At 41.5% G+C, this 72,089-nt stretch overlaps 1 protein-coding gene across 2 annotated transcripts; it reads left to right on the plus strand.

The window, feature by feature from the left end:
* Window positions 1–8,868: 8,868 nt before the first annotated feature.
* LOC129324540 (cytosolic 5'-nucleotidase 1A-like) lies at window positions 8,869–38,765 on the plus strand. Of its 2 annotated transcripts, none has more exons than XM_054971850.1 (7): window positions 8,869–8,954; window positions 11,234–11,281; window positions 16,225–16,392; window positions 18,625–18,754; window positions 34,585–34,707; window positions 36,176–36,354; window positions 37,410–38,765. In XM_054971850.1, exons 2-7 carry the CDS (start codon window positions 11,237–11,239, stop codon window positions 37,710–37,712), a joined length of 948 nt encoding a protein of 315 aa, XP_054827825.1. In that variant the 5' UTR covers window positions 8,869–8,954; window positions 11,234–11,236; the 3' UTR covers window positions 37,713–38,765. The 2 variants fall into 2 exon arrangements, with proteins under 2 accessions (XP_054827825.1, XP_054827824.1); XM_054971849.1 differs by having other exon boundaries at window positions 8,873–8,954; window positions 11,200–11,281.
* Window positions 38,766–72,089: the final 33,324 nt, after the last annotated feature.

A 72,089-nucleotide genomic window follows, 5' to 3' on the forward strand; every position in this document is an offset into this window, starting at 1 on the left:
GGATGTTCTTGCCTCTTCGTCATGAGTTTGCTGCCATACTCGCTCTAGCCATCTCAGCTCCTGCTTGTTCCATTGTAGCTCCTCTGTATACCAGGGAGCTAGTTTGGTATGGGGGTGGAGAGGGCAACGGGGGCAATTTTATCGATGGCTTCGGAAAGACAGACTTGCCAGTCTTCCACTAGCTCATCCAACGAACCGCCAGGGAGCATCGGATCCCGCAGAGCATTCTGGAAACCAATTGAATCCATAAGTCTCCGCGGGCAAGCGTAAATAAGCTCACCGCCCTTGCAGGAGGGAGGTGGGATATCCAGCCGAGCCTTCAGGACCACATGGTCTGACCATGGCACCACATGGTCTGACCATGGCACCAATTTCCTAGCTCCACACCCAACATACCTCAGGATGGGACGCAGGTTAGAAGGACATAAAGCCTCACCATATCTCCGTGTCCTTCTCGTCCTTCCCAGGGTCCCATCACCTTACCTCCCTCATCCCCAGAGGACCAAGATCCCTGGCCCCATGCCGACCACTCTCTATGTCCAGCACCCTGCTGCTCACACCGCTCATCCAAGCTACCAGCTCTCTTTCAATTGCAATACCAGTCACAGTATACAGTCATTAATCAGAGCACCCTATCAGGAGTTCAGACCAGAGCTTTTTACCTCTCAATTAATTCTCTTATGTCTGGGTTCTGAACCACAGCCACCTTTAATTCCATGGGTGGAACAACAGTATCATGCCCTCCCCCCCCCCAGCCAATATCCTTTCCCACCTAAATAGTTTTACATCAGCTCAAAACCCTACTCAATCATACCCATGACTATATCAATTTTTTAAAAAAAATAAATTTTCAATGTTAAGTTAAGGCCGCTATACAAGGAGTATGACCTAGTGCATAAGTCAATCTGCATTAATTGCTGTATGCCAGTGGCTTCCCAGTACTCAATAGTTCTCAACAGTTCTTCTTATAAATGGGTCTTAGACCTTAAACAAATTTGATAACTCTCTTAGCCCTTTTATCTAGCCTTCCCCCCTGCCCCAGTTCTTCAATAGGTGTGTTGGTAAAGTGATTTTCACAATCCCATTCACAATTTCTCCCACAATTTCTCAACTCTCCCACAATAACTCCTGCAACTCTAACCAGTTCTTATTTTCTCTCAGGGCAACGCCACCAGTATCTTCACGGCTTTCAGGGGTCTCCGTATACTCCCAGAAATTCCCGGGAGTCACCAATAGTTCTTTTTGAGCTTCTGTGTCTCCAGCAACCTTCGGAGACCTTGGCAATCTCTGGGTATTTTCCGGACGCCTCCGGCAGTCCTTGGGCACCTTCGGTAACTCCAGGCCCCGCCTCCATAGGCAGACGCCGTTGGCTACTCTGCAGGCCTTTGCAGGCCTCCCGATAGTAGGTAGCAGCACTCTCTCCAGCCTCGACATCTTCTTTGAGGGGTGTTTGAGGGGGTCCCCAGCCACACAGCATCGTCAACTCACCTCGCCTCACTAGATCATATCAACGGCGACTAGTGAGTCAAGCTCTACCATCTCTCACCAGGTATTCCAAGCTGTGCCGGGACTCTCCCTCTCTTATTCTCTTACTGCTCGCCTCCTGATTTAGATGTTGTTTTCAATTGCAAATTAAGTAGCTTTGTTACCCATGCAGTGTGAGCTCAGGCTCTCAGCAATTCCAGCAGCTTAGGTTAAGTGTTATTTAGATGTTAATTGCTGCTTCCGTGGCAGGAGCCATATCATCATGCACCCCCTCACCCAGCTGGTGCGGAGTTTCGGACTTCGGCGCCATCAATATGCAGATGACACCCAACTGTATCTGATGATGGACGGCCAGCCCGACTCTGCCCCAGATGTTCTGGAACATGCTTTTGGAGCTGAGACTGGATGGTTGAAGCAGAGTCAGCTGAGACAGAATCCCTTGAAGACGGAGGTCCCGCATGTGGGTCTAGGGTCCATGGGTGTGGGACTCCGGCTCCCTGCTCTCGATGGAGCGCCACTTACGCCGGTGTCGAGAGTGAAGAGCCTGGTGGTGGTCCTGGGATACTTCCCTGTCTATGGAAACTCAAAAAGAGAGAAACGTGGTAAATAGCACAAGAAAAGCAAAATTACCCACGTCTGGCTTACTAACACTAATAAATCTATAATACAACCAATGTCAAGCTTCACAGTGGTATAAAACAATTCATACAGAAGTACAAGGCTTAATATACAATTTCTTCAGTTTTAATAATTGCAAACCCTACTCATTTTCCGCCTATGAGTAGGGTTTGCAATTATTAAAACTGTAGAAATTGTATATTAAGCCTTGTACTTCTGTGTGAATTGCTTTATACCACTGTGAGGCTTGACATTGGTTGTATTATAGATTTATTAGTGTTAGTAAGCCAGACGTGGGTAATTTTGCTTTTCTTCCCTGTCTATGGAGGCACAGGTCGCAGCGTTTGTTCGATCCTCATTTTTATACCTAAGACAGGCTCGATAACTTGTCCCTTACTTATCAACCCATGCCACAACCTTATGACAGTGATCCAGGCAACGGTCACCTCCAGATTAGACTACTGTAACTTGCTCTACACAGGGCTTCCCTTGAGCTTGATCTGGAAACTGCAGCTGGTTCAGAATGCAGCTGCATGAGTGGTTGCCAGAGCTCCAGTCATGGCACATATAACACCCATCCTCCGTCAGCTGCACTGGTTACCAGTTGAATACCGGGTCCAGTTCAAGGTTCTGGTGTTGACCTACAAAGCCCTATGCGGACTGGGCCCAGCATACCTTTGGGACCACCTCTCCCCATATATTCCCTGGAGGTCACTTCAATCAGCTAATTTTATTTATTTATTTATTTATTTTATCGTATTTATATTCCGCCCTCCCCGCAAACAGGCTCAGGGCAGATAATAACATTAAAACATTTAAAACATTTCATTAAACATTAAACATAAAACATTAAAAACATTGTATAAAGATATTAAAAATAGCAGCACTCTTTTCTAATAAGCAGTTGCTGATGGTCCCTGGCCCCAGGGAGGTCTGTCTGGCCTCTACCAAAGCCAGGGCCTTTTTGGTCCTGGCTCCAACCTGGTGGAACTCTGTCTGAGGAAACCAGGGCCCAGCGAGATTTGTTATCTTTCCGCCGAGCCTGCAAGACGGAGATGTTCCGCCAGGCATTTGGTGGGGGCTAGGCTGTCCTCTCGCCGGCCATACCACTGAAGACCATCCACCACCCATGCAGGAGCTCATAAGTGTGGCGCAGGGCATGATGTAAGAGCCAAGCCCTGTGTCTAAAATTCTGAGTTTTAATATTTATATCTGCCAATTGATAAATTTTATTGTATATGGAATAGTGTTTTAATGTTTATTTATAATGTTTTTATTGTTTTTAAACTGCATGTTACAGATTGTGTGCTGTTACACTACCCTGAGCCCATCTGACGGGGAGGGTGGTCTAGAAATGCAATAAATAAAATAAAAAGTAAATTAAAAAGTGGGCATCAATTAAAAATATCTATTGTGACTATTAACAAACAGCCCTGTCACTGTTGGATTTTTTATGACATTTCTTTATCAAGATCTGTTTGGATCATTTTTTTTTACAGTACAGACAAAGATGCAGTGGCTGGAAAATGATATATACACATGAATTATATTCTACATGCTGCAATTGCCAAAGGCTAAAATAAATACCAGTAATACTGAAATGCTGAGCCTGAAAGTATCCATCTCATTCATGTTCTGTGTCAGTGAGACTTGGGGCAAATTATTGAGTAGCTGTTCTCTCTCATGGAATTAAAGGGCAGAAAAAAATGAAATATGTCCTGAGAAGACATGATTTGATATGCCATGGTTTAGGCATACATGTCCCCAGGGGTCATTTTGTAGAAAAAGAGCTGCAGGAACTCATTAGCATAACTCATTAGCATAACTGATTTGCATATGCCACACCCCTTGACCTCACCAGAAGTATGTCATTAGCATAACTGATTTGCATATGCCCCGCCCCCTGACATCACCTATCCTGGCTGTTTTGGACCCAATCCTGGCCATTCAGGGCCGAAATTGGGCCCAAAATGGTTAGTATTGGGCCGCTGCTGAGCAGGAGAGTGATTCACCACCCATCAGAGGCCCGATCCTGGCCATTTCAGGACCAATCCTGGCTGTTTTGGGTATGATCCTCACATTTTGGGCCGAATTGGGCCCTTTCAGCCCCGATCCGGGCCAAAATGGCCAAAAATCAGGTGGGCGGGGCCACTTGTCATGTGACCTTTTTGGAGAACTACCGGAACTGTGTTTTTGCGTGTTCCCCCTCAAAATGAGCCCTGCATGTCCCCCTTTACAAGGAGATAAAGGTATGCTAATATAGCACTTGATTTCTGAAACAAAAAGAACTGTTATTTTTGTTACTACTCTGTCATCATAATCCTGAACGTATTTGTTCAGAACTAAGTCCCACTGAGTTCAGTGGGCTTTACCTTTGAGCAAAAGTGGTTAGGGTTATAACTAGCTTGTATCTCCCAGGTCTGATTCCTAGTATTGAATATCTGGTTCAATGGCTAAATCCAGATGAGACTTGGTTGAAAATAAGCCTGAAATTAAGTCTAAGTGGTAGCAAAGTAATAGTATTCTAACCTGATTAGCCCTGCATAGCCAGATCTCAGAAGTTAAGCTGGTTTTCAGATGGGAGCATTCAGATGGGAAACCACCAAGAAAGTCAAGGATTCCAACACTGTCAAATGTGACTTGATGGCAAAAAATGAAAAAAGGTAGCGAAAGAAGTACCCAGTACAAACATATTTTGAAATGTATTTCTATGAACATAACTTTTGAATGCAATCATCCAGAGGTGAAAAATCTTACCAATTCATTGGATCTTGCTTGTTTGCTAGACTAAGCCATTTCCCAGAAGATAGAGTACCTGGATTCCTGAAGACAAAGTTTTTATTGTACTGCTTCAACAGCTGCCTGAAAAGTAGAGATTTCCTGATCAAATCTGAAACATTTATCTCCATAAAAAGCCAGCTTTATTGCCTTGCACAATTTCACAGGAATCCATAATAAATGTGTGTGGAGTGGAGGGATAAAGCATGTGTAAATAACAAAGATGGACCAATCTTCAACTATATTAAAGCAGCTGATATTCATTGCCTTCAGAGGAGATACATCAGGTGACAATCTGGTTTTCTGTATAAGAAAATACAATCTAACAAATTGACCAGAAGAGAGGAATTTGGAGATAAATCTTGACAACTGAGAGTGGAATCCTAATTCTTGCATAGCGGTTATAAAACTGTTCTGTATGGGAACAGATCCTTCTGAACTCAATGAAGCAGTCTGGAGGAATGAGAGATTATAGTAACTAAATACATCTCTCCCACATGTGTCTTTGTATGTATACTGTCACTTGAGATGTTTTTCTTTTTCAGTTCCCTGTAAGGAAGAATAAATGGGACAAACTTTTTGTAATCAATTGCCAAGTTTACCAAGGCCACCTGTGTGTCCGGAACATGCAGATGTTCCACCTGTTCAGAAGCAGGTCTGGTCGGCTCCTCTTGTGCAATGTAAATGATTGGGGGGGGGGGAGGTGGAGTGTTCTAGGATTGGCTTGTTTTTTCAAAAAAAGGGCAGAACCTCATAGCAGTAGAGGAACTCCTGAGCGTGTTTTGTACACAATACACTCTTCTTCTTCTTCTTTTTTTAAAAAAAGCCTTAACATTCAAGGTCTTTCCAGACAAACAGTTTATGGCACAATAAATCTCTGTTGTTATGCATTTGTTATTCATTTGTTATGAGAGATCCAACATCTCCCTAAGATGATGCTTATTTATTTATTATGCAGGAATCTGGCAATTCCCTGGCACTCATCTAATACCGTTATTGGAAATATGTATTTTTTGTAGCAACTGCAGAGTCCTTTGCTATTTCAAGTGTCAGTGTGGAATGTCATTGTGCCAACAAATGTCACAGACTGCTACTAGGGACTGCCAGTGACATCACTAGTGGGGAGGAACTTTGTGATCCTTTTCTTCTTTTTTAAAAAAAACGAGCTGGTGGCTGTGCATTCTTTTACTTAGCTACAGCAATACTGGAATCCTCATCCAGTGCTCACTTGTAAAGGCAGCAAGCGTTCACACTTCCTCTTACCTCCCCCTCCTTGGAATGTCCCAATTTTAGGAACCACCCTACTTATTCATCTAGATATTGATACCCTGCTTTTGTAAGTAGTGGTTTAATTTTGTTAGTAGTGGTTTTGGGTCTAGGGCAGGGTTGCAAACTCCAGCTGGTGAAATTCTTGGAGATTTGGGGGCAGCACTGTTAGTAGTCGACTCTGACCCTTATGTTAATAAGGGACGCTTATGAATATGGTGATATAATAAGCCCCTCTCCTTATATGTTTTAAAAGCACAGAAACGCTGCCTGGAAAGGTAGGAAATGGCAAAGATGGGCAAAGATCCTAAGACAATAGGGTCTTCCAGGAGTTCCTGAATTAATTACCTCCACACCCTGCCAATCTTCCCTTATCCACTCTCCCAATATGGGCTATTTAGAGATCTGATAAGCCCCACCTGTCCCAGCCATTGCAGGTCATCAAGCACCTTTTTTACCTTTAGTAACACCTGAGGTTTAATCAAACTTTTCCCAATTTCATTGTCTCACCTCCCGAGACAACCATTAAGTTAAGTTATTGCCATGAAGTGCTGGTCGCTGAAGCTGCTCTTCTCTATGGATGTCCTCCCCTTATAGAATGGTAAATATCACCGAACCGTGAATCTCTGTCCCTCCTCCTCACTGATTTCAAGTTAGCCCTGTATGTATGTTGTGTGCTATTATCTGTGTGTTTGCTATTGCTATACCTTTGATAAAAAACATTTCTCTTTTTTTTTGAATTAATTTTTATTTTATTAAAGCAAAAAAGGGTACAGAAAAAGGGGGGAAGAATGGGGAAAATCAAGGCAAATATAAAACTATGTGCTACAAGGATTACTAAAATACAGAGTTCAAAAAACAAAACATTTATCAATATTAAAATAGAAATTAATACAATTATTGAGCCGTTTTTATTGAACATCCTCTTGTCTTTATTAAAGGTTCTCTAGAGGAATGATCCCCATATATATAGGTGGAGAATCTCACTCGTTACCCCTCTTGCTGCCTCTCCTTGCACGCTAATTTCCCCAGCTGTGTGGGTGGAGCTCAACAAAGAAATGCTCTAAAGTTGCCACTTTTTCCAGGGGAGTTAATCTCTGTAGTCTGGAGATAAATTGTAATTCCAGGAGAATTCCAGGCTTCCACGTGGAAATTGGCAACTCTGTTTTAATAGAGGCTTCTTCGGGAGAGGCCTCAAAGGCCTATCAAGGCAATTGAAAGGGTACCCTCCACCCCCACCCCACACTTACTACTCCAGCAACTGCCTTTGACTATCTTCTTTGTGCCATGATGGACAAGGATCAAACATTGATCAACACTGGCTATGCTGTAAACAGTTTATCCACATCCTTGAGTAGCAGTAATTAATATTCATTAAACAATTGCAATTTGACTGCACTTTGATAACATCTCTGGTCGATTTGCTACCCAGGTCACAAACATGTTATTTCAACCTTGTTTGGAATAACATGTTTGGAATAACATGCATTCAGCCTTGCCTTGTATTTACTTGAACCTTTTGTTTTTCATTTTTAAGGTTCTCAATAATTTGGTTCTCATGGTCACTCCTTCATCAACAGAGCAGACAGCTCGTGTACCTTGGCCAAATAGGTGGATAGCGTTAACTTAAAATTAACCATGCATTTCGGCACTCTGAAATGTACAGGAAATATAAACATCTTTTACTAAACAGCCTAAACAGGATTGCCATCCAACCAGAAGTTTACTGGCCTGGCCAGAATTTCATCTTTCTAATCACTTGTCAGAAAAGGAGAATACAAACACAGGGCTGGATGCAAACAGTGGCATGGATCCAAAGGTGCCTTTTATCTCACAGAAGCGCCCTCCTTTTAATCTTGGATACCTCACAGAAGGAATCTTCTAGGAGCTGGAATACCTTTGGATCCAGTCCCCTGTGGCTAGTGTTTTTGTTATTTCCTTTTTAATATTTCTAAAATGTACTTCCCATCAAAAGAGAAAGCTACTTTACCCATGCTCAGAGACTTTTTTTGCCCTTAAACGCCTTTATTTCATTTTAAAATCCTTTATTCCATTCATGGGAAAAGGCCCTTTTTACATGCTCGAAAGCACTCTCCCTGAGAGGCCTGGCCTTCTGTAATCAAGAGCTAGTATAGAAATGAGATTAAAATAAAGGAAGCTGTAAACTTAACAGAAAAGGGAAGAGGAGCACTTAACAAACCAATCTATTTTCACGAATTTTTGCTGTGCCCTTTTTGTCTGTGTAAGGATCTGCCTTCCCATGGGTTTTGGACTTGCAGCATGGTCAGATTTAACAGTTGCATTTTGTGGTCTTGAAATTAAAGGGTATATGAAAGTTATAAAAAGCCGGCACCGTGGCTGAAAATAGAGATGCCTTTGACAGCCTTACGACGGATGAATCTATCGCCTCTCTAAAAACGAAAAGCCTACAGTTAGCCTAAAATTTAACTCGTGGATTAAGGTTATTTGCACATTAATTCCCTTGCAGAGAGATCCTGAACCTCTCATTACAGTATACAGTAAATAGGCTCCACCTATCACCAGACTAAAACCTCCCCGCATAGCATGGCAATTTGTCAGGGCAAGGCAGGCTGGGAAACAGAGTCCCGCCTGTGCCTTTTTGTCGTAAGCACAAAGAAGCTCCCTGGCAAATTAACTGCAGATCCCATAATGCCAGGCGCCTCCTCTAACCACTACTGGCGTCTGCTTTCTACCAGGACTGAAAAATATAACAGGCATCATTTTCAAACTTCGGGTGTTTGGATGCTGCTACTGTCCAGGGAAGCTGCACTGAGAGGTGACAGTTGGTGAGTTTGGGGCGTCCGCCTCTCTCGATTTTTTTAAATGCATGTTTCTCTAGTAAAGAAACCTGCCCCCTGCCTGCTAAATGTGCAACTCGCTCAAGAGAATTAATGAGGAAACTGTCAGACTGCAAGCTTCTCTTTCACACTTAATGTTCGCCCCTTAAAAGGAGAAGCGAAACCCTTGCAGTTTTAAGGTGGTGATTCCCCCCCCCCCTTCTGTATAGGCTGGCACAGTGGGGTTGTATGGCGATCCCTCATGCAAGCATCCTCCGAGAGACATACAGAAGAGAATGAGACCATTGGCATTTTATGGAAATTGGTGGCCTTTACTGCAGGGTATGATTGCAGCACAAAGTTGGGAACACTGCTTGAAATTTGATTAGGGCTGGTTTATACTTTTACCTCACTTCTGAGTAACACAGCTCTGTCACTCAGCTTCGCATCATGATTTGGGGCTAATTGGCCAGCATTACAATCCTTTTTTGAGTCATTATTGCCTTCAATTTACCACCTTTCCACACTCAGCTGATACCTCAAACTTGGTCAGCCAGGAGTTAAAAGAAGGTATAGATATTTGGCAGCATTAAGACAACAAGAAGTGTCTTAGTTCCCCGACCAGCACCTAACTAAAAAAAGGGCTTTTCTTACATTCATAAGCAGTTTTCCATGAGATGGAAAACTGTATGGCTTGGTTTAGCCCATCTGTCATACACAGGACACAACTTTAACATTAGTGACAAAAAAGCTCTGTGGCAGTGCTGCAGCTATAATGGCTCCTTAGTGCCACTGCACTTCTTGTACACAGCAAAGGCTAGCAGAGGATTCATCAAGGGCAGAGTTTTTGTTGTTTAATTATCTCCAGATTTAATACATCAACAGATCTTATTTTAATGCATATAATTGTAGCTGTGTTATAGTTAAATCCTCAGCAAAGTTACACCTTTATGGGCTTAGAAGGGTGTAACGCTGTTTAGAACTGCGCTGTCAGTCTTCTTTCAGACTAACTAAAATTATTTTAAGAGCAGGAGATTTCATAGGCAATTACCTATTTCATTAGAGGTGCTATTTTAACAATATGACCTCTCACAGCAAAGAAACTGGCTAGTTCAAGTTCATCATAGACTGTGCTGGCTGCATACTCATTTATTGGCACTGTTGTATTCACCCAAAGGCTGAGGTAGTTGGGGTAGGAGGGCTTTTTCACTCGGGTAATAAGGCTGTGCTGTAAGAAATGCATCAGAGAGATGCTTTGGTAAAGGGACAGGCACTGCCTATTAATGTAAATATGTTCCTATTAGGTAGTTTCCACATCAGTTAATATGCCATGTCGAATTACTTATGTTTTGTTTCAGCAATGTTTCATTTCTGTATTTGCAATTATTCATCTCTGTGTCAGGTATTAATATACTCTGTATTTGGAACTATGTATTTGGAATTAAATTCCTGCAACCCTATTGCGTTGTTTATTGAATGCTGTTGATCATATTGACTACACTGTGTAACCTGCCTTGAGTCTCAGTCAGAATGGCGGACTATAAACAATATAAACAGTGCTGGGGCAGTTAAACCTCTCTCAGCCTTTTAAGCACCATTCCTGAGTTATTTGCTCTAGGGGTGCCAACTTCAGGTTTGGAAATTCCTGGACATTTGGAGGTGCAGCCCGGGACGGCCAGGGTTTGGAGTGGGGATGGATCTCAGGGGGGTATAATGGCATAGAGTCCACCTTTCCAATCAGCCATTTTCTCTAAGGGAACTGACCTCTGAAGTTTGGAGTCAGCTGTAATTCAGGGAGATCTTCCAACTGCACCTGGAAGCTGGTAATCTTAATTTGATCTGATAGGATAAACATACAAATACCCATGCATTTTCCCTGTTTGGGCACTTCAGAGAAAAATAGAATGGGGAAAGGGTCAAACTCCCTTCCCCAGTCTTCCTGAAGTTGGTATTAATTAAAAAGGCTGGTGATCTAGTCACAGATTCATCAATGTCTCATCTAATTTTATCCTGATATGATGCTAGTTCATTTCTTGATTCATATTTTGTCACTCTGAAATATGGCACTGCCTTTGTTAGAGGGCCACAGAGTGGAGGTCTGCTCTGTGCAGCTCTGAGATATTTCCCCAGCTTTGAAAGAGATTCTCTGTAAAGCATGACATACAAGGTATCTATTCTTTTTTTCCACTGTTAGTAAATGCTACACTTCTGTAAGTAGAATGCAGTGTGACATACAGCTCTTTTTCTCTCTCAGGTTTCAAATATTTATTTTTATTTACTTTAAATAGAAGATGGCAGATCCTGAAAGCACAATCATAAACACCAGTGTGACACAGGTAAGCTATTAAAAGTAACAATACTTTCAATATTTTAAATGTTTTACTTGTGTCTATTTCTTGCAAAGGTTTAAGCTTTGTGATTTCCTACAGATAGATTTTTTTATTTATATCCGTTCCAACTTTACCGGGAAGCTAGCTTTGATTCATATAGCCAAATAAGGGCCCTGGGATCATAGTAAGTTTATTGCACATTGTAGCTAATGAAACAGGGTCAAACTATTATTCTGTATGACTCTCGTCAGGCCTGATTTGGATACAGGGATACGCTTAAGAAGGCATAAGCATCTAGTTAACTTTCCTATATCAGATCATTTAACTCCTGGCAAGAGGTACACCACAGATAATGTTTTAGGTTTGTTACATGGTATCGTATACAAGTAATACTATTTTTTAAAAAAATCTCTGCTTCCATTTTAATCCTATATTATTAAAACATGATTAATCAGCATTCTTAATATCAGCTCAGTTACAGAAAGTCATACCACCCATTATTACTTACTAGATCAGTATTAGAGCAATTACATGAGTCCAAAAAAATATCTTACCCAAAGATAAGCAGGTAGCTCCTGATCAGTTCAGCTTCACATGTTTATAGGGTTTCAGAACCATCTCCTAACAATAACTAACTGCTTCAAAGGACTCACATTCTTGGCTATTGAATTATCTTATAACTTAAAACACCAGACAAGGTTGTCTGTATTGGAAACATCTGCTTAAAGTATATAAAAATTGTTAGTTCACTCTTGCTACATTTTATCTTATGATTTTCTTGGTCAAATCCAATAACTGTTCTCTTCTAGTTCTAGCTATATCCCTCACACTATTCTCTCTTTGGACCTCATGTTCAAATGGGGAAGGAGGGAGGAAAAAGTGCTAGAAGAAAAGGCTAAATACTTCCTTCTCTAGGGCCTGTTCCCTGAACCAGAGGCTCCTTGGGCAAAGAAAAGGAGTTCTAGGGAATTGCCAGCTGCACATCATCTAACTGAGCTTCTGTCTTCTTCCTCTCTGCAGGTATAAAAGTCTGAGTGGGGCCATAGGTGTGAGCCAAAGGGCTGCTGGCCTGAAGCTCACACCCTGGGGCCTATGACAGTCAGCTCAGGGAATAAGGCCCCAACCAGAGCTGCTGCTAAACGGGGACAGGAAAAGGCTACCTCACTGCAGAAACAGCAGTGAGCACAGTAGAGGTGACCAAAGATGGTGTCTGCATTCCTTGTCCTTGTTTGCCACTCACACTGCCCCTTTTGCTTGTTGTGATGGTGCAGCAGTGCCAACGTGAAGACGATAGCATTGGCTGGATCATGGCCTGGCAATCCCCTCTTTCCCCTTCACAGCTGGCATATTGATACTTTGGCTCAGCTAAGAACAGAAAACACTACAGAGCTGTTACGGGAGAAGCCATTGTACTCATCCCCAAGAACAGAAAACAAGCTTATTAAAAGGCTGAAAAGGAGTGGGGAACCTGGAGCTTAGCTCCACCTACGTACTTCCTAGATTGGCTGTAGGTGGAGAGTTCACACTCTTGGTGCTTTCTCCTTTTAACTGGATCAAAGGAAATCTTCCTTTGATCAGATCAAAAGAATACTTTTGGATCAAAGGCCATCTTAAGGAGAAAGCACCAAGAGGCACATGAGTAATATGGAAGCTCCCCAAAATGCAGGACATTCAGCTGCCCACACAGGAAAAACCCTTGTGTGGACAGATTTAAGGGTGGGGCTTGGGGAGGGCAGGAGAAAAATGTTCTGTCCCTTTAATAGAGGCTTAGTGAGATGTTGTTCACCTCCACGCCATGAAAAACTTCAAGTGCCCCATTCTGCACATTCTGGGCCAAGCTACACATGACGAATGACACTTGAACGGCAAGTGGATTGAGTGGAGGGCAAGCGAACAGGGAGAAATACACTTGCTGTTCAAGTGTCATTCGTCACTTGTAGCTTGGCCCTAAGCCTCTTTTAAAGAGACAAGGCATTTTTCTCTGGGCATTTTGGCAACACTAGTGTGGAAGTAGCCCAGGATGCATTTCTGTAGTTGCTGCTGCTATTATCTGGCTGGTTTGGAAATTTCTGCAAGCCCCTTCGTATAGAAAAGAAGCATAAAAACACTTTAATAAATAAATGAACAGCAACATTTGAGTCCAGTGGTACCTTGGAGACCATGAAGATTTTCAGGGTATAAGCTGTTGAGAGTCAAATCTTGTTCTTCAAATGCTGTTCTCTTGCAGACCCACATGTTTACCTACCTGAAACTAATAAATAAATGAATAACTCTTCAAATTAGCCATGAGGGGCTGCTAATTAATAGGGGGGGGGGGTCATTTCTTGTATCATGTCTGAGTGGATGCCCAATTAAGCTGTTTTTCTAGTTGCTTGTTGCGCAGCCAGATTGATTTTTACAGTATATGTTGCTCTCCACATCATGGGCTGAAAATCAATCTGGCCATGGGGTGGAACAGAAAACCACTTAACTGTAGCTCAATGAGAGAGTACATGCTTTTCATGTTAAAAGTCCCAGGTCAATCCCAGTCATCTCTGTTTCTTTAGTAGCAGAGCTATACAAGCTTTCTGCCTTTGTGTTCAAATGAGCCTGTTTCATTTCCCTGTATTGGCTCTTAATCCTAAACAATGGTATTTTAAACCAAGTAAAAATAAGAGAGTTCTATATCTCAAATCTCTGCACTATGATATTCCCCATTACTATGTATGGATGTGAAAGTTGGACAGTGAAGAAAGTGGACAGGAAGATAATTGATTCATTTGAAATGTGGTTTTGTGGATATCATCAATGGCTAAAAAGACAAAAGTGGGTTCTAGATAAATAAATGAATAAAACTAAAATGACAAAACAAACTAAAATGATGAAACTGAGACTACTGTACTTTGGTCACATAGTGAAGAGTCAGGACTCACTGGAAAAGACAATAATGCTAGGAAAAGTGGAAGGCAGTAGGAAAAAAGGAAGACCCAAAATGAGATAGCTTGACTCAATAAAGGAAGCCATGGCCTCTAGTTTGCAAGATCTGATCAAGACTGTTAATGGTACGATGTTTTGGAGGTCTTTTGTTCACAGAGTTGCCTTAAGTCATAAGCAACTTGATGGCAGGTAACACACACACATGCATCTCAAATCCGGGGTCAATGGGACTTGAACAAAAATGTCAGGACTTGAACCAACTTACACCTCTCTCCTTCCAGGGTTGGTTCCAGGTTTCTATGGGCCCTGGGCAACAGAATATATCCAGGCTCCTTTTCCTTTTGATATAGCCCGTTTCTCCTCCAATCACAGGCCTTTTATTCCCCCTCCCTTCTTTTTTAACCACTCCCTTTTCTATTACCATTTACTTACTCTGGTAAAGAAAAATCATACAAAATTTTACTTTCTTGGTTTTTGTTTAATTCTTTGTATAAAGCTGAAGAGAATAAATATGACTTCCATGATTTTATTTGGAGGGCTATTCAGTAAAATTGGCATAATTTGTGTAAAAGCAACACAAATATTATTCTGGAGGAGCCTCGGTCTCAGGGTCTGCAGAAAAATTTCTCCACTCTCATCTCTGGAGGCAAGGAGGCCAATTCACATCCATCCAAAATGCTTAAGCAGTTGAACAATCCCAACATATTGAAGATTATAATTTGGAACCATCCAAATGTTTTGTTGCCAAGTTACTACTACTGACATGCAGAAATTCTAAAAAATTCTCCTTGATGTCCACTGATTTGCTGTTAACAGAGAGGGGGAGTGTGTGTGAACAGAGCTGGCAAATTGTCCCTTGGCACACTGGTGAGAGTTTAGTATCATAAAATAATAAAGTTGCCATTCTCTACTTCACTGAGGTCTGAAGCTTGCAATGTGAGAAAAGCAAGATTGAAGTCCAGTAGCCCCTTAGAGACCAATTCGATTTCCACAGTATGAGCTTTCAAGAGTCAAAGTTCCCTTTGTCAGATACTGGAGCTTTAACTCTTGACAGCTCTTACCCTGGAAATCTAGTTGCTACTGGATTCAAATCTTGCTTTGCTACTGAAGACCAACATGACTACCCATTTGAATCTAATGTGAGAAAAAAGACATGCAGCATTTCACAGCAGGGGTGAGTCTTGGAATCACCCCACCCCATTCACTGCTGATACCTACACTGCCTCCTCCCCCTAGCATTTGCTATCTATGGAGTTCCACACACCTATTTCCTTCACAAAAGGAGAAAGGGAAAGTTTTGGCAGGAAAGAGACTGACAGAGGAAGGGTTTTAGGTGCGTAGCTATGATGTCTGTAGTAGAAGAGCAAGATTCAAGTCCGGTAGCACCTTAAAGACCAACTAGATTTCCAGGGTATGCGCTTATGAGAGTCAGAACTCCTGTCTGTTTTTACTTCTGTCCCTTTTCTGATAGCTATTCCTGAGTTGCCCAGAGGGAGATTTATCAGAGCTTTGACAGATGTGGGTGACATGTAGCTTGATCCTTAATCCTGTCTCCCCAGCCTTATGTTTCTAGTAAATGTTGCTCTAGCATACTTAATATTCAGTGAAGCAGCCTTTTGTAACCTGTCAAGCAAAGACAGGCCTATTGAGCATCAGGAGTTCACAATTAAAATTCTGGGCAATGAAGTGGTCGTGTTATTGTTCATTTATCTTCCCTTCCCTTTCAAGGAGCAGATTAGAGGGAACAGAGTAAATCCAGTCTCACACCAGAGTTGAGTCATCTTGTTTTGGTTAGATGTAGTAGGGAAGGCATAGAGGATGAATCCCCAAATGACATCCACATTCAGGACCTGCTATAGGAAGAGTAGTTTGAATGAAAAATGGGGGAGGCATATGCTCTGGTCACTCTGATTTGCTTTCATTTGTTGTTTTGGTTAGGTCCAGGTGGTATGAGGGTGGCTTCTCCTTCCTGATCACTGCCAGAAAGTCAGCTAACTCTATATCATATTTGTTCTTGGGCTTCTCATCCTTAGAAGGACCCAAATGAAGCTCTGGTTATTGCTGTAACTACAAGGGCCATTTTCAACATGGAAAAGGAGCATGAGATTTTCTTGGCAAAGGGCAAGGATGAGTATGTGAAGCATCAGCAAGCCAATGAGAATATCTCCTTGGAGCCAGGGACAGCCTTTGCTTTTGTTCAGGTAAAGTGCCTGGAGGGATGTATGTGTGGGTGAAATGTTTTATAACATCTTTAAAAGAGACCTTAGTCCTAAAGTGAGTGAGTGGTTTGTTGGAGAAATATTATGATGAGCGGAGACTGACATAACATTCCTAAAAACAGGCACAGTGAGGAGTTTCTCACTTACAGTATGACCCCAGTTTTATTTATGTCACCTTTCTCACTGAGACTCAAGGCGGATTACATAGTGTGAGATTAATACAATCAGTATCAAGGACATTTCCATACAGTGTCCTAGGATTTTACAAAGATATAGTATTAGCAAGGATCCAATGCAGAGTTGAAGAATTGCTGAAACAGAAAATATCAATTCTAGGTCTGACATTAGATAGCTCAAAGCACAGATAGTATATAGGAGTACATTTTCAAAGCAACAGATAATAGGCAAGATCTCTGCCTTCCCAACAAGCATGACTTCAGTCTTTATTATTATTAGATATATGACATTATTAGATATATGATATATTAGATATATGATATATTATTAGATAAATATATCATTATTAGATATATATCTAATAATGATGATATATCTAATAATAATAAAGACTGAAGTCATGCTTGACTTATGCATGTCATATATCTAATATATCAACTTGTCTTATACGTGCCATATGCTTGTTGGGAAGGAGGAGATCTTTTCTTATACGTGTCATATATCTAATAATGATGGGTGGCTTTTCCATGTGGACCAAAAAACTTTTTTTGGGGGGGGTTGCACCTAGGGTTAGGGTATATCTTTCTACAATGCTCAGATTTCAACAAAATAGTGTGTGGGGGGGGGCATTAAATCTAAAGCCGGAGGCTGAACTAAGATCTTGGTTTGCCTGGCAACAAACGATGCTGTGCAAAAATGTGAGGGGGGGGGCGGAACTGGTTGGGAGCAAAGGAAGATTTGCCACATAACTGATTTGGTGGATTGGGGAGGGCAGAGGAAACATGGTGATTGGAAAGATTGTGATAGGAAGGGTGATACCAGACAATTGGGCATGTGTCAAGAAGGAGGAGAAACCAGGCAATTGAGAGGCTGTGCATTTGGGGAAGGGGAAACTGTTGCAGAACAAAATGGGGAGGAAGCAGGGATGTGTTGAAGGGATAGGATTTCCTCTTTCTTGTGAATCCTTTACATAGATCATAGTTGAATGCTGGCTCAGTTTCTAGTCTGGCACCTCCCCTTGTACTTCAGGCAAATTGTCTGCCTTTATTTTAACGCATTTTAAAGCAGTGTATGTGTGTTCCTATTCATATACATTTATCCTTTACCTTGCTAAAAAAAAATCCCCAGCATTCTAAAAATGCTTGCAAAACTACTCCAAGAATTGGGTGGAGCGTGTTAGGGAATATCTGAGCTGCTACAAAGAAGTACTCATTGTATCAACTTTTCCCTAAAGCACTGGAAACATGCAGATTCATTTTTTCAGAGTTCACTCCAGGACATTATTCTTTCAGAGTAATCATCACATTTATATTTTGCCTTTCTTCAAAGGAGCTCAAAATGGCATACACAACTGCCCTGTGAAGTAAGTTAGCCTAAGTGTGTGTGAGAGGGCCAAAGTGAGCTTCATTCAGAATTTAATTGATCCTACCAGCTTTTCCACTGATAAAAACAGAAGAGGATCCTGGACTGTGCCAAGGATCATGGAGCCCACATGAACTAAAGCTAACAGAGGTGGGAATTGCAGTGGGGAGGAGAATTGGGCAAGATCATCTGGAAAAGTTGATAGGCTCCAACCCCAGGTCTCCCCGGTCCAATACTTTAATCACCATACTGTACTAGGTCTCATTAAAATGTATGGCTACATTCACACATTCTTAGATACTGCACTATCATTGCACCTGCAGCAATAATTTCCTGTGCAGGCAAAATAATCCAGTTGTGAATAGCTGTATTGTAATGATCATGCAATATCCAACAGTGTTTGGCTACAGCTGTGCACTGATGAAGCTTTCAAACCATCTTCACTGAACTTAGAATGCTGTATCCAGCATCACCCAAAGCATATCCATTCACGGCCATTACAGGGTCTGAGGGCCAAACTACAAGTGACGAATGACACTTGAATGGCAAGTGTATTTCTCCCTGTTCACTTGCCCTCCACTCAATCAACTTGCCATTCAAGTGTCATTTGTCACTTGTAGCTTGGCCCTGAGTTTTGTAAAAGCAGCTCATCTGCATTTCTTGCTGTTGTTTCAGGCAGTGCAGTTTGTAAACAAGAAACTCCTTGAAAGAAACCCAGAGGAGAAGGGGCTCTTTGATGTTATTGTTCTTTCCAACAATAGTCCTGAGAGTGGTATGCGCATCATCAACAGTGCGAAACAGCATGGTAGGTTCCTCCTCTTTTTCTATGACCGTCTGCTTCCCCACTGTGGTCATCCCTTAAGCTAACAACTAGTTCATATTTTGAGGATATTATTAAGGGCTGATCACAAGATTTGTGTGTGTGTGGTGGGGTCAAAATACAAAAATATGGTGCTGACAGGAAAATCCAATATCTATGGTGGCTGGCACAGAGGTTGCATGTTTCCCTGCTCTGGTGAAAGCTCATCTTTGCACACCATCCCTTGCTCTTGAGGGAGCAAGACGGTCCCCTGACGAACCTCTCTATCTGTAAGCAGGACCTATATAAAAAGAACATGTTCATGGACACACTTCAGATAGGAGATACAGCGCTAATGGTATTCATCAGTGTTAGGGTTATGAACATGAGGCTCCAGTAATATGCAGCGCCAGTACAGCTGTATGCCAACGGGATGAATGTGCAGCCTCTTTGCATCGGACAAAGTGTTCAGAATATAGGAAAACAGGGGTCATGAGGGGATAATTTGGAAATTCCAACCTCTACAGGATTATCTAAACTCTCAGGTACTTGAGCAAGCTGATTTCTCCTCTATCTGTAACTGACAAAGTGGTACACTTAATTAATTTGAGACTCTGGATGTATGGTGTTATGAGGTCCTCCTTTAGATGATAATGTCCATTATTTCACCAATCAAATCAAAGCTCATACCTTGGAAATCTAATTGGTCTTTAAGGTACTATTGGACCCAGATCATACTCTTACTTAATAGGTGAGGAATAGCGATACTAAAAGATAAATTACTAACCATGAGACCAGCCCCTGCACTGACTACACTGCTTTCCCCACCCTTACAATATTTAAGGAACTGCAAGAGAGAGAGAGAAACCAGCGTTATTATTTGTGAGACATGCTACTAAGGTTGAAAGGCGTCTCCTAATGCTACATATCACAATAATCTTGCTTTGTTAAAAGTTAAGAAGATTTGAGGTAGCAGTTTTACAGGAGTCGTGACAGATTGAAGGCAAACTTTTACTCCCTTACCTTAGTTTAGCAGTAAAGAAGGGCCAAGTTGTTCATCTGAAGGATAATCTTTGACTGCAAAAATAAGATTATTTGTTTGTATGTATGTTTGTTTGTTTATGGCCGTGTCTGGTAGTGGAAAAAATGAAGTTCAGCAGACCTTAAACATAACTGCTTTATTAATTCAGAACACAACCAACACTAAGCTCTGCCCACATCAGCTATCAGCTAAAACTACAGGGGCTGAAAAGGTCTAGGAAGCCCAACACAAGAGACACAATACCCTCAAACATACACAACACCCAATTTGGGTGTATTCCAATTTGGGAGTGCCAGTGGACTCTCCTAATTTAAATCTGATAACTGAAGATTTTGCTAGCAATTCAGAGAACCACACAGCATCATGTACACTGGAGGGTCATGAATGACCGAATATCCAATCACAACTGTTGTCAGCTCAGTCCTTAAAGTTACCTCACAAGGCGCCTCTGTGAGATATGACCTCATTAGTCCCCACCGAACTTAACATCTGACTAGCGAAAGCTCGAGGGGGGGGGGGCAGGTCAGTCATAGTCATTTACTGGAACATAGTGGGGTGGCACTCTATACTAGTGGATAACAGTTTTGAACTTTACCTAAGGAATTTTGATATCATCTTTCTACGGGAGACTTGGTTGATGCCGAGTAGGCCCCCTCTCCTGCTTTAAAGCCTGCTATGAACTGTGTTAAAGTTTCCTGCATTACTGTTTTACTACTACACCAAAGATTGCCTTGCACGTGTGTGCTCTAATACACGTGTCAGTTTCCTGCCTGCGTGTTAATTGCCTTGCTGCTACAATAGACTGTGTAGTTCCCTGACTCCATGTTTGGTTAACTGCACAAAGGACTCTTTTTCTGGGCAACCCTGCCCTGACCTGTATTTAGACTCCCCAGTGTGTGTTTGGACTTTATTACAAGTGTGCCCCGTGCCTGCATTGCCATCTGCCACGGACCGTGCCTGTTCCCTGCTTTGGACTGTGTTTTGTGTGCTGTTTCCCCTGCCTCCATGGAAGCCTGCCTCATATGGGCCCAAGCCGCTGCTAGCAGCCGGGCGCCTGCCGGGGAAACCTCCAGCGAGCCTGGCTAGGCGCTCCCTGGTCAGTTCCCGCCTGGAGCCTCCCGCAGGCCGGTTGCCGAGCTTGCCCTCGCTACCGGGCAGCCTGCTATCCAGCCCCAGCTATGCCCAGCCGGCATCCATGTTCCCAGGCAGCCAGAAGACCCAGGGGAGAAGACTGCTTTGAGAAGCCATTTCGGCGAAGCGGGCACACCACGTCCGCAGCGAGAGTACCTCGCCCCGCTCTGCATATCTTAGGAGCCGCCCCGGAGAAGGAACTAAGTGCCGACCATCCCAAGCACTTAGAGAATGCATCTCAAAGAAACCTCCGCATTCCAGAGCTGATGACATCAGGACAAGCCCTGTCCGCTGGAACATCCTTTCAGCCCACTTGGATTTCCCCCTCCCTCTTTTGTCCCCTCTTCCTGAGGTGTCACTTATCACGATCTGATTACCAAAGTGGCCCATCCAAGCCATTCAGTAACCCATTAGAACCTTTGTTTTAAACTGTGAGAACCACCAAGTACAGCACCAGCCCCAGGGTACGTTTTGGGGTATTTAAGCTGGTCTCTCAGACCACTCGGTGCTCGTGCCATCCTATCCAGAACCCCTTGCTGTCCGTCTGTGGTCCCAGTGCTGGCATTGGGCCACCTCACTGTTGTGTCTTTGCTTCGCTCCAGGATTGTGAGTATTCCCCACCATCGTTGGGAACCAGCTAATGCAAAAGTCTCTGTATTTCCTACTCTGTATTTCTTAGATCTTGTGTGTTCTCTTGTATGCTTGTGCAAGTTTAGGCTTACGCCACATTGTTAGCAAATACACGTGTTTGGAACCTATTTGTAGTCTGCCTCTTTTTCACTAGAGTGTCTGGAATCAGGACCTCCGTAAACATAGGTTAAGATCCGCGCTAATTTAAGTTACAGACTGCTATAGCTAATTCCCCATTATAATAAAGAGCAGTTCTGGTAACATGGTGCTTGAACTCTTCACTGCCCTCCTTGCAAGGCTTTAGATCTTTTAATCTGCTAGCTACCAAGTCTGGCCTATTCAGGAGGGCCAAAGACAATTATCGTGAATCCTAACGAAGTCAATAATAACCAACTCACTACAATCAATTTCTCAATTATTTCATAGTTTAGCCAACAGTTACAATCACAATGCCCTTATTACTTTACAATTCTTCAATTAATGTAATTATACACAGATCTTATATCCGAACCTCTGCATGAAGTGCTAAAGATACATACATATAATAGATGATACTTCCTATGACCAATACATATATTGCACAAGGAGTCACTTGAACCAGTTATATGGCTTAGTCCAATAAGTTCAACAGATCATGACAAGGTATAGGTGCATCTGTGCAGAGTAGAGTCGACTATCTAATGGGCTGACCAGTTCGCTGAGAAGGTCCCATTTCTGGCTCTTTATCGAAGATGGATGTTAGACTGACGTAGTTCACATTTCTTCATTACATGCAACTTAAACATCAATCACTCAACCGTCGGGTATGGCTCCCTCCAAGAAGTGACTCCTTGTGCAATATATGTATTGGTCATAGGAATTATCATCTATTATATGTATGTATCTTTAGCACTTCATGTATAGGTTCGGATATAAGGTCTGTGTATAATTACATTAATTGAAGAATTATATTGTAAAGTAATAAGGGCATTATGATTGTAACTGCTGGCTAAACTATGAAATAATTGAGAAATTGATTGTAGTGAGTTGATTATTATTGACTTTGTTAGGATTCACGATAATTGTCTTTGGTTGTTGTTATTTGTGATGCTCCGTGGCTTTGTGTAACATTACTATTTGGGAGGGCCAGCAGTAGCTTAGTGACCTTTATTTCAATTACTCTAGAGGGAGAATTTCAGCTGTTGTCTTGGTCTGATAGTAATTGTTTTCAGGTTATTCTAATTTAATTACTAACATACATCTAGGCTGTATACTCTGCATTAATGTTTATATGCCTTCATGCAAGTATCCTGTGTTATGGAATCAAACCTGGAATTCCCTCTTTAGAGTTCTGGAGAGAGTGGGGAAAGTTTATCCAAACGTTGACATTTTGCTAGTGGGAGACTTCAGTGCCATAGTGGGGCAATATATTAACAGTTTCATTCAAAAAGAACAGACCCACATTGTGGACTCTTGGTATCTGCCGTAGTCCTCATTGGTTGTAACCTTGTATAAGAGTGGTGTCCTTCTCTTAAATCTAGCCATTAGATTTGGTCTGTATAATCTCCATGGTACTGAATATTGACCATCGACTATATTTTACTCTCTTCATCACTACAACGGAGGATTCAAAACTTTGATAGTCACGACAGAATTGAAAGTGATCATCTGCCCCAGGTTGCAGTCCTCTCTACTTTTATGAATCTACCAGCTATGATACCCCATAATATAGTGGGTCCAAAGCAGGGTAAACACCGTCTAATATGGAGTGAAAAATTAGATAATAAAATTAAAATTCTTCACAGTTCCCAACAATTAATGGACCTGAGAACCTCTGTGAACTCTCCAGACCTGAATATCTTTGATTCTCTACTAAACCCTTACTTGACCACTGACAGCTAAGTCAAATTAGCTCACCCTAGAAAATCTTGATTTGATCAAGAGTGTAGAGACATGAGGCATTCATTACATACATTACAAAGTAGAGTTAGAGAACTCAGTACAGAGTCCTCAATCCAGCTCCTGTTCCAGTTTCGCTCCTTTTAGAAGCAGCTTCTGAGAGACAAAAACCTTGTTTATTATAAATCCCAGTGGGAACAGCTGAGCCTCTCTATTTCACAGAAGAATGATAAGAGGTTCTGGGATTTAATATCTTTAGCTACACAAGTATGTGATTCAAATTTTGATGCTTCTATTTCCTCTAACATGGTTTTGCCATTTCTCCCTTCTTTATAATAACATCCAAAATGTGTCATCTGTTAATTATTCACCTTGTGATTTAGAGACTCTTCCAGCTTGTGCCCCGTAACAACTTCAGAATGTAAGCAGCTGATTAAATCCTTGCCTACAGGAAAAGCCCCAGAGGAGGATATGGTGCCCCCAGAGATATTTAAACTCTCGGTAGTGCCCAATTTTAGCCAGTTTTTTTCAGAAATTGATCATATTTGTACTATCCCTTTTAATTGAAAGCAAAGCATTATAATTCCCATTTACAAAATAGATGATAGAGAAAACCCTGCAAACTATCGCCCTATCAGTTTGCTGGATATTTCCTTGAAATTATATACTTGTCATCTCTTGTTTAAATTGGAAAATTGGGCTGACTCAAATCTTTTTTACTCTAAACAGGCTGGTTTCCAGAAGGGCCATAGCACTATCAATCATTGCCTAACCTTGAAGCCTTTATTCACAAATACTCTAGCAATAGTATTGATTCACAAATACTCTAGGAGTAGCAGAAGGCATCTCTATGTTGCTTTTGTTGATCTCTCTTCAGCCTTTGACTCCATCGAGTGGTCAAGACTTTGAAGCGAATTGGCTAGAACCAATATTGATAGACTCCTTAGGCTTTTAAGAGAATTACATTTTAACCTTTCAGTTAGGGTAAAAGTGGATCCATATGGTTCCCTTACGGATTCCATTCCATTAAGAAAAGGTTTCAAACAAGGTTGCTTGCTGACCCCTTTTTATTTAATTTTTATATCAATGATTTTGTTCAGGCCATGAATTCTCAGAATTTCTTCCCCCCCCCCCCCCGCTCATTGGCTGGTTGGAAAATCTCTGCTTTATTGTACGTGGATGACATGGCAATAGTGTCATTTACCCAAATTGGTCTTAGAAGATTGTTAGCCAGCCTGTTGGGCTACTGTGATAGGGAGGAATTAAGAATCAACTACACCAAAACAAAATTTTTTGTCTTTGGCAACAACCGTCTTAAGCACAGATGGTCAGTTGATGCCCATGAAACAGAACAATGTCCCTCCTTTAAATATCTAGGCATAATTTTCCAGGAGTCCCAGTCATGGCAGGCACACCTTAATACTACTCTATCAACTGTGTGATGCCCTATGGGTATTACTTTAAAATTCTTTTTCTCAAAGGGTGGTCAGTTAATTCTGCCGGCCCTAAAGATCTTTCAGAGCGCGGTAGCACAACTTTTATATGGGGCAGAAATTTGGGGGTAGAATGAAAAAAAATTAAAGCAATTAGAAATTATCCAGAACACCTTTCTAAGGAAAATCTTGGGCCTCCCCCAAGGAACCCCTCACTTAAGACTGGAACTTGGTCTACCATCAATTACATCAAGAGTGCACTGGAAGATATTAAAATATTATTAAAAGCTTGACAGCACCCCAGGTGACCATTTGGTAAAATACAGTTTCCAGTATTATAGTGGTATGAACCAGTGGTCTAAAACTACTATCACCTATTTTACATCTGTATTCCCTGCCCTCTCTAGAGATGGTAGAGCGCTGGGATTCAGGTAAAATATGGGAGTGGATTTTTGGTAAGGATGCCTTACATGATATTAACCAAGTATGCCAGTCTGAATTCTCTCTTTGGTCCTCTAGGTCCTTTGGTCCTTTCGAGTTACCTAGCTGACCTTCCTAACATTCATTTAAGGAAGGCATTCACCCAAATGCATTTCCAAGCCAGGAGGCCCAGTTCCATGGGATATCTATCCTGGATCAGCATATATCTGGGGTAGATATCAAAAAAACCCAGAGGCTTAGCACCTTTGCCCTTGCAGTTCCAATGAGGAGGAAGATACTGTTCACTACATTTTACGTTGCCCCTTTTATGAGCTCATTAGAAACAAATTTTTGACCCACTCCTCACAAATTTCTCTGGTTCAAAGGAGGAATCCATTGAGTTTTTGTTGGCTGATGCCATCCCAGAAGTTACATTTAAGGTGGCTACTTTTATCTATCAACAAACATAAGGAAGAGACTAATCCCGGCTGCCCCTACAAGACTTTTAGCTTCCACAAGAATTTTAGCCAAATTATAAATTCCAGAGTTTTACTGTATCATTTATTTGTACAGATATTTTAAATTTTATTTTTAAATACTTTTTATTTAATTTTCCAAATACTTATACAAACAACAATTTGAACAACTTGTTAACAATACAATAAACAGCCATAATAAATACAATATCCATTAAAGTATTGGAGAAGTACAGAGCTGAATTACACCTTATTAGTAAAGTACAAAGTTTGAGTATTTTTTGGTAAAGAAATATATGATGATGCATAACTAGTTACATAATCAAAAAAAGGGAACCATTTTTCCAAGAAACAAGGTTGGAAGTTGAAGTTGTCATTCAATATTAGCCGTTCAAATATCTTATCCATTACCATTACTTCCCATATTTTTTGTATCTACTGTGTAATTGAGGGAATTTTATCTGATTTCCAGCTGTGGGCAATTAAAGATTTGGCTGCATATAGTAGTAATGAAATAAGATTTCTTCTCAGTGGTGGAACAGGAACATTGTTCTAAAGATTTAATAAAATAAGTTCTAGGTGTGTTATATATACCCTGTTATTTTTTTAATGATATTTGTGACCTTTCTCCAGTAGGCTTGTATTTTACAACAGGACCACCTACAGTGGATAAAAGAGCCATTCTCCTTATAGCCTTTCCAACATTTGGGGTTATTGTTGGATTTGTAATGATATAAGTTCAGAGGTGTTACATACCATCTGCTTACTAGTTTAAAGGTTTGTATTCTAATGTTTAGTGACTTGGATGCATAGAGACCTGATGACCAAATTGAGTTCCAATCGTTATCATGGAGTTCTTTTTTACAATCTACATTCCATGCTTTTTGTTGCATTGTAGATGGTGTCCATGTTGTTTTATTTATCAATTTGTAAATAACAGATGTCATTCCTTTGGCTGTGTAATTGATTTTCACTAAGAGGGATTCAAAAGGAATTGGTTCTCTGTCCATTAACATGTGGAGACCTTCTTTCACCACCATATGATGGATCTGATAGTATTGTATCCAGGGAATGCTAGTTCCAAGTTTCTCTGTTATTTGGGCTACTGAGGAGACTTAATTATATTTTAAATTTTATTAACTCGTATTTTGTTATGATGGATTGTCTAACTGGTACTGAAGTGAACTATGCTATGGAGTTAAGAGGTTATGGCCGAAGGCTACAACAATAAATATTTTGTTTTGCTTTGCTTTGCACCCCCCATAACCAACCTAGTCCTTCATCCAACAAAGTGGTACTGTCTCACAGGTTGGTCTCAGGGTTTACCTGTCAGGTATAGGGTCTCCAGGTAATTCTACTTCAATTAGTTCTATTTCAAGTGTGTATTAACAGGCCCAACTTCTGATGAGTTCAGTGATTGAACAAGTGGCATAATAGGAGGAGGAACAACCCCAGAGTGCTCTATAGTTGGTGCCTCTGAAGGCTCTGCTACTGCCTCTTCCCTTGACCATGATCGCCTTCTCAGCTGATCTACATCAGTGCCACTGGCCCATCTGCACACTGAATCAATGATGGTAGAAGGAACCCACTTTGGTTTGGATCCAACGTTCTTTGCATAGACCAATTCCTGAGGTACAAATGAATAAAGGGATGATGCTCACAGAGCAGCATCCAAAGCTCATTCCTGTTTTTCTTGTAGGTCCTCAGTTCAATCTGGATGTAGATGATCAAGACATATTTTAACATGTTGCCCAATGAGTAATACAGAAGGACTGTTTCCTGTCATTGAACAGGGAGTAACATGTTGCGCAGTGGGAAATCTGGCAAGACATGTTGCCAGTCATCTCCCATAATTCACTTCAAAGCATCTTTTGTGGTCTCCGTGGCTTGGCCATTCCATCGAAGGTGGCACAGAACAATGGTGACGGGTCTAATCAAGTTTCTGCCTGCAAATTCCTGGAACTCAACAGATATAAATGCAAACACGTTGTCTGACATAATTGTGTCAGGCAGTCCATGGATTTCTAACAGATTGTACAATGCCAAGATTAATGATGTTTGTGATGGCACCAAGATCACTTTAAGACATTTTGAATAGGAGTCCACAACAATCAAGAAGTTTTCCTTGGAAGGGACCTGCAAAATTCGTGTGGATACTGGATCATGGCTTCTTGGTCACTTTCCAGGGAAAAGAAGGTGTTCTTTATGGGTTATACCTAGTAGCCTGGCACACAGGCTAACAGCCAAGTCAATTCGAGGCCATAGACATGACTTTTAGCTAGTGATTCCATGTGACATCTGAACAATTCCTGGGTGTGCAGCACACAGAGTGGACAAAATGTTTTGGCGACAATTTTCGGGAATAATAATGCCATTTCCCCATAGTAAGCATTCTTTATTGGCAAGCAATTCCAGTTTTTTTTAAGTGTATGTGCTGCCAAAGCAAGGAATTCATGCTGGTGGCTTTTGACTGGCTTGAATTTCTTAGGCAGTTCTTCAACTGGCCACCCCCTCCATATCCAGTTTAAAACATGAGCCATTTTGGGATTCTTAGCAGTTAAATTTTACAATTTGATCAACCCAACAAAGTGTGTCTGAGAGGGATTCCAACATCAAGACTTCCAGTGGAGGAGGCACCTCAAAATCAAGAACAAGATGTGACAACCAACTCAGTGGTCTATATTAGTGATTGTTCTTCCAGGTTTGTAGACCAGGGTATAATCATAAGTGCTAAATAAGATACTCCAGCACTGCATATGTGGTGGTGAAATTATCAGTCAAGAAGAGTCCTAACAGAGACTTGTGATCTGTGCAAATTTTAAAAGAACAGCCACAGAATTAGTTGTGGAATTTCTTGACTCCTGCGATAACAGCAAGGGCTTCTCTGTCAATTTGAGCATAATTTTTTTTCAGTAGATGATATAGGTCTTGAATAGTAAGCAATTGGTACCTCTGTACCATCTGGAAATTTGTGGCTAAGCATGGCTTCCCCACCATACGGAGAAGAATCAGTGATAAAATTCAATGGCAGTAATTTCATAATGTTCTGGAATATACCTGGCTAGTCTAATTTCATGCTGTCTAGTCTAATTCCAAGGAGGGTTTTTTCCCAGTAAGCAGTGCAGGGGCTCAGCAATAGTTTCCTTTTGTGGAAGGAAGACATGATAAAAACTGAGGAGCCCTAGAAAAGCTTGATGTTCTTGCTTTGATTTTGGAGGCAATGTATCCTGAATTGCATGTACCTTATCTTTAGTGGAGTGGATATCAAAGGCATCAATGTGATAGCCCAAGAGTGTAATACAAGAAGTTCCAATTTCACATTTTTCTTTTTTAATATGGAGGCCTGATTCGTCAAAATGAAGGACTTCATGAAGCCAGTCAGCAAGTTCACCTTCTGTTGATCCTATAAACGTTGTCAAAATAAGGAATAACCTCTGGAATTCCTGGCAGCAGGTTCTCTGTGAATTGTTGGAAAATTCCAGGGGCAAACGAAATTCCAAATAGGAGGCACTTCTCCCAGAATTCCCCTTGCTGTGTGATGATTGTTTGGGTGTCAGCTGCAGCATCATCAACAATCAACTGCTGATATGCTTGGGCTGAGTCAAGCTATGCAAAGACTTTTCCACCAGCAAAGACAGCAAGCAATTGATTTGTTGCAGGCACCCGTTAAGGATGCTTTTTTAGTATATTTACAGTACACCTGTAATCTCTGAAGAGTTGCACTCTTAGGTTTTAATACTGCCACAATTGGTGTAGCCCACTGAGTCTGTGTAACTGGTTCAAGGACTTCTTGTTCAATAAGATGGTCACGCTTTTCCTCAGTTTTTGTAACAGAGTGCAAAAGGTACATGCAACCTTTCACACAAATTAATGTGATGGTTGGATCCAGATGGAATGACAGTGGCTTCCCATTCAAAGCATCCAAAGCCTCATAAGTTACCTTGGGAAATTTATCAACCGCCTCCTAAAGTTGGCTTCTGTTAAGGGTATGGAGTCCTTGGATACCGATTCCAGGTGGTGAGAACCAGTTCCTTCCTAAAAAGCTTTTGCAGTGTTTCCTTGTAATGGTGAGGGAAGCTTTCCATGGAAAGAACCATACTATAATCCACAATGCAACTCGGCAGTAAGTCTACTGTCTTCTTATTATAATAGCAGAGAATGAATGATGGATGTGACAACTGAGGAGAAAACTTTCGGGAAAAGGCAACAAAATATATCTTTATTGATTACGATACCCCAGAACCAGAGTAGATTTCCATCTTACAATCATGACCATTGATGAGTATCATTGTAAACATCACGGTTTCTACAGGTTCTTTGCTGCCAACTTTCTGAATATGATATAGCTCCTGGACTTTGCTGGAGAGGTTGTGTTATGCCAGTTGCTGCAATTCTTTGTTATAGCTCCTTGTCTTTAGACAGGTTTTGAAAGACATACTCGCTCTTGGTGGTCCTTCTTCTTGCAGCATCTACACTCTGCATCCTTGAATCTGCAAACAGATAATGCAGTCCTCTGTACCCTCAACAGGAATTGGTTTGATTGGAGTTTTTATAGATATTATGGAAAGTCAATTTCCTAAACACTTGTTGCCAAGAATTTTCTACCTGCTTTCAACAGATACCATTTATGTTAGAGGCTTTCCTCTTAATTTCTGTGACATGAATTGATGCAGTCTCACTAGTCAATGCCTTTTCTTGAGACATTGCAGAAGTCAGTTTTGGCTCAGACAGGAGGCATCATTGGAGCACTTAATCATAAACTCCACACACCAGGAGATCCATATCCTCTAAGAAAACCCCAAAGTTGCAGCATAGAGAGAGATGTGCAGCTCTGCAATGCCTTCAGCCAGCTGTTGGTCTCTTTTGTGAAAATTAAATCTGTGCATGATTACGGATGGTGTTGGTGAGAAATGGGCCTTCAATAACCACACAAGTTCATCAAATGACTTAGTCTTATGAGAAGCAGGTGCAGTGAGTGATCTTATGGCAAATGCCCGAGCTCTACAGACAGCCAGAGAACAACTCATTTCTGTTCAGGGTTATCAATCTTACTTACTTCAAGGTAGAAGGGAAGACTCTCTGAATATGTATCCCAAGAAGTAGGTTTGCTAACATCAAACTCTGCAATATTTCCAAAAGCAGCCATTTTGATCACAAATCTACACTGATTCCTGAACTGGTCACCTATAGCACTTCAGAACAGAGTTGCACTTTCTGATTTATTAAGCTTCAACAATTCAATCTCATGCTCATCGTCACAACAAGAAATACTATGTCTGGTAGTGAAAGAAATGAAGATTAGCAGGCCTTAAACATAACTACTTTATTAACTCAGAACACAATTGTTGGTAGTTGCAGCAGCAACAAGATATGATAATAATAATAATGATGATGATAATAATGATGATGATGATGATGATGATAATAAGTTTGCAGAGTAGCAGAGTTTGATAATAGCACAGCGGAAATAAGTAGACAGACTTCTGTGATTCTAGCTCTATAAAAATACTTTACTACATAATAGGGTAAAAAGGGTACATTTGATAGGAAAAACAGCAAACAGTTTCTGACTACATCTTGATAGTCTCAACTAGGTACTAGAGAGAGAGAAGCTTAGACTGCATGGTCTAATGAAGTAGAAGAAGTGGTGTTGCAGACTGAAGAAAGAGCAATAAAACCTTAGTATATGTTGCTAGCTAATTGCCCCCCAATAAACTGGCTCATCCAATAGACAATCCTGGATTCCCTCATTAAGACTAAAGACTCCCACTTTCTCTGGCGGGAACTTCTCTCGAGGCCTAAGTGGTCCTATGCTAACTAGCTATCTGACTAAACAAACAGAACAACAATTTAACTCTTTCATGACTGAGCGTAGGACACTTGCACAGATTCCAACAACAATCAACGCTAACTTTAAGCTATACCCACATCAGCTGCCATCCCAAAACCACAGAGGCTGAAAAGGTCCAACAAACCTGTCTCAAAAGTCACAATACCCTCAGACATACACAATGTTTGTTTCTTGTTTGTTTGTTTGTACCTCACTTCTGTCCTCAATGCGGGACTCGAAGCTTACAATATCATTCTCATCTCCACCATTTTATCCCCGCAGCAATCTTCTTGTGAGGTAGGTTAGGCTACTCATGATAAGTCACCCTGCAAACTGCCATGGCAGACCAGGAATTTAAACTGAGGCCTTTCAGATCCTCGTCCAACACTCTGGGCTAAGCTATGACAAGAGACCTACAGACAGTGGAAAATCACAAAAGAAAATAAAGACATTGCTGTACATTAGCACTACCAAAGGCCCAAGAAGTAGGGCTGCCAGTCCCCTGGTGAGGGCAGAGAATACCCCAGTCCCAGCCTCTGTCCCCTGCAGCCACCCACCTGGCTGGCAGGGAGAAAGGCCCCAGGGAGTGGACCCGGGAGGCAAAAAACCTCCAAGGTCAGCATACAGTGGGCATGCTCCCCATGGGTGCAATGACATCACTTCCAAGAGTGATATCATCGCACCCAGTGATATTGCACCTATGGGGAACATGCCCACTTCATGCCGTCCCTGGAGGTTTTTTGCCTCCCAGGCCCATTCCCCAGCCCCCACTCCTGCTGACCAGGTGAGTGATGGGGGGCAGAGGCTGGGAGCGTGGGGGTCCCTGGGAGGCACCAGGAGTGTGCGCACAATTAACGCCAATGCGAAGACTCTGAAAAGGTGAATGCTAGCCACTCCTCCTGCCGGGAGGGTAGGGGGACCTGGCAACCCTACCAAGAAGCCTGGCAGCTTAGGCACAAAAAGAGATTTGGGGCAAAGCAAATGAGGCAAAGGGGCTCTGCATTTGCTATTGCATTCATAGGAAAACTGCAACCTGACTCTTCCCTATGCTGTTATTACATGTCTCTGACAATGTGCAAAGTGCTTTTACCTAGGAAAATTAAATGGACAATCTCAATCACATTCTTAGAAAAAGGGCTTGCAGGGCAATTATGTATATCCCACACAGATACTGTAAAACCAGAGTGCACATCAGCACTGTTCTACAACAATAACAACCACCACCTCTTGTTTTCAGTTTCCCTTTCTTTGAGGGACATTTTGCAGGATACCCACCAACAACTCTCACCTAACCTCCTTTCTACTTGACGTGTATGACAAAGTTAAGGAATAGAGTCCCTCTCAGCCAAATGCTTTGTAAGATCCCAGACCTTCCATTCCTCAATAAAATCCAGTATCCACCACAACCTTCCTTCATCTCAGCCTTTTTGTTTTCGTTTGCCAGCAATGGAAGGCACTTGTTGATTGGACAGGAATGCTGCCTACATTAGAAGGGGCTTATGGCTCCATAGATGCAACTGCCAAATTCCATGTTGAGCATAAGGTGGAAAGGGCAAGTGACAGCTGCTAAACTCCACTCCCTCCTGTGTTCCGGTCCAGGATGGGCGGCTTGCCTGCCTCCGCTGGCCAGAGAAGTCCAGACAAGAGACTTTATTTTGTGTTGGTCATCAGCTTCCCAGCCTAGTAACTTCTCAAGTTGCGCTTGCGCTGCTTTATTACATCCCATAAGCACAACTTAGGCAGTGCACAGGTGTGGTGGTCATACACCTGCTGCAAGTTGAGGCTCCCTGATGATCAGCTGTTTCTAAGGGATAGTTTACTGTTTGTTCTAGCTGCTATTGTGCTTTGTCATTCAAAGTCTAACTCAATATACTATACAAGTGTGTAATAAAAGCCCACTTCTGTGCTCCAAAACAATATGAGGATGTGATGATTTGGAGAGGATGTTTCCCCACCACTTCTCGGCTCCAAGTTGTCCCTACCGTTGCTCCTTTGGACCAAAGACTCTGGCTATTGGGTTTTTGTTGCATTTTGTTAGCATGCAGTAGACCTGCAGTGCTGCTATAGTGTTGTTAACTGGGCAAATATCATTATAGTAACATATAGAGACAGTTTACAATCAATGCAGGCTAATTTTAAAACAGAGCAGAAATACATCCAGGACTTTCATTAGAGAGTGGATGCAAGTCCAAGCAGAAGCTTCTCACCCAGGTAGCGAACCACAGAAAGATTACAACATAGGGTGCATAAACTTGCTCTAAAGCTAACCAATGAGGAACAAAAAAACAGAAGTAACTTTTTCTCCCCATTTGAGGTAGATGAATATAGGAGTGAGGAAATGCACAACTGTGAGCTATCTGATGTACTTAGGGTTCCCAGGTGCCCACTGGTGGTGGGCAAACTTCTGGTGGTTTGCCCCATTGCCCACTGATCACTGGCGATCGGCAGGAGGTTGCAAGCCACCTAACGATTGCCTGCCACTGGCAGGCAACCCAGGCAAGTGTGTAGCAGGCATGGTCCTGGCAGGACATGATGACATCACTTCTGGAAGTTATATAATCGTGCTAGAGTGCTCCCATGCTTTGCAGTGGCTAATTCTAAAAGAATCACCCCCGCACAAAACATGGGGAGCTTCCCATGCAGCATCATTGCACCAGTGAGTACCAGGCCCCTCTCTCCCATGGGGACAGTATGGGGACCTGGCAACCCTAGATGTACCTCTGCTTTACCCAGAAATTAGATTGTCTTCTGTTGTTCCAACATCCATTTTTAAAATGGCTCACCTGTAGAGCATCTTTTCTGTCACAGAAGGTCCCATATTCAACTCCCAGCAACTGCTGTGAAAAGAACTGGGTGGTAGGACTGGGTGAATGACCTCTGCCTGAGACCTAGAGAACTGCTGCCAGTCTGAGTAAACAATACCAACCGTAATGGGCGAATGGTCTGCTTTAGTATAAGACAGATTCATGTGTGTTCTTTTATGTTCTCCATTTAAGGTCTGGAAATCTCCAAGTTTTGCTTTGTCAGTGAAGAAGATTCTACCCAGTACTTGAAGACCCATAACGTCAAGCTTTTTCTCTCTGCTGACAGGACAGATGTATGCAATGCACTTCAGAGAGGTTTGTTTCTATTCTTCCCTTCCTCTTAGACCTAAATGCTTGCTCTTACTAGAGTTGCCAGGTCCCTAGGGCAGCAAACCAGGGGATGCGAGGGCATGGGGCATGTACATAAATTGTGCCCCATGTTGCACCAGGAATGACGCATTATGTCTGCGTCACACTGGAAGCACATGAGAGCTCGCTTCACCCACAGCACAGTGTTCTTGCACATTTCTTGCACCCCCACCAGCCAGGTAAGAGGTGGCAGGGAGAAGAGGCAAGCTTAGCTTGCATATGTTGCCATTTCCTTTAACTTTATATCCCAGGCCTACCATCCCTCCCTCCTTCATGTCCTTCCACCCTTCCACCAGTTCCAAAAGCATTCTCTTAACAAAACCACCCAGTCCCAGCAATAAGGGCAAGCAGAGAGGCATTATCAAGGGTTGCTCAAAAGCTCTCTGGGTTTACACCACATTATTTCCTGAGATAAATCCTAGGAACCAGCCCACAGTGAATTTGCTGTTTAGTGAACTCAGTTCCACATTTCCAGCTTCATTGGTTGTAAAAAGTCTGCTCCTTCTTAAAGAGGAAGAAACTTCCCTGCAATGTTTTTTTTTCACATTTCTGAAAAAATATCTTGAAAAACACTGGCCCACCCAGCTAGCAAGTATTGCGAATAGTTGTTAATTAATGCAGCAAAGTTGCACAGTCAGGAAATCATGTGTGGTTAAAAAAAACTCTTTAAGCCAGTATGTTGCAACAGATAACTTTCTTTTATTTAAACTGATTCACATGCATTTTTTGTAATACCAGAAGAAAAACAGAAACCTAATCTAAATAACATAATTCCCTATTACAAGTGGCCAGCTAATCCTGCTGCATGTGAGTGGAAGTATGAGATGATGGATGTTTCTCTTCCATGCTTGCACAGGATAGCACAAGAAAAGAGAGAGAGAGAGAGAGCGCAAAAGGCACAGAAAAGAGCTGAAAGAAGCTTCTAGCTCAAAGACAGGCTTCACACACATACTTATTCTGGGCATAGAGAAAAGGGAAAAATACTTCCCCTCCCTGCAGTGTCCAGGCATGAAGAGGCACCTCTATTCCAACAGCAAGAAGAAGGGGGAGACTAAAGTCTGTTTCCTTTCTCCCTCCTCACACAACCTCCACATGGGGAATATTCCCACAATGTAGACAGCTGCTTCAAAGGCAACCTGTTCTCCTTCCTCTGAATGCTGATGACAGCCATCAGCTGTGATGTTACAAAAATGTTACGCTTTTTCGTAAGAAGGTTGTGCATCGACAGAGCATTCCTCAGACAGTCAACATGTTCATCCAGTGCAACCATGCTTCATCTGCCTCTTCCTCCCTGCTTTAAGCTCGGGAGACCGTTTCTTATTAGGGAAAGGAATATTTCCATTGGGGCCCTGCCAAGGTGTATTTGTCGGGTGTCTTTGAAAAGCCACTTTCAGCCAGCTTGTTTGTCTCACAGGAGTTTCAGCAGCACTCATCTTCCAGCAGGAGATACAAGCTCCCAGCACTCAGCTGCGTGTGGTCTTTGATGGTGACGCTGTACTCTTTTCTGATGAGACTGATCGCATCTTTCGTGAGAAGGGGCTGGAGGAAGCTGTTCGGTATGAGAAAATTATGGAAGCTGTGCCCATGGGAGAGGTAAGCTTGCCTATTTTACTTAAGACAATTTCCCTACCCTCATTCCTTTCCTGCACCCACTTAACATGCAGACACTTTTTTGCATGCATGGGTGATTGCTTATTTCTACTACTTACCACCATTTAGGCACACGAAGCCTGTACAACTTGTGACCCACCAAATCTGATTCTGACACAACCCACCATAGATTATGTTGTGACCTGCCGAGTGCTATACACACACATTTTTGCAGTCCCAGTCAGCAGAGCAGAAGGTTCACTGGCCCCCTTGTGGTATGTGGCTGATGGGTAGGGATATCAACACACTGGAGAAAAATGTCCTGCCCCTTTTATAGATGCTTAATGTGTGGGAAATGACAGGAGCAGCTTTTCATGACATGGAGGTAAATAACGTCACCTGATAAATTGTATCACATTAAGTCTCTATGAAAGGGACAGGACTCTTTCTCCCGGGAGTTTGCAACCATTCTGGTGGGCTGTGTTGACTTAGTCATGGGGCTTGTGCAGGCCTGAGAGATAATGGGCGAGCTTACATATACATAGTTGTTAATTAATTACCATGATTCTGTGACTGAACAACCAGGGTTCAAACACAACATCAGAGTTTTTCTATAATTTCAAACACAATACTTTCAATGGACATAGTTATATGCTGAATTACAGATAATCACAACACACAAACATATGCATTATGCTCAAAACTGGTTTTGTAGTTTAATGCAAACAGAGAGTAGTTTGATGCATCTGGCAAGCTTCTTACAAACAGATTTATTCTTCTTTTATGGGCTTTACTTTCTCCTCCATCTTTCTTTCCTGCTTCTTCTGCTCTTCCTCTCCAGTATAGAAGGGCCTAATTCATCTAGCAAAAACTGGTGGATTCTGCCTTGCAATTCCTACTAATAGCTTTTGTAACTAGTTGTCATGTGGATAAAATAAGATCACTTTGTCTCTAATATCATTGTTTACTGGGGGAGATTATTTGCTCAGTTTCTGTTCTCTCTCTGTTCTGTGGAATAGTTCAATAACCCTCCTCCCTTATTTACCCTAATTTTGAAGGGCCCATTGAAAGCCTTTGCTTTGCATCTTGGGAAGATGCGCAAGAAGTTTGGTCAAGAGGACTCTCCCATCCGCACCTACTTGGTAACTGCCCGCAGTGGCCGTGACATGGGCATTCGGACCATCAAAACTCTTCGAGAGTGGGGCCTGGCAATTGATGAAGCCTTCTTCATGGATGGAGCTCCCAAAGGTCCTATCTTGTCCAAGATCCAGCCCCATATCTTCTTTGATGATGGTCTTCACAATATCCAGGGCGCCCAGGATGCTGGCATACCCTCTGCCTTGGTCCCCTGTGATTGTTGAAACAGCCCTCAGTATTGCAGCACTAGAATTGACTGTGGCATCTAGGCAACAACTGAAAGGAAAGGGTGGAGCTCTGAATCCACACTGAACACACTTTAGAACAAAGAAAACAGAATTGGATATGATGGAGGTATTGCTGTGATATACCTGGAATAAGTCGAGTGATACAATTCAGCAGCAGCAGCAAGCTCAAAATGCAAAAAAACAAACAAACCCAAGAACAAGAAGAGAAAAACCTACAATATAACTAACCAACTCACTGTTCCTCTGCCTAACCATTTAAATTTTTATGTCCTGTTCTTACAGAAGTGGTTCCTAACAAAATCTGCAAGCACTGAACAGCAGATCCATACTACAAGAACACAGAAAATGCCCCCATAAGATACATCTTCAATATTTTGCTCTGGAAGCAAAACAAAATTCACTATGTTCTCTGAATACTGCATTGGATTTTCTCCACAAGGAACCCTTGTACTTGTATATCTCAACCTTGTTGAAAAACTTTAATCTCTTTTTGACCTTACAGAGAGTTTGATGTGGCCAGTATCTTTCAGGATTTTATACAGCAAATTAATATCGGTGTCTTGGGGGAAGGGGGTTGCAAGTATGTTTTTTCCAATGCCACAAATTGAATATAAAATGAGAAAAGAACAATTTCTATATGACCAATGAAATAATCAATGAATTATAGTAGTGAGAGACATTCCTGTGTCCATGATATAACATTACTCAGTTCTATCCTGTTCACTTTCTTGCTTTGGAACAAAATCTTTGCTGCTACATATTTGGACATTTGAAAATTAGTCTGTTTATCAGATCTGTATACAAAGTATGCAGATGTGTATAATATAAACAGGTTTGCTAGATGAAACATAATACAGCACAGTTTCCAAACCTTTTCAGGTTTGTGTTCTTACCATTTGCTTCTGCCTTGTTTAGTTTGTAAACACATTTTTTCTACCTTTGAAATAATGCATAGATGATATTAATGCCCTTATCAAAAAAACTTTTCAGAATCTTCCTAGAAAGCGCCAATAAAATGCTTGACTTCTCGCCCCATGTTTCTTTCTCATGGAAGCAAATAGCTATTGGCAAGCCAGAGGCTCTTTTAAGACACATCTGGAAGTGCTTCGATCACTGTTAGGCCAAAAAATATCTTCAATGACCAACAAAATAAAAAAAACAGCTGTAGGTATATTACTATAGTTTGATCATTGCTATAGGAATATACCTATAACTGGTTTTCTTAAAATTCCAGAAAAAAAGTCCGGAGTGGTGGTGAGGGACCAAAGATTTTTTTAAAAAATCTGAATTTTATTGTCTACATGGTGACCAAACCATGATAGTATGATCATTCAGGAAATCTTACCAAAGCAGATTTTAGAAAACACACCAAAGCAGAGGAAAAGGTGAGAGATGGACAATTAGAGAATGATGTTGTATGGAAACAACAAAAAGCTCTCCGTGGTCAATGGGCTTAGAAGACTGAGCCACTGCTTGGGATAGCCATCTGTCCAGTCCAATATTGTCAACTCAGTTGTGTCACCTCATCCCTAGTATGCCAAACTCTTAAGTCTTATCACACAGGCTCTGGTGATGTCCCATTGAATAACAGTAAAATCGTCCCTCACAGTATCTGTGAATGTGTGTCAGAATCAAATGGCTTTGAAGAGAGAAGTATTCAGAGTACACACAACATTTGAAACAATTTTTAAAAATGGGAATTAACTGTGAACAAATTTAAAATGTTAAGTCATTAATGCCAGGTGATTGCTGCCCTTCTCCATGGTATATGTGAAAAAGTAGTTACTACAGACATACTACATAGAAGGAGTTACTACAGACATACTACAGACATACTTAAACAAAGAAGAGCAGGATTTGAGTCCAGTGACCAACAAGATCAGAGATCAACAAGATTTTCAGAGTGTAAATTTTTTAGAGTCAGAGCTCCCTTCTTCAGACACTAGTAGGAACGAAAATCCCTGAGCCTCTATATCCCAGCCAAAGGGTGGATAGAATGTTACAAGGGAGGGCATCAGGATGTAAAGGTACAGTGCAGTTTGATTACAGCAGAAATTAGCATCGGTACTGACATAAGAATTCTAAGTCTCTATTCAGTCCCTGGGGTGGGAGTGGGGTTCCATTGTTCTAAATTTCTGAATGAACACTTCAGCTCCATGTTGTAATCTCTCATTGACATTTCTCTGTTTGAGGACAGCCATTTTTAGGTCAGCAGTGGAATGTCCTGGAAGTTTAAAATGTTCTCCAACTGTTTTTTGAGTGTTGTGATTTCTAATATCAGATGTATGTCCATTTATTCTTTTGCATAAGGACTCACCTGTGTTTCTGAGGTAGAGAATGGAAAGGCATTGCTGACACTTGATAACATAAACAAAAGAAGTAATCAGGCTTGCAGGAGAGCTGAGCTAGCTACAGTTGTTCTCCCTGGTTTCACACAGTTTTCCACACAATCCTGCTATTTAAGATGCTTTTATTTTTAATTATTGTCCAGAGCTGGTGCTGCAGCTTGGCCCATTCTGCGCCCACCATCCTCCACAGGTGGCCACAACTCTCCTGAAGGCCCACTGGCCTGGAGACTGGGCAGGAGGGAAGACAGGCAAGGGCAGAAGCAGAGGGCAAGCACAACAGTAACTCACGTTGGACCAGTGCTGCTCTAGCCGCCTGTTGGCCTGCGAGCAGAATGCTGGGGGCTGAACAGCTGCTGCCAAGGTGATGCCATCTGGGAACTGGGGGCCCCACCCCACCCAGAGGCTGGGCTGGTGCATGATGACGACTGCAAAGCTGCAGCCACTTCCGGCCTCTGCTAGGCCATGGCCCAAGGAAGCCTGGCCTGAATAGGGTTGAGTGGCAAGCCTAGGAGGCGGTGCCCCAGAGTGCAGCAAGGTGGGATTGGGGCAGAGCCACCTGGCCGCCTGTTGGCGGGTGAGATTAAAAATAGATGAGTAAGGTAGCAGAGTTTGATATTAGCGCATTGGAAATAAGTAGACAGACTTCTGTGGTTTTAGCTCTATAAAAATACTTTACTAAATAACAGGAAAAAGGGATACATTTGGTCAGAAAATAAAGACTAGCTAACTAACTACATCTTGATGGCTAGACTAGGAGCTTAGAGAGAGAAACTTAGAGTCTGAGACTGAGCAAAGACTGAACAAAGACCAATAAAACCTTAGTATATGTTGCTTGCTAATTGCCCCCCAATGAAGTGGCTCATCCAATAGACAATCCTAGATTCCTTCATTAAGACTAAAGACTCCCCTTTCTATGGTGGGAACATTTAGCATAGGCCTAAGTGTTCCTATGCTAACTAGCTATCTGACTAAACAAACAGAATAACAACTTAACTCTTTCATGACTGAGCGTAGGACACTTGCAAACATCCCAACACCGCCCTGGGCCCAGCTTTTGGGTCTTACCTTGACGGCAGACTCTTGGAGAGCGGGATGGGGACATCATTAAGGGGAGAGAATTAAGAAGATACTTGTAAAGCACTACTGATGCACCTGCCATGAGGAGTAGTAGGTTGGTAATACTATTCCTTGGTTTGCTCCCAGTTGCTCCTCCCTCCCATTATTTTTAAATAGCCACTGCAAAGATGAAGGGGTCATGGCAATGCATAATTAAAAGATTATAGTAAAGTGGGGGGGGGAGGTGATAATGGTTCAGGGGGATTTGTAAGAGTCAAATAGTTTCATTATTAATTTTCAGTTCCAGTGAAATAGCACTACAAACTCATTGGCATTCTAAAAAGGAGATCAAATGATATAATCACAAAGAGAAAATAGGATCCAAAATTATTGCTCAAAGGAAAACACTGAAAGAGGAAGGAAGGGGGAGATACTGAGGAACTGAGAGTGGGCTTGTTTTCCATCTGAGGTAGTGCGGGTCTAGAGTTGCCAACTAGCCTGTATAAAAATGTACTGTCCCTTTAACATTTATATATTTACAAGGTGTATACCCCTCTGTTCTGCCCTCATTAGGGTTACTAAGGCAACTAAGACATACACAATAAAAGCGCATCTTAAAAACCATTAAAACCAAACAAAAACCATCACTGAGGAAAAAGCCATCACTGAGGGAATGCTAGGCAGAACAAAGAAGCCTTTGCCTGCTGGCAGAAGAGGGCAACAGAAGACAGCAGGCAAGTCTCTTTGGGGAGAAAGTTCCAGAGTTTGGGTGCCAGGACTGAGAAGGCCCTCTCTCAGGTTGCTACGCACCTAACCTCAAAGCAAGGCCTCAGACGATGACCATAGGGTCTGAGTAGACTCATAAGGAGTAGACAGTCCTTCAGGTATGCTGGTCCAAAGCACGTAGGGCTTTAAATGTCAGTATCATCTCCTTGAACTCTGCTTGAACACATATTGAGCATCAGTGTAGATGGGTCAGGACTAGAGTGATATAGTCCCTACCTATGACCCACTCCTAGCTGTAGCATTCTTCACCAGTTGAAGTTTCTGAAAACTTCAAGGACAACAACATGTAGAGTACATTGCAGTAATCTAATCTAGATGTAATCAGGGCATGCACCACAGTGGCCAGATCTTTGCTGCCCTTGAAAGGCCACAAATAGGACTTACTCTTGGGTAAACATACTTAAACTGTGACTGTGTGAGAACAAAGTCCTGCAGGATGTTAACGAGGATAAACATCCAATCCTAAACAGAGTTACACCCTCCTAAGCACATGGTCATTTACAGAGTTAGAAGGCTATAACTGTTTAGGATTGCATTATAAGTGTAGTACAGAACCACAGCTATAATTCCTCTTCCAGCTGATTAGGGAAACATAATCCTCCAGCAACACAAGACAGCCTTGTGAAAGAAATCTTTTATAAATAATCTGAAGCAGATGAATAAATGAGAGAGAAACATTTTAAAGCTCTTTCAACAGGAACTAAAGAAAAAACCTGGGAAAATCAATAAGACAAGAGATCAAAATACAGCAGGAACAAATAAGAGCCATCAGTAACAAGGAACTAGAATAGATCAATATATGCAAAAAACAGATTTACCAAAGATATCAGAAAATATGAAGCAGAGACTAAATGCTCCAATAACAGAGGAAGAAATTATACAAGCAATAGAAGCAACAAAGATCGGAAAAGCACCAGGACTGGACGGGATCACAGCTAAATTTTATAAAGTAATGAAGGAGGACCTTGTACCGATACTAAAAAAATATAATGAATGATATACTTCAAGGAAAAGGACTTCCAAACACATGGAATGAAGCGAGCATTCTTCTGATCCCGAAAGAATCACAAGACTTGTCAGATGTGAAAAACTACAGACCAATTTCACTGATAAACAATGACTATAAAATAATGGCAAGAATATTAGCAGACAGGCTAAAGATATGGCTAATGGATTTTATAGGAGAGGATCAGGCTGGATTCCTACCAAACAGACAATTAAAAGACAACTTGAGAGTGGTTATAAATGCTATTGAATATTTTGATAAACGACCAGACAAAGAAGTTGGCTTTTTCTTTGCAGATGCAGAGAAGGCCTTTAACAATTTGAACTGGGATTTTATGTTTGCATTAATGGAAAAGATGGATTTAGGTAAAGAATTTATAGAAGCAGTGAGAACAATATATAAAGAACAAAGAGCGACAATCTGTGTCAATGACGACCTGACAGAGAAGTTTGAAATAAGGAAAGGTACAAGACAAGGATGTCCACTATCACCTTTGCTCTTCGTTATGGTCTTAGAAATATTACTAAGGCAGATTAGAGAAGATGACAACATAAAAGGGATAAAAATAAAGGGATCTTCTTATAAGTTAAGAGCTTTTGCAGATGATGTGATGTTTATAGTAGAAGACCCAATACAAACCTTGCCAAGATTACTGGATAAAATTAAAGAATTTGGAGACTTAGCAGGATTTTTTATAAATAAAAAGAAATCAAAAATAATAACTAAGAACATGACCAAGAAGAAGCAACAGGAATTGTGTGAACTTACAAACTGTGAAGTGGTACACAAGACTAAATATTTGGGAATAGAGCTGACAGCTAAAAACATTGATTTATTTAAGAATAATTATGAAAAGCTCTGGTCACAAATTGAAAGAGACATGATAATATGGAATAAATTAAATTTATCGTGGTTTGGTCGGATTGCCACAGTTAAAATGAATGTGCTGCCCAGAATTATGTTCTTAATGCAAACAATACCAATCATTAAAGACAAAAAGCAATTGGAAAAATGGCAGAAGAAAATATCGGAGTTTGTGTGGGCAGGAAAGAAACCCAGAGTAAAGATGAAAGTACTTTGTGATACGAAGGAAAGAGGTGGAATGCAGTTACCCGATCTTCGACTTTACCATGAAGCGATATGCCTAGTCTGGTTAAAAGAATGGGTGTTTTTAACCAATCATAATTTGTTAACCTTGGAAGGCTATAATAAGCTTTTTGGATGGCATGCATATATGTGGTACGATAAGTATAAAATGGATGCAATGTTCCAGCACCACTATTTGAGAAGGAATTTATTGTTGACTTGGCTAAAGTACAAAAAGTATATAGATCAGAAGAAACCACTGTGGATTATACCAGCTGAGGTGATCAACCCAAATCTAGAGTATAAGGGAAAAGAATGGCTTACCCTCAAGGACTTAACAGAAGTAGCAGATAAGGAGCTGAAGCTTAAACCAAATGAGGAGTTGCCTTTTAAGTATGGTTGGTTACAATATAGACAGATAAAAGATTTATTTGACACAGACCAAAGGAAAACAGGTTTTAGAATTAAAAACTCAGAATTTGAAGAACTTTTGTTAGGAGATAATACTAAAGCAATTTCAAAAATGTATAAATTGTTATTGAAGTGGTTCACAGAAGATGAAACAGTCAAGGTACAGATGGTGAAGTGGGCAATAAATTGTAATAATGAAATAACGATGGAAGTGTGGGAACAATTGTGGAAAAACACGTTAAAAATATCAACATGTACCAGTATAAGAGAGAATGGCTATAAAATGATATATAGATGGTATTTAACACCGAAAAAATTAGCCATAACCAATAAACAGCTATCCAATAAGTGTTGGAAATGTAAGGAGCATGAGGGCTCTCTATTTCATATGTGGTGGACTTGCCGAAAGGCTAGAGACTTTTGGATTAAAATTTGTGTTGAGATGTCTTTGATACTCCAGTATAATGTTGTTAAAAACCCAGAAATGTTGTTATTATCTTTGCATTTAGAAGATGTTAATAGAAATGATAAGACATTGTTATATTATATGATAACAGCAGCAAAAATGTTATATGCTCAATACTGGAAGAAAGAAGAAATACCTGAAATTGAAGAATGGACAAGGAAATTGTTGTACATGGCTGAAATGGAGAAGTTAACAAGAAATTTGGAAGATCAAGATCCGAAAAGGGTTTTTGGAAGATTGGAAAAAACTAAAAAAAATATATGGAAAAGAGATGGGATGTTAAGGGACAATTATGGTCTTTTGAAGGGTTTTAAAGATATTAAGTAAGATAAGATATAGTTAAGATCTTTACCAATAACGAGACAAGAACAACTATAGTATAGAAATAATGTGATAATAATAATGGGGGGTTGGAGTGCTGTTGGAAGTCAACATGGAAAGGGGGGAGGGGAGGGGTGGGGAAATATAGCTGTGGGAAATTAAATGAATTGTACATGTATTTTAATTTGATTGTATTGACCCATCCAATAAAAATTATTAACAAAAAGCAAAGCAATGGACAATGTTACCTTTTGGGACACTGGTTTCTCCTTCTATTACTATAACTTTTTATGATGATTCTAGATTTTCAATTTTCCACAGACCAAAACAGCTGTATCTTTGCTCCTGTTATGCTCCTGTTTACAGTTCTACGTATATAGGGGAATCATTATACTTTATTCCCATTCTCTGGACAATTGGTCAATGTGTGTAAATAGTCTGGCCTCAATAAGAGTCCAGTAATAGGCATTGAAACTAAACAATGGGGGGAGCATGTCCAGTAGCCTTGTGATTTAACAACTTACTAGTTGATTTCAAAAAATCTGTTTTTAAATTACAGGTGGCTGTGATGATTTTTCCAAAATGGGATAACTGGATGTTCAAACCTGTTTTAGAAATGACTGAAGTAGTTTTAGAAATGACTGAAAAACGCAGATTCCACTTAGAAACTCACTTAGAAGGCTACCATGTCGAATTTGATCTCACAAAATTTATTTGCTAATGATCTTCAGCCTTTCAAGACATTATTTTTTGAATAAAAGACAACCCCAATTCAGTATATCTAATTCTCAACATGGCAAAATGGATACTTAAATCCAGAGATTGGAGCCATGGACAGATGAGACAGGTCTTTCTATAAACCTGGGGAGGAAACCAAGTTTGTAGAAAAATCTGAGATCTTAAATAATTTTTTAAAAAAATCTTGGAGAGAAGTTGCCAGGAAGAAAGGGGGGGCAGATGAAGTTATGTTGGTGGGTGGGTGGGAAGGAGAGAAGGGAGCAAAACAAGTTGACAGCCTATGGTAAATGGAAAGAGGAAAAAATGGGGGAGAGAAAAATGAGATGCCTCCAGCAAGTCCTTCAGGTCCCCTGCTTGTTTTATTCAAATATTCTGCTAGAGATATTCTTATTCACTAACCATTATTGACAAGTTATTTAGTGTTTCTTTTTTTACAGAGTTTATTTATTTCTCTTTTTTTGAAGATTTAATACAAGAAATGATAAAATCATAAAATTCAAACAAGAAAAGAATTAAAATTAAACCATAAAAGAAATAATCAAAACAGCCCTTGGCAAATTGTTAAACCACCCAAAATTACAATAAACAAGCATTTAAACTTTGTTGCATTGAGGGGATTACATCTTTGGCATGCAAAACATCTAAAATTGGTTTCCATATTTTATTATACTTGAATAAAGGGACTACCATATGCAAGTTCCCCCAAAAAATGGATTATGTATAATCCTACCCATCAAATATAGCTCCCAGATTTTCTGATACCATTTTTTTAACAATGGGCCTATGAGGGATTTCCAATTCGTAGCAATAACCAAACGAGCAGAGGCAACCAACATCGAAACAAGAGATCTACTATTCCTATCTAGCAAAGAGTTGGGCCAAAAATCCAATAGGAGAAATTCCGGGGAGTATGGCAACGAAAGACCCACCAAGTTGGATATCTCTTTGTGAACCACTCTCCAAAGTTCTTGAACGAGATGGCATTCCCACCACATATGTAGGGTCATGCCTTCCTGCTTACAAGATCTCCAGCATAGAGGGCTCAACGACCTATTCAATTCAATTCAATTCATGTGGCATTAAATATCAATTTGACAACAGCTTGTAAAATTGGAGTTTAATATTCCAACTAGATTTATTGGAAGGCGAGTTCTATGTCTGTTTCCAATCAGATTCCAAGAAAACCCATTGTAAAGAATCAGACCATTTTTTTTGGTGTGGAAGAGGGTCTTTACGTGTCACCCTTAATAATCATTTGTAGAGGGTTGAAATCATACCCTGTTTGCCATCTTTCCCACTCCAAATCATTTCCTCAAAAGGAGTTAGGGGCCGAAGCAAATCCTTGGACCTGATCAGTTTGGTGAACAGATGTTTCAGCTGAAGGTATCTAAACCAAGATATCCTAATTCTGAATCTTTCTTCCACTGTAGATTTATCCAGAATTGACCCATTTTTATTCTAATTAATAATCATCAATAACCCAGAGTCCTTCCATTCCTTAAACTCACTTAAATCCTTTCCTGGTAGAAACCAATCTTGGTTAATAAAAGGTGTTAGGGGAGAAATACCAAGAGCTAAGATTTTCCTATATTTCTCTCAAGTTTTCAGCATGTTGTCTAATAGGGAATTGGAGGAGATCATAACTGGCCTGTTTTTAGCTGAGGACCAGATGGTTATTGGTAAGGAAAGTGGTGAAGAAAAGAAACTTTCTACAGAGATCCAGGCTTCTGTTGGATTCAATTTTAAAGCCTGAATCAATGGAGCCAAAGAAGAGGCAGCATGATATAAAGACAGGTCTGGGACATTCAGACCACCTAAACTTGAGTGCCGACGTAACATCTGAAACTCAACTCTTGGTTTGCAACCAGACCAAATAAACTCATTGAGAGCCCTTTGCCAAAGTTGGTTTTTTTTTAAGTATTTTAACTGGGAGGGATAGGAACAGAAACATAAACTTAGAGAGAATGAAAGATTTAACCAGTGAGATACTATCAAGCCATGAGTAACTTTGTTTTTTCCATTTAGAAAAAAGGATCAGCACAGATTTGAAAAGTTCATCAAAATTTACTTGAATGACATCATTCAAGAGTACGAGGATATAAACTCCTAGATATCTCATCTTCTTAGTAACCCATTTGAATGTAAATTGTGTTTGTAACTTAGCTACTGAACTAGGGGTCAAATTAATGGGAAACAGCTCTGATTTCGATTGATTAACTATTAAACCTGAAATCAAACTAAACAAGTGTAGGGTTTGCAAGATTGATTCTAAAGGATCAACTGGTGAAGAAGTAAAAAATAAAATATCGTCAGTGTAAAGTGAAACCTTACGTTCATAGTTCCCCACTTTAATACCATGGATCTGAGGATTTTGCCTAAGGGCTTCTGCTAGCAGCTCCACAGCAAGTGCAAAAAGGAGGGGGGAAAGCGGACAACCCTGACGGGTACCTCTATTTATATTAAATAAACCAGATTTCAGTGCTGTTCACATTTAGGATATTAGTTTTACCAGATGCATTTGCTGGCACTGACCTAACAGTAAGTTTTTACTTTTTGATGAAAAAGATGAATACATGTTTTCTCCCCCTTTAATCAATTTATATTTGCCCATAGTGTCCACTAGAGGACAGTATACAACTTTTCAATATAAACTTGATTTGTTCAATCCCTATTCCTCCAGATGAGGCATCTTCTTTGTTTCTTTTGGGACAAGAGCAGAGTAGTGCTAAATGCAAAAGCAATGTGGAAAGAACTGTGATAAGCCCTTTTAAACCTCTGTGTATAGAAACTTTGCTGCAGTGCAAATGCAATTGCAATGTGTTTCTGTTGATATGATAGAAGTTTCCCTTTTGAAGTCAGCAGTCAGCATGAAGGTATGATTGTTATTCTTGGAGTGAATGGTTACCATTTCTGCATGATTGCATCCTGTTCTGAATTATTACAGGAAAATGGGAGGACCGTGTATGATGGGCAGGTTATGGTGCCACTTCCATGAAAATCCTGGCTCATCATAAACACGATCTACATCATCTGCCTATGCTATATAGTTTCCCCATTTCACACAACAGAGCCCTTTTCAGCCATTTAGTCTATGTGTTTTAGGAACCTGTATGTATTAGGTGGCCAGGCAGTCTGCCATGGGATTCTGGAGTCCCATTCTGGACCTTTGCCTAAGGGCCCTGAATCACTAAGAGCAGAACCACAAGTGACAAAAGGCACAGATTGGACACTTGTCAGCTTCCCTCAAGTTTTGATGGGAAATGTAGGCATCCTGGTCTCGCAGCTTCGCTCTCTGACTGCTGTCCAATGGACTTTTCAACTGTCACTTGTCCAACATTCCGCCAAGCTGCCTACATTTCCCATCAAAACTTGAGGGAAGCTGACAAGTGTCCAATCTGTGCCTTTTGTCACTTGTGGTTCTGCTCTTAGACTGCCCTGAAGATGGAGATGTAACATGGAACCTAATAAATTAAAAGTAATAGTTATAATGCTCTTCTTAATGTTCATTAAGAATGCAAGTAGGGGACTGCATATTTTAAATCCTTAGCCACGTGAAAATTGTGAGTGACAGAGACTTTACACATGCATGTACATAAAACTAGCACATTAGAGAGACATCTAAGCTAAAATCCTCTATTTTTTTTAATATGCTAGATTTTTATGCACACAATTCTATGTGGGAATGTATAGGTATTGTTTCAAAGTTCTCCTCAGCCTGGATGACCTGAATTATTTTTGGATTAGCCATCATAAATAAAAAGTGACATATGAGGAAGCACTGTTTTATGTTCCAGACATTCCCTCCCACTTCCTGCACAGCACATACCCAATCATTATGCCAGTTCGATCCTTGCCACCCTGACTTAGAAAATTAATCCATGTAAACAGTACAGAGATAAGCAAGATTTACAACCACAGCCCTCTCTTTTATAGCTATAATCAATGATCATGTCAATTCACAATTTTGCCTCTTTTTTACAAGAAGATGGCCACCATCACATCATCCCACTAAAGTTGTATCAAATTATCACAATTTATTTGCTATCTTATAGGAGACACTCCACTGCAGGAAGTCAGACCTACCACATAGCCTCATCAAATGAACCTTCTTCATTAAACCTTTCCTCAAGGCTTTCCTGGCAATCTTGGGTGACATATCAAACATCTGACTAAGAGGAAATAGGCTAAAACAGGAAAGTGATGCAGAAAAGAACCATTTGAAGATGGAAGGACATGGTAAGATTATTCAGAAATATGAATAATTTTGTTGCCCTGGATCAAAAGGAATGCATAATTACTTGATTGCTGAGAAAGGGACTAACCATGTGCTCTCGGTCAAGTTATATTAGGATACAGGGTGAAGGGTGACTGGGCAAAAAATGTTTGAAAAGAGGAAATAATGGTCACTCTCTCATCTCATTTCTTTATCTATCAGTAACTCCAAATTGACTGAGTCAGGTTTTTTGTTTTCTCTTCTAGCCTTCTTAGAGGTTTTACAAAGCAATGTTTAGTCACACTCCAGTACTATACAGCCTCTTTATTCATTAAGTCCTTGTGTTTGTCAGGCAACAACACAAGGAGTTTGAATCAAACATTATGCCTCCCAAACTCACACGAGCCTTTTCTCCTTGCAACTCGGGTGTGTGAGCAGAAGTGGTGGTTGCCATCGTCTCCATCTTCTAATGCACCCCACAGAGCTGCTGTTGGCCCCATTTGTGAAATCAAATGTGTGAAATCACATTTCTTACATAGCTGCCATCATAGCTGTTCTGTTGGTACTTTAAGAATGAGAAACAGCACAAAGGGAAGTCAGCTGGTGGTTCTGCCTTGACCCCAACTGAAGGAGAGAGCCTCCCATTGAATGAGGACTTTGTAATGTGTAGAGGCTCCAGTGTCAGCTGTGCACATTCTAGGTTGAAGCAGCTTTATCTTGCTGCACGTGCAACTGCTTTTGACCAAGCAGTAGTGTGGGTGAACTTTATGCTTATTGAATGGATATCAGGCTAGGCAGCTAAGCTGAACATACTGCAGAGGCTTCTGGCCAGGAGGACAGACATGGTTGTAATGTGCTTCAACAGAAATCGGGCAAGATTTCTGGCTAAATATATTTCGATTGCATAATTGAGGGCTTAATATCCAGCTGCCTGACAAGGCTGGGAAACTAACCAAAATCAAAGCCTGGGAAGCTAACCAAAACTGTTTCCAAATACAAGGACAGATAGCCAACAGATGTAACCAGTGTAGCTTGACCTGCCTTTCTGAAGCTGTGTTGATGTGCACCAGCTGGCCTCTTTGCCCTGAGGATAAAGTACAAAAGCCAGATCTACTCAGTAGGCATTTGATGTTATTATAGAATAATAATAGGCACTAGATCATGGTACAGATCATGACTGTCTTCCATGTGTATCCTGTCCATGATTCTCTCAACAATTTTGTACATTCTCTTCATTATTGAGAAGATGCCAAGACTTTTAAGGAGCTGTTATTGTAATTTCACCACAAATGGATCTGGTGTTGTTCCTAGGTTGGATTTAAAGGAGTGTCTTTTCTCTCAAAGTAGTTTACATTCAGTACTAGGATCTGCTGGGAGCATGCTACTCCCATTTTGAGATCTTTTCACTGGCTGTGTATTTGTTTCCAGGTGCTGGTGCTTTCCTCTGAAGCCCTTCATGATCTGGGACCTACATACTTGAAGGACTCTCTCTTCTTCTGTGTTGCCACGTGGCAGCTCTACTTGGCCTATCAGTGCCTTCTTTCTGTATCACCTTCCCCCTCAATGGTATGATCTGATATTGAGAGGACATGAGCTTTTCCAATCATTGCCCCCTCCTTAATGAGGCGAGGAAGGCTTTCACCTTGCTGGCATTCCAGAGAGGCTAAAAACCCAGATTTTAAAGAGGGCTTTGGGGGCCAATTAAAAATTGATCTTTGAATTATGGACACATGGATTGTTTTTTGTATAATTCTCAGGGCAGAAATTACCTGGTTTTATTCATGTGGTGGTATTATTTAATTGTATAATTATTCTGTTGCTGCTTTACTTTTTATGTAGTCCTGCCCTGGAGCCTGATTACATTGGGAGAAAAGTGGGATTTAAAATATTACAAATTACTAAATATAAGTGTAACTGGGTCATTCTTGTTTAATAGTTCCACCCAACTCAACTGTTAAGGAATAATAGAGCTGGGTATCATTCACATTTTAGTGGTACCCGATGCCCGGATGACCTCTCCCAGCAGTTTCATATAGATGTTAAACAGCATGGGGAATAAAATGGAGCCTTGCAAGACCCCATGGCATAAATGCCATGGAGCCAAGCAACAGGATCCCCAGCACCCCTTTCTAAAATAAGTAAGACTGGAACCCCGAAAGCACAGTGTTTCCTTACTCCCAATCCAGCCAGCCACTCCAGAAGGATACCATAATTGATGGTGTCGAAAGCCACTAAGAGGTTCAGGAGAATCAACAGGGATATACTCCTCATCTTACCTCCCAGCAAAGATCATTAGTCAGGGTCACCCCAAGGTCACTCCCGTATCATTTCTAGACTGAATCTGGATTGAAGTAGGTCCAAGAAATCCATCTCTTTGGCACCTGGAGCTGCCAAGCCACTGCCCACTTGAACACTTTGCCAAAAAATGAAATGCTGCCTGCTACTCAGTTGTTATTTAGGTCATCTACAAAGAAATTGAGAAACAGGGAAATCACAAGAAACCAAGGGGCAGCCAGTCTTGGAAAACTGGGGTTTGGGTTGCAGGGTAGGAAAGAGGTCAGTTGAAACCAGCAGTCATCAACGTGCTTGGGAATACTGAGAATACACAATATTATCTGTGGATGTGTCAAACACAAGCTCATTTCAGATATCACATGAATCCATGGTTTAATTAAACTTACTATGATTAGAATTATCAGTTGAATGCAGGTTACTCCACTAACTATGGATAGTTAGGATCTATCAAACCAGGATCTGAAACCATCATTTTAATTTTGGTTATTAACTTCTGTTAGTCTCATGGATTCACGTGATCTGCAAATACAAATACAAACATCCTGGATTGTTCCCAGTGCCATCCTCATGCACTCTCCAGCTACAAAGATGCTTAATCAGAATGAAAGCAATGAAACCAGCATTTTTGGATTTCAGTTATTGTAAATCACCACATTTGGATTTGAATTATTGTAAACCACCTCCAGCAGGTGACCTGGAGATACAGCATAGAAATGTTCTAAATAAATGAATGGCTATGAACTAGTCTCACAAACTAATCATAATTAATTAGAATAAAGCATAGTTTTGCATTATCAAGTCTTAGCATAAATCCTTAGAGTTATATGGATGGCTCTATTTAAAATCTTCATTGTTATTACATTTGTGCAAAACTAAACAAATATGCTGGAAATACACCTGGACATCACTGATTCTATCTATCTATCTATCTATCTATCTATCTATCTATCTATCTATCTATCTATCTATCTATCTATCTATCTATCTATCTATCTATCTATCTATCTATCTATCTATCTATCTATCTATCTATCTATCTATCTATCTATCTATCTATCTATCTATCTATCTATCTATCTATCCTTTAATGACATACAAGAATCTAAAACAGCAAACAAGTCACTATAAAATTACATAAAATATCAGAAAACAATATATTTATACAAAGCTTGTATGAATCTTAAGCACACCCACTAAAAACTCCATTACTACTCTAGAAATCACTGTATCATTATCCTTCAACAGAAAATGACAAAAGGATAAATTGTTCTGGTGTTCAATATATATTGGGAACCTCTCAAACAACATTCTTCGTAACTTATCATATAAATGGCATTCCAACATTATATGCTGGATGGTATCTGGACGGTTGGCTCCACACAAACAGTGTCTTTCTGAAAAGGGGACTCGCTGGTATCTCCCCTGAAGGACACTGGAGGGGAAGGCATTTAGTCTGGCCAACATAAAGGCCCTACACTGATTTGGTTCATTAAAGCTGCTTCTGGAATGGTGAAACAAATTCAAGAAACAGCTGTAATGGCTCCCTCCACTGAAAACTTTGTGGTTTCGGTTTGGTTCTTACTTGTAGTGCAGTGGCAGTGCAGGGAGACACTGAGCCAGCAGCAGCAGGCATAATCTATAACTGTTTTCCTTAACAGCAACCAACCAGTTGCGGGGGGGGGGGGTAATAGTTGGTAAAGATGTGAATATTGGTTAAGCACAAATAGAGCCTCATTTCCCCACCCCCCTTGAAAAGACAGTGTGTGTATGCACTGCAGCACAACGCTTGCCTTGATGCCTTTCCCCAAGCATTCTTTGGGGTCCGTAAACACGGAACCTTGTTGTGTGTGCATTCAAACTTGGTGGGTCGATGATTTGGAGGCAGGGCTGTGTTCTATGTGATTTTGGTGCTATCATGTACAAAAACAGCTGCCCAGATCCTTGTTTCCCTAACCCTACCCACTGAAAAGAACAGCACGCATGTGTGCATGCATGCACAGCAAACACATGCCCTGCAAGCAGGCAATGGACCATAGCTCAAGATAATGGGAAAAAACCTCAAATAAATTAGATCTAAACCAGCACTGGCCCACCTGGAACAAACCAATAACAGAAAAGATTTTGTTTGGAAAGCTTGGATCCAAAAATGAAATGGATTTTGTTTTTCAGTGCATACCCCCAGTTGCTATTTCAGTTTGTGTGTTCCTGTTCTGATTTTTATGGAAATTGCTTTTGATGGCCATTAATTGTATGCCAGCCCTGCTTCCTAAGTATTATAAAATTGTTGGGACACATTTCATTAAAAAATCGTGTTCCACAGAACAGCCATTTTTAGTTCTATAAAGTCCTATGGAATGAATCCATTCTTCCAACATTATGTACACTGAATCTACCAGCTTTTTATAATACCAATGTATCAACCAGCTTTATCCATTTTTTCTGGTGAGATTCTAACTTCTTGTATTGAACCCAGAGTTCCTTTGCTAATATAAAATATGAATTTTCATATTTTGAATTTCAGATTTCAAGGATAGACCTGAACAATGCACTAAATTGTACGTCTGTACTGAAAGGCAAAATATATGACATCTTCTGTATTCTAGGGAAGTATGCATGTTGAAGTTAAGGTTTTCACATTTCTTTTTAGGGATATGCCTGCTACCAAATTTCAAGAAAGCAGCTTGCTCTAGCCATTTGTTCCTTGCCCTGCTTATTCTGTACACAGGTTACATTTTCTGTCCTTGAAGCTGTGTATGCTGGGAGGATTAAGTAAACATAAATGATTGAATTCCCTTATCACCAAAAGCTTAGGCAGATCCTGAAAATAATTATTGGAATGCTCCAGTAAAATGCCTGGCTTGTTGCCCTGTGTCCTTTCCTCACTGAAGCAAATGGAACTGTAAACCAGACGCCATTTTCAAACACAGGCACTGGGCTGTGTATTTCACTCCATTGTCCTCTTAACAACACTGACAGACTGAAAATAACATGTTTGTACCAAAGGTGCTCCATTAAAGGTTGTGAAAATGACTTTGTAGGCTGGAATGGAAGGTTATGGATTTTAAAACTCATTTTGTTATTTATATTCAGAGAGTCATTGGCTCATGAAGGATGAGGCCTTTCTCGGCCCTGCTACCTAAGATCTTTTAAACTGAAGATGCCATGAACTGATCCTGGGACTTTCTTCATAACAAATCTCATGTTTTACTTAGGTTGCCAACTTGGGGCTGAGACAGTCCTGGGGTTGGAGCCTGGGGAGAACAGGATTTGGGGACAGGCGGGACTTCATCAGGTATAATGCCATAAATTATGACACTGCGTGATCTGTCTTGAGTCGCAGTGAGAAAGGTGAACTATAAGTAACATAAATAAATAAAGCAGTCCTTTTCTCCAGGGGAGCTGATCTCCAAGTCAAGACATCACTTGTAATTTGGGGAGATCTCCAGGCCCCACTTGGAGATTGCAAACAACAAGTCCGGGAATATACAATAAACAATCAGTTCGTTTTTTCTTTTTCTTATAAACACTATATTAGTGCAAAAGTGTGAAAGTGCAAAGTGCAAATGAATAAATACAATGTACAATAAATACAATAAGATCTCTTGTTTCTTCTGTCCAAGTAGTTATGGAATAATGGCAATGTCCAAAGGGAATACCATGAAAACCCACAATGGGGACTAAGCAATATCCAAACGGAGAGTCACAATATTAGAATGTGCGGCACATTTGGATTTCTCCTCAACTTGGACTGGGGTCACCCCCCTTCTAATATTGTGACTCTCTGTTTGGATATTGCTTAGTCCCCATTGTGGGTTTTCATGGTATTCCCTTTGGACATTGCCATTATTCCATAACTACTTGGACAGATGAAACAAGAGATCTTATTGTATTTGTATTGTATTTATTGTACATTGTATGTATTCATTTGCACTTTGCACTTTTGCACTTTTGCACTAATATAGTGTTTATAAGAAAAAGAAAAAACGAACTGATTGTTTATTGTATATTCCCGAACTTGTTGTTTGCAGTTTCTACTATCCGGGCGTTTCCCTTGTTGTGCTCCCCACTTGGAGATTGGCAACCCTACTTCTACCACATGTTCCTACTGCCCCAAACTGACCAGGGACTGGACCTAATAACTGATCTTGGTGAATCACTTCTGTATAGGGTTGCCAGTTTTTTTTAACCTCCCGGCAGGGGGACTGGCTCCTTGTACTTACCACTTGCAGTGGGGGGTGCGCGCAGGCTCCCACAAGCATGACGATGTCACTTCCGGGAAGTGACATCATCACGCGGCCCCTGGGAGCATGGCCCTGCTCCGCAGGGGCTTAGATTGGGGCCACTGAGGAGCGTGGGAGTGCTCCTGTGCTCCACAGCAGCCCAAAGCAGGCCCGTTCGGCCCAAATCAGGCTCATTTTGGGCCCATTTTGGCATGGATCAGGCCCATTTTGGCACAAATCAGGGCCACTATGGAGCACGGGAGTGCTTCTGCTCCACAGCAGCCCAAAATGGGCCCGATCCATGCCAAAACAGGCCTGAAAGGAACCCAATCTGGGTCAAAACAGGCCTGAACTGAGCCTGCTTTGGACTGAAATGGGCCCGTTTTAGGACTCTGCAGCAGCTCTGGCATCCCTACTTCTGTAGCTTTTAGATCAGTGGGAGACACGTGACTGCAGCGTAAGTGAATATAGCATTAAGCAGGTGGAACGAAGACATCAGCAATCTATAAGTAGGGTTGCCAATTCTAAGTTGGGAAATTCCTGGAGACCTTGGGAGCTGAGCCAAAGGAGGGCAAGGTTTGGGGAGGGGAGAAACCGCAGCAGGGTATAATGCCATACCATCCACTCTCCAAAAGCAGCTATTTTTTAAGAGAACTGGTCTCTGTAGCCTGGGGATCAGTTGTAATTCTGGGAGATCCCTAGGTTCCTCTAGAGGATGGCAATCCTGTCTACAAGGGTGAGGGGAGCTTGAGCACCGATTCCTGGTATAAGAACTGGGATATTACAAGCATGTTTCCATTTTTGTCTGTGTCATGTTGGAAGGTGTGTTCTACTATGTTGCTTTAGCCTCTTCCCTGATATCCTAGTTTCCTGAACCCCCTTCCGTACCCTAGTCCTTGGCCAAACTAGATGTGATGTAGGCAATCATGTTTGTTTTCCAAGTATACATTGATAGTGGAGATCTTACACTAAAGGGGTGTGCAGCTGAGGGAAGCTGTATCCTCTCCAGTCTTACCTCTTGATGTGCTGTAATTTCACATACATTATCCCCCCATCTAGTTCACTGTGGGTTTCAGAGCAGTGCTGGGAGAAAAGTGTTTGGGGCAACAAGCCACAAGGAGGTGAAGAGGAGGATGGTGAGCCTCTTTTCTCTTGCATGCCCCTTTTTGTCATGTGCTCTGCAGGCTGGCCAGATCTGGGCTCCTCTGTAGTAGGGCCATCAGCTGGGTTAGCCTGGAGCATGGTGCTACAGGCAAGGGGCTGGGAGTACAAGGATTACACCTAGTGGACAGTTAATCCAGCAAGGCCACCTTCTCAAGCCTTCGCCTAAATAGGCTGGGTGTTAATCAGGTTCAGGCCTTCCTCCACCACCATTCCTATAGAATTGGAGAGGGTCCTGGGGAACTATGGGCCCGGGTTTGTGTCCTACTTAGCAGAGGCCTAGTGATTATCTCAGAGGCTGGAGACAAGGGCTCACTTGCAGGTCCTGGGAGGGTGGCCTCTGGTGCTACTGGAGCAGGGCCAGCAGGTGCCTCTGCAGCATCAGGCTCTCCCCGATCCTGTTGGTCCTCCTAGTTCCCTGGCCTTGGCTCCTCAGGCTCTTCCTCTGAGACCTCCAAGTAAGAGCCACTGGGCTAGTCAGAGGGCTGGTCAGAAGATAGGTTTGCCAGCCTCCAGGTAGTGGCTGGAGATCTCCCAGAATTACAAGTGGTCTCCAGGCCACAGAGAACAGTTCACCTGGAGAAAAAGGCTACTTTGGGGGGTGGACTCTATGGAAGTATGCCATGCCGAGGTCCTTTTCCTCCCCAAACCCCACTTTCTCCAGGTTTCACCCCCCCCCCAGATCTCCAGGAATTTCCCAACTTGAAGCTGGCAACCCTATCAGAGGAGGTTGTGACACTTTTGAGGTAAACATTTTGTATATGCACCCATGTATACTTTACATATTACTGGCAGACACATGAACAAGGAATCAAAATCAAAAAGAGTCCAGTAGCACCTTTAAGACTAACCAATTTTATTGTAGCATAAGCTTTCGAGAATCACAGTTCTCATGCATCTGACGAAGAGAACTTGATTCTCGAAAGCTTATGCTACAATAAAATTGGTTAGTCTTAAAGGTGCTACTGGACTCTTTTTGATTTTGCTACCACAGACTAACACGGCTAACTCCTCTGCATCTATGAACAAGGAATGTAGCTGTTCATGTCACATGATCTGTCTCTGCTTTCAGACCTCCCCTCCCCCATACACATTTGAGGCAGTTCAGCAGAGCAGCAATAAATAAACACCAGGGCCTGAAACAACATGGTGCCAGCTCTGTTCACATGCAGCACTCTCATGAGAGCAAATTCATAAACCATACACCTGTGCTTGTTCACCTGCATATCTTCTCAAGTGACATTCACCATTATCTATCAACAATGTTCTTCTGCTATTTACATGGGCAAACAGGACAGTCTCTATGCAAGAGAATAAATGGACAGAAAAAGGAATCTTGTGAGGTGGTATAAGTTCTATGATCAGATCTTAATCATATTTCTTTCTATAAATGTTGGCTGCAGGGGGCCCTGATTTGGATTGTAGCACATTACAGGGGAGGGGATTAACTCTTTCCCAACTTTAAATGGCCCTCTGGAGCTATGATTTTCCTTGTCAGGGAAAACATACAGGTGATGTGGATCCAAATTGGGACCTCCAGCTGATGCTGTTTATGGAGGGGGAAAACATACTGGAGGTCCAATTATAGATTTTCCAAAATTTAATCTCAAGCACTAGAAAAACAAGTCAGTCAGCTGGGGTATTCTGTAATAGTCTTTCACATTGCCATACTTCAATTAAAAATTTAGAGTGAGACTCCAGCATTAAGTCACTGAATTGGAATTCATTAGGACATTCGACACTGAGAAATCCAGATTCAGAAGAACCTGAAAGTGAGTAACTTGTTTTGATGTTCTTCATCTTGTTATGCCTATTAATTCCCAGTGGCTGCTGGATGGAGAAGGTCACACCCACACTGACTGGATCTTGTATTAATTGGATTGGATCTTGTATGTACCTTGTATTCTGACACATGCTTGCTATTTGGACCTCATGTTATAAGAAAAATGAAATTGCCATTCCTCTCTCTCTCTACTTGTAGTAAATATACCTTGATTTAGATAATCATGCATCTGAAAAAGTATGCTGTTTTGGCTGCATCAGACTAACATGAATGTCTTTTTGGAATGTATATTTTATTTCTCTATATAGTTCACTGTCAATATTAAAAAGACCATTTATACTCTTATCCCTCTACGGCATATGATTTATACAGGCATAAGGTGTCTTATAAAAAGAAAATTGGAGACACCCATAATTAAATGTCTTCCACCTAATTGTCAGTCTAAAGCCCTTTACATAAGTTTGAAAATGTGTAGCTTCAACTTGCAGGGGTGGGGGAGGGCTGTTAGGTCAGGCTCCATGCCCACCTTCCATACATTCATTGGTTCAGCATATAGAAACTACACATGCAGCAGCTCTACACATGATCAGGCCTGAAAAAGTGGCAACTCTATCGCCTCCGGCATCTCATCTTTATAACTACCAGAAGACCATCTGGTCCCCGCACAGATGATGAAAACAGCAAACCAGAACCCCCACAGAAAAGGCAGAGGGGTCTCATTCTCAACCTCTTTGGGAGATTCTTCAGGTATGCAGAAAATATATCTTTCTACATTAACCCAAACAATCCTGATAAGGACTGAATATGCCCCCAGGAATAATGGAAAGTTGAGAGCTGCTGCTGAGTGTCAAGTTAAAGGAAGGAAAGGGAGGAGGAGGGAATCAGCCTGCTCAACCTCCTGTGAACTTGTTAAACCTTGTAGGAGGAGATTTTGAGAATGGAGTTGCCACTCTCCCCTCCCCCTTCAATCTCTTGCTGGCTCCCAGTTGTAATAGCATAGGACTAATAAGACTTGGGGGATACATATCATTGACATTGACAGTTCAGCCGGTTTTCCAACAGAAAAGCAACCCTCAGCAATACTCAACTGTCAGCTTCTGGGTTTGAAAACAGCAAGCGAGTCTATTAAACCTTCTGCTGAGAGACTACTTTCCTCATTTTCCCATACACCAGCCTACAGGAATGTTTAAAGACCTGAGATCTTCTACTGGCGCATATTGTCAACTCTGGTTGTGCAGTGTTCAGTATAAACAGGGCTTGTTGCCTTTCCATACAAACACACATTTTAAAATTTGAAAAGGGGGGGGGGAGACCTATAACACTGAATAGCTTGACTGTATATCAAAAATGTTATGTTCACTGATCTATACTGATGCTAAGGCATTTTTGCTGTTTATGTATTTAATTAAGGTTTCTTTGATTTTCTCTTCTTACTGGGGCATAAAACCAACCTTCACAATCTGGAATGTGTCTTGCAACATACACTGCCCAGCAGTGTTACGCTTATTCTACTGCCACAGTAACATTAAGACTAGATGTCATGTGCTCTACATAGGTCTCCCTTCAAAGTTAACTCAGAGACTCCAGCTGGTGCAAAATGCTCCAGCTAATTTACTCTCAGGAGCTAGATGGAACATGCATATCTCTCCCGTTCTGCAAAGGCTCCATTGGCTATCCATCAGTTATGGGGCTCATGACTATCACATTCAAAGCCTTTCATGGCCTTGGTCCCTTATGCCTGTACAACCATCTCTCTCCCTATGTTCCACCATGGCAGCTTTGCTCCTCTGAACTGAGCCTTCTGTAGACACCACCCTCTAGATGGGCAAAATATGTGCTTTCTCTGTGGTAGCCCCCAGCTTGTGGAATGGCCTGCCTGAGAGTCTCTCTGCATGAGACGTCTGATGTGTGAAGAAGTATCGGGGGGGGGGGGAGATGCAATGGTAGCCAGGAAGGGTAGTTTTAAAAGATAGAGCTGGCAGCAGGGCAAAGGCTTTGCTATACACTGGAGCTGTGTGAAGGGGCTATGAAATGCAAGAAGGGAAACTTCAGCCCATTATAATCTTTCCATGTCCAAGCATGGCTCTGGAAGGCAGCTCCAGCCCATTTCCATTCGTCGCTGCCCTCTTGTTGCGATCCCACACAGTTTTAGATTGGAGAGGTGAAATTAACAGAGCCTTCAGGGAGGCGAAGATGAAATTAACAAATCTTCTGAGGAGCAATCTCTGCCGGCTCTATCTTTTTAAACTACACATCCCAACTAACATTGTGTCTCCCTACACTTGACGAACATGCTCTGTGCCGTCTCATGTAGAGAGACTCTCAAGAGGTTAGGAAAATCACCACTCTCCTGGATTTCCACAAACTATGCAAAACTGAATTATTCAGGAGGCCTTTCTACTCAAGTTATATGGCTGCGCCATAAGAAATAACTCAAAGAGATACTAGGTAAGGTACAGGGATTATAGATTGTCCCATAGGGTATTGTCTGTTGATATAGATATGCTCCTACATTTTATCAGTTTTTCATTGAATATCCTAACTGCTGATCATATTGTACTTTGCTCAGTGAATGTCCTAGCTATTGATTACATTGTATTTCACTTGCAGAGTGCAATCCACCTTGCATCTCACTGAGAAAGGCAAACAATAAATAAATAAATTGTGTGATTAGTTTATGTGAGAATGCGCAAAAAAATGTTTATGAAAATGAGTAACTTTTGAAAGATTACTGCAGAATGTAGCATTCTAGGTTACATTATAGGAATGTCACTGAAATATTACTGTGTTAGCAAGAAATGCAGCTCTGTCAGAGCATAGTAGTACAGCACAAACTCCATCTTGGTGAGACAACAGTGGCTCATGCCAAAGCAGAAGTACAAATGAATAAGAGCCAAGCCACAAGTGTCGCCTGACACAGGTTGGACACTTGTCAGCTTCCCTCAAGTTTTGATGGGAAATGTAGGCATCCTGGTCTTGCAGCTGTAATGGAGAGCCAACCCAAAAATGGCTGTTCCTGCAACAATACCGGTTGGAAAAAAGAAGGGAAAATTCCCTGCAGGAAGCAACAACACTCAATGTGCAAAATCTCTCTTATAATAATAAATATTTGATTTACAAAGTGCATGTGCCTCTTGCTTCTTCAAACAGTGTTACAAATCCATTCATAACTACAATTCCTAAACATACAATAATCCAAAGACGGCGCAGTATACAAATGGACTTAGGTTTGGTAGAAACTCAGTCCAGCTCCAGTCCTTCAAATACTTCCTTTAGTTAGTTTGTTCATTCTTCTCATGCTGTTATTTCAATCCCAGGTTCTTCCAGGTAGGTGATATCGTTCTCAATGTAAAGGGGAAAGAAGGACCGCCATGCTCAATCTGGGGCCGGCTACGAACACAGATTTCGTGCCACCTTCTTCAGGAGTGTGTCACACTCCCCCTCCGAGGAACCATCACCACTTCATATCTCTCCCGTCCTGGACAATGGCTAGACCTGCGCTCTCTTCTAGCCATTGAGGTCCAGCGCAGGTCTAGCCATTGTAGTTATGAATGGATTTGTAACACTGTTTGAAGAAGTAAGAGGCACGTGCACTTTGTAAATCAAATATTTATTATTATAAGAGAGATTTTGCACATTGAGTGTTGTTGCTTCCTGCAGGGAATTTTCCCTTCTTTTTTCCAACCGGTAATGGAGAGCCAAGCTGTAAAACAAGGACGCCTACATTTCCCATCAAAACTTGAGGGAAGCTGACAAGTGTCCAACCTGTGTCAGGCGTCACTTGTGGCTTGGCTCTTAGACCAAAGAGTTGTTTTCAGTTCTGGACTAGAGATGAAGGGAAATGTTGTGGCTGTGCTCCGTTTTATTTTTAAAACTTTAAATTTTTTCATTTGTATTTTATGTAGTTTATTCTATCTTTTATTTGTTGCTTTTGTTAGAAGCTGCTGTCTTGTTACTGGTCTGTTCACCAGCTCTGTGTGTGTGTGTGTGTGTTTGTGTGTGTGTGTGTGTGTGTTAGACTCCAGCCTGATTAGGTTTTAGCTGGTTGATAAAGCTATGCTCATGGAGCATGAGCTCAGGGTCAGGAAGATGAGAAGCTAGCCTTGAGAGTTTCTGTTCGTTTACATAGCTTTGATAAGATTTTTTAGATATTTTTTGTCATGGCTTAACTTGTTAATAGCACTTAAAGAGTAGTTATTTAAATAGAACTTGGTACTTTAAGTAGGACCATGCTCTATTATAGAGCGGAGGTCAGCTAAACCCCCAAAACGTTTATTGCATTGGGGTGGGTAGGAAATTGTTAAGATTGTTGATTTTTTTATATTATATTTTCTAGAATAATTTTATTTCATTTATTGCTTTTGTCTGTTCATTTTATTAGAGCCATTTCTGTTTAAATGTGTTTTTTAACCACCATGGAGCTACAGAGTGTGAAGATTTCGTTCTCTTCCCTACCATTTGCAGCAAAAGATTTTAATTTCATTACTCAGAATAGGAATTGGAAGTAGAGCAAAGCTGCCTTATAACCTATACAAAAGAAGTGTGAGGGCCTTGTCAGAGGCCATTCCTGTGTTCCACTAAAATCACCCATACAAATAATCCAGAATGACCATCAAAATCCATTCTCCAATATTAGAGTAAAGTATTGTAAAGTAATAGAACAACCTAATTCTACTTCCTGAATTAAACAGCAAAAGAAGGAGCATTTTATGCTGTAAGAGATTTACATTAACCCCAGTATGACCTTTAGTGCTGAAAATCCTACCCTTCCTCTCAGTATACACGATGAATGCATAGTACTGTGTAGGAATAGCACTATTCCATTGCTTTTGAAGATTTTTTTTTAAGATTAATGTCCCATTCAGAGTGGTGAACACAGTCAGTGTTATTATAATACAACTGGGGAGCTGGGGCTAAGAGGAGTGGCTTACCAAGCTGCTCATGGCAACAGTGAGATTCAAACCAGCAGAGTGTTGATTCATAACCCAACCACTTAACCACTATGCTATAAAGCGGGGGGGGGGGGGTAGCATCTGAGCATGAATAAAGAATAATGTCATGTGGAAATGGGAAAACAACACATAAGTTGTGTTGCTGACATGGGGAAAATCCTTCATGTGAAAGCATCTTTGAAAACAAAGAACAACAACAACAAAAATCCTGAGGTACAGAGAAGCTAAAACCAACTTTGAAGAAAAATCCCTGTTCAGTTCTTTTTCCTTCCATCTTCATCCTTTCCTTCAGTTTGCCATCGGAAGGTGAAGCACAAAAAGAACCAGGTGCTCAGTCTTGCTACATTACACAATATCTTCATGTCTTTCTCCATACATTTCTCAACTGAGGTTGCTTAGTTCCCAGCATTCCAGGGCTAGCTGGCCAGTCTTTTAATAAGGCATTGAGGAAAGGTGATCAGAAACCCCAGTCCCCTTCAAGGATTGATCTTCTTGCGTAAGAGATTTCTCACTGATGTCATTCACATGCCAGTCATGCCTTCATGAGTCAATCACATGAAGTTACTATACCTTAGGGGAGGGGGAGTGAAACCAAGTTGGCCTGGGGCACTTATTTCCCTATTTCTCACTATTTCCCCATTAATCCGGTGACAAAATTAAGGTTACTGTGGGTACGCCTCTAGATACAAAGAAATAATACAGTTGCAAAATAGATTTCCTCTACAGATTTCATATACAACATTCCTACAGTTTTCATCATGGCCTCTTCCTTTATCCCTCCCTTCCCCTGGATCTAAACTACATGCTAAACTACAAGTTTTATATAGGTTTGCAGTGAGGACTTGCAGTCATACTGCCCTTGTGAGTCCCGAGTCGCAACCTCTTGTAAAAGTGACACACAGCCCAAATTTTGATCAAGATCATGGCATGAAGAGGGACTCCTGATTTCCCTCCACACCACAGTCACAATCCAAAGTGGGACCTCGCAGTACTTTTACATGGAGTTGTCACCAGAGCCTTCCAGCTGCAATATGGCTGCAAGTCCCTGTTGGGAAGTTGTGTAAAATGTAACATGTAGTTTGACCCTGAAATGAAAAGGTTTCACAGTCAGGGCTGGTGCCAGGGTTTCTGGCACCTGAGGCAAGATACCTACTTGCGCCCTCCCCGCCCCACCCCCACCCCCGGCTAACCAATTTTAAAAAACAGAAGAAATGTAGGAAAAATGAAAAGCACAAAACTTGAAACTTTTAACATTTTAAATGTTAAGGGAACTCCAGTCGTTGGGGGTGGGGCGGGGGGGGGGGGCACGGCGCCTGCTTCAGAGTTCAGCGCCCGAGGTGGGGGCCGGCTCCACCTCAATTGAAGAGCCAGCCCTATTCACAGTATAGCCCAAACCTCATGCAGCATTCTGCCAGCAAGCACCAATGCTCAATGGGAAGACAGATATCATCTCTTGGAAAGATTGACACACATGCAAAATATTACAGTTCCAATGTCTTTAGAATGAATCCTGAAATCTATATGACCAGGTGAGAGACCCCCCCCCCCCCATTTTCCTGCTGGCATTAAGCTGATAGGGAGAGTGCACACCAGTTTTCAAATAATTTACAAAAACAGACCAAAAGTCATTGCCCACTGTTCTGTTCCTGTTCCTGAAAGAGGACCTGAATACCAGTGCTTATCCAACTAGCGGGTGTGCTTACATTCTTATATCTGCTTGTTTTTGTAAATTTTACTACAGTTCTTGCCAAATCTGTATTTATTCTACCCCTTAGATCTGTACTTATTCCACCCTTCCCTTTAGCCTTTTCTCTTATGTAGCCAATACACTTCTTTGCTTTTGTGAATAAGTTGTTGCTGCAATTTCCTTTTGAGCTCTCTACATATGCTCAGAGAACCACTCAGCCCAGCCTCTGTGGGGTAGCAAGATATCCCAGCCTATTTTGGTCTTCCCTGTCCTTGTCAGAGCAGATAGCTATAGACACCTTTTTTGGGGGGGGAATCCTATAACCAACAGCAGAACCGCTCAGCCTCCCCTCCCCTGGTTTTCAGCCATCCCCAGCATCTTCTACTCTACATCTCAACTGGAAGACAAGACCTCCCTCATGTCTCCAGAGCCACCCTACCCACTAGATGGCCCTAAGTGATTTCCTAGGGCACCCATAGGGGGCACCAAAAGAGGCTTGCCAATGCTAAGCAGAAGCTCCAAGCAGTGCCTCCAGTGCATATCAGAAGGGATTTAAGCTGGGCCCATTACATACAGAACCTTATTTGTAATCCAGCAGAGTACAGCAGAGCACCAGTGGTCTAAAATTGTATCTTTAAAATATGAGATGGGAGATGGAAGAGGATAAAGCATTAACCGTGTTCCTGAAATGTTAAGGTGCTGGATAGCATTCACAACAATGACTGGTTTAAAACTGTATTATTTCTTTACACTTCTTGACCAACGGTTGAAAGTATGAATGGATAGCACTGAAAAGCATTTTAATATGAGGTGACAGATATTATATGAAAATTCTACCTCTGATGTTATATTTGTGATGATTCATTCACACATTCAAGCCATCATTTGATGTTGCTATCATCAAATAATTTGCTTTTGTGAATCAGTCCTAATAATCACACCAAACAGCAGTATACAACTCACACAAGTTGTAGTGGGGGCAGAAATGACAACTCCATCCCCCCACCCCCACCCCGGTGCACTGTTGGCAGGGGTGGGCTGCACTACTTGCTGTTTTGGAACTGTGTTTTTACAATAATTGATGTTTTTATTATGATTTTAAAATGTATTGAAATTGTTGTAACCCACCCTGAGCCTGCTTGTTGTGAGGAGGGAGCGTTAGAAGCCTAATAAATGAAATGAAATGAAGTATATCTCCAGTGGTTTAGTTCTATGCAGGTACGACTGACTAAATAAGTGTCTTACAAAGCCATTGTCAATATCACTGTCTAGGTAATGTTGATGAAAAATTAACTATCCTGATAGAACTGTAGGTCAGCCTTAACATTAGGCATCCAAAAAGGCAAACGTTTCTATATTTGCAATATGCAGCCACATTATACAAATACTTCTGAAATGTGCTGGAACTTCAAAACCCTTGCCCAATTGTTCCTTTCTCATGAAAGAGATCATGAATAGCTTTAGCAAACTATTCCTTTCATTGGGGATTCATTATCCAATCCCATGACAAAGAAAGAAGCAAGTACTAGATCATTTATTATATCAGAGAGTGTAAATATCAGCCTATGATGAGAGGGCAGGATCGAGGCTTTTATCAGAAGGCACAGTTCCATGCAGAGTGAAGCATGCTTGACCCCATTTATTCAAATGGGCTTTAATCAGGGTTTTATGGAGCATAGGTTACCATTAATATTTTCATCAATGATTTTCCAGCTTCTTGTCTTTGATCTTTAATAAGGGAAGATTATAGGACAGCTGTCTCCATCCCAACTTTGGAAGTTATTAAAGGCATTACATTTACTTGACCCAAATTCATCAAGTGTTTCTATATAAAAATAATGCAGATTTCTACAAATGTGAATGGTTTAAATGAACCTATTAAGAGGAGGAAATTATTTTAAAATGCAAAAATCCTTCTTCAAGAATGATCTTTCTTCAGTGTTAAAATGATCAAATGTTAAAATGATTAAATTAACATTTTAGAAAACAAAAAAGGGGATGTGCATGTGACCTCTGTTGATAGAACTAAAGATGTAGTTATATCTGTTTTAAAATCTACAATTTAGATTTAAAAGATATACTAAAAGAAACTGATGGCTGTTACATTTTTTAAAAGGCACTCTTAGAGATAAAAGAAATTACATTGGGTGCAATTTATACCTCAAATGAAAAACAAAAAATAATTTTTCATAGAGCGTATTCTAAGCTGATTGACTTCCGTCAGACTCCCCCTGCACCAGGTCAGACTCTGGGGCTGTGGCACCCTCCAGCATTGGCCTTTCTTAGTCCAACCATATATGCGCGAGCACGCACTCGCACACGCACGCACTCACTCCTGCCACCCTCCCCCCAAGCTCCTTCATCTGGCCCTTCCTAACTGCCCTGCCCTAGGCTGGCTAATAAAGGATTGTGGAGGTGGGCTGACCCTGGAATCCCCCAATGTCCTTTCTTCAACAGTGGGCCAAAGGTGAGTGAAGGGAACCTGGGCCAATGGTCTCCCTGGTAGGGTTGCCAGCTCCCCTTACGATGAAAGTGTGTGTGGGGGGGGGGGGAGCAGCAGGTGAGCAACAACCCCAATCTGTGCTTCTCATGCACAACCTCCAGAGGCCCTCTAGTGATGTCACTTCCACTGTAAAACTGGAAGTGACAGCATCTCTTTGGAGTCAAATCGACCTCAACCAACGTTTTCGCTATGTTTGTGGCTGAACTGGCCAGGCTGAGAAACAGTTGCTTCTGGTTTCACACTGGAACTATTATTGGGAACTCTAGAGCATGTACTTCTCAGTGTGGATTTGCCCTGGTTCCTTTCCCCACAGCCCCTGGTCAAGATGCCTTCCTTAGCAATGTCTAGGTGTGGTTGCCCCCTGCTAGAGGTTTCTCTGGAGTAGGTGAGCGTGGGGAGGGGACCAATACCTCTGGACAACTTTGTTGAAGGTGAATTAATAAGAAGGAGAGATGTTAACTCTATAACAGATAACTTACACAAAGATCAGATAGAAGATGTAATTAACAGAAAACTTTAGGAACATTATTCTAAAATGCACTTAATTATTTTAATTATTAGATATATGGAAGAAACAATATAGATTATTCCTATTTCTCTAAGCCCCAAGAGTCATATTCTAGAATTGATTTATTCTTTGTTTCTGTCCCTCACTCTGTACGTGCCCTAGCTTGATCTTATTCTAAGGAAGGAAGGCTCTTTAACTTAAAAGTTATGGGGTCCTCAGTCCTTCCCATTACCTTGAAATCCTTGGGTCCAGGCCTGCAATCCTCCACATGGCAGATGTGTGAGATCCCAGGTGTGTGAGATCCTTCTAGTTTGACAGAATCAGTCAAAAAGCCCCTCCTCCTGTAAGCCCAGCAGTTTTATTTTCTCTGTCTGCCCTCCCCCTGAGAGGGAGAGGAAGTCAAAAAAGCTTTTCCTGAAGTCCTCAGGAAAGAGTCCTTCAAGCATTCAAAACATTTCAAGTCCCTCAGCCCTTCTATATGTTATGACCATTCCATTGTCTCCAGCTAGGCAGGCTATTTTCATAGGGTTGTCATCTTCCAGTTGGGACCTGAACATCTCTTGGAATTACAACTGATCTCCAGGCCATAGTGATCAGTTCACCTGCTTTGGAGAGTGGACTCTATGGCATTATATCCTGTTGAGGTTCCTCTGCTCCTGAAACCTCACCCTTCCCAGGTTGATTCATATGGGAGAAGGAGGTTCATCAGACCCCCCCAAACCATAATAGGTCTTTAAGGGTCAATACCAGCATCATGAATTGAACCCAGAGGCAAACTAGAAGCCAGAGTATATCAAAAAAGACTGGACTGATACGGTCTCTAAGGGCCAAGCTACACATGCCGAATGACACTTGAACGGCAAGTGGATTGAGTGGAGGGCAAGTGAACAGGGAGAAATACACTTGCCATTCAAGTGTCATTCGTCGTGTGTAGCTTGGCCCTTAGATCCATTCCAGTCAACATTCTGGCTACAACATTCTGTACCAACTGCAGTTCTGGAAAGGCCAAAGCTGATGAAAGACCCCCCCCCCACACACTACTGCCACCTGTTTATCCAGCAGGAGGGTGGGTCCAGGAGCATCCGTAGGCTACAAACTTGTTCTTTTAGGGCAAGTGCAACACCTCCCAAAGAGGAGCTATCCAAATTCCTGGGTCAAACCTTTCCATGACCACTAGCACCTCCATTTTTCAGGATTAAGTTTCAGTTTCTTAGCCCTCATCCATTCCTAAACTGCCTTCAGGCGCTGCTTGCCAGCGGTGCCGGGAGTGCTCTAACCCCTCCTTGCTCCGGCTGACTGGCAGCTGCCTGTCAGCTGGAGCAAGGGGGGGATTTAAATGTTAAAGCTCTCCCAGCACCACTTGCCAGTGGGTCGGGGAAGCTTTAATGGACCACAGACCAATGGACAGGTGAAAAGGGGGAACAGCCATTCTAATCACATTATGATTCCAGTGGGTGGGGTGAGATGACTATACAGCCCCTCCCCCTGACAGGAGACTGGTAGGGAGGCTCACTAGATGAGTACAAGGCCAGCCTCAACCATATGTCTGGCAAAACATCTCTGTCTTACAGACTCGCTGAAAGGATAAAAGATCCTGGCAGGCTGGAGTATTTATGTACAGACAGTTCCACCAGGTTGGAGCCAGGACTGAAAAAGCCCTGGCTCTAGTCAAAGCCAGTTGAGCCTCCCTGGGGCCAGGGACCACCAGTAGATGTTTATCAGCTGATCTAAGCACTCTCCAGGGTACATATGACAAGAGGCGGTCCCGCAGGTATGCTGGTCCAGTCCACTAAGGGCTTAGGTCAACACCAAAACCTTGAATTTGATCTGGAACTCCATGGGGTGTCAGTATAACTGCTGCAAGATGAGAGCAATAGATGTGCTATATGGAGTACTGGTTAGGACATGCACAGCAGTGTTCTGGACCTGTTGTAACTTCCGGATCAGACCCAGGAGAAGCCACACATAGAGAGAGTTACAGTAGTCCAGCCTGTAGGTGACCATTGCATGGATCACTGTTAAGTCACAGGTCAAAAGGTAGGGGGCAAGCTGTCTGACCTGCCGAAGGTAGAAGAAAGCAGACAGGGCAACTGCCGCAACCTGGGCCTCCATTGATAAGGAGGTATCTAGTGTCACTCCAAGGCTGACTGCTGGAATGGGCACAAGTGGTGCCCCATCAAAAGTTGGGAGATGGATCCCCAGACACAACGGCCTGCAACCTAAGTACAGGATTCAACTTCAGTTGACTCTGCTTTACCCATCCAGATATGGCCTCCAAAGCGCTCACTAGTAGCTCCGGAGCAGAGTCAGACAGGCTATCCATCAACAGATACAACTGGGTGTCACAGCTTAATCTTTATATGCACCCCCGTGTCCAGCTGGCACGAAGTTTTGGACTGGGTTGTCACCAGTATGACACCCAGTTGTATATGGCCAGATATCCCCCATTTCTAACGATGTCAAATAAACTTCCAATAATCAATAAAAGCACTACAATAAAATACATAAAAACAGCAATAATAAAATCCATTCACAGAATTTCAGCTTATCAGGACCAGAACTAATATGTTATTTAAAAAAAAAAACAGCCAGAACCAGTGGAATTTAACAGATGCCCTCTAGAAGTCATCACTGTCAAACACCCACTGAAACTGTACACAGTCTGCAGTCTAACTAGAGAAGATGTTTAATGTACATCCTCTGGTAAACTATTCCATATTGTGGGGGCTACCACTGAAATAAAATACAAGCAAAAGAATTAGGACTTTTGGAACACACATAAAGACAACTTGTAGCATCAATAGACCACATAA

The sequence above is a fragment of the Eublepharis macularius genome, chromosome 2 (genome assembly GCF_028583425.1).
Source record: "Eublepharis macularius isolate TG4126 chromosome 2, MPM_Emac_v1.0, whole genome shotgun sequence".
NCBI classification, from domain to species: Eukaryota; Metazoa; Chordata; class Lepidosauria; order Squamata; family Eublepharidae; genus Eublepharis; species Eublepharis macularius.

Coding starts and splice junctions, on each gene's coding strand:
- LOC129324540 (XM_054971850.1), top strand. CDS start 11,237: ATGGCAGATCCTGAAAGCACAATCATAAACACCAGTGTGACACAG. Junction 16,393..18,624: donor CAGCCTTTGCTTTTGTTCAG/GTAAAGTGCCTG, acceptor CTGTTGTTTCAG/GCAGTGCAGTTTGTAAACAA. Junction 36,355..37,409: donor AAGCTGTGCCCATGGGAGAG/GTAAGCTTGCCT, acceptor CTAATTTTGAAG/GGCCCATTGAAAGCCTTTGC.